General features: G+C 34.2%; 4 protein-coding genes and 1 pseudogene across 4 annotated transcripts; all 5 read right to left on the reverse strand.

Moving 5' to 3' along the window:
- Positions 1–27,967: 27,967 nt before the first annotated feature.
- Positions 27,968–32,093, reverse strand: LOC110728028 (serine/threonine receptor-like kinase NFP; the record flags this gene model as incomplete). The annotated part of the gene is made up of 2 exons (XM_021907633.1): positions 27,968–29,036; positions 30,945–32,093. Coding segments are annotated over 2 exons (1,887 nt in total), but the record flags the coding sequence as incomplete, so codon positions are not given.
- A 1,762-nt stretch (positions 32,094–33,855) lies between these two features.
- LOC110727686 lies at positions 33,856–37,264 on the reverse strand (annotated as a pseudogene).
- Positions 37,265–38,507: 1,243 nt separating this feature from the next.
- Positions 38,508–42,099, reverse strand: LOC110728029 (serine/threonine receptor-like kinase NFP). Its single transcript, XM_021907634.1, is given in 4 exon segments — positions 38,508–39,491; positions 40,752–41,177; positions 41,180–41,343; positions 41,346–42,099. Coding segments are annotated over 4 exon segments (1,911 nt in total). The 5' UTR covers positions 41,932–42,099; the 3' UTR covers positions 38,508–38,756.
- Positions 42,100–43,603: 1,504 nt separating this feature from the next.
- Positions 43,604–47,593, reverse strand: LOC110728030 (serine/threonine receptor-like kinase NFP). The gene is made up of 2 exons (XM_021907635.1): positions 46,148–47,593; positions 43,604–44,443 (listed from the first exon to the last, which is right to left on the reverse strand). Exons 1-2 carry the CDS (start codon positions 47,312–47,314, stop codon positions 43,709–43,711), a joined length of 1,902 nt encoding a protein of 633 aa, XP_021763327.1. The 5' UTR covers positions 47,315–47,593; the 3' UTR covers positions 43,604–43,708.
- Positions 47,594–48,585: 992 nt separating this feature from the next.
- LOC110728031 (tyrosine decarboxylase 1-like) lies at positions 48,586–56,698 on the reverse strand. Its single transcript, XM_021907636.1, has 13 exons — positions 56,029–56,698; positions 55,645–55,768; positions 52,582–52,654; positions 52,263–52,493; positions 51,927–52,090; positions 51,246–51,386; positions 50,679–50,738; positions 50,370–50,534; positions 50,207–50,263; positions 49,893–49,957; positions 49,546–49,669; positions 49,099–49,236; positions 48,586–48,964 (listed from the first exon to the last, which is right to left on the reverse strand). Coding segments are annotated over exons 1-13 (1,500 nt in total). The 5' UTR covers positions 56,031–56,698; the 3' UTR covers positions 48,586–48,808.
- Positions 56,699–71,607: the final 14,909 nt, after the last annotated feature.

Here is a 71,607-nt window from a genome sequence, read left to right on the forward strand (position 1 = left end):
CGAATCCAGGGGGTTGATCGACGTAAACTATTTCTTTTAATAAACCATTCAAAAACGCACACTTTACGTCCATCTGATACAGTTTAAAACCCATAAAAGCAGTAAAAGATATTAAAATTCTAATAGCCTCAAGTCTAGCAACAGGAGCAAATGTTTCCTCAAAATCAATACCTTCCTGTTGGTTATATCCCTTTACAACCAACCTAGCCTTATTTCTTACAATTGTACCATATTCATCAAGTTTGTTTCGAAAGACCCATTTTAAACCTATGACCTTTTTATCTAGTGGCTTAGGTTCAAGATGCCATACCTGATTTCTTTTGAATTCATTAAGTTCCTCTTGCATGGCTATAATCCAGTCAGGGTCTTCTAAGGCTTCTTTATGGTTGCGAGGTTCCAAAGTAGATAGAAAAGCATTGAAGGCACAAAAGTTCCTCATTTGCGATCTAGTCTGAGTTCCTTTGCATAAGTCACTAATAATTTTGTCCAGTGGGTGTGACTTTTGGTGCTTCCAAGGTTTGGGCTGGAAGGTTTGGATAGTAACTCGACTATTCTTATTTTCTGAGCCAGTTGCTTCTTCTTCAGTGATTTCCTCTTGTGTTATTGGTTCCTCGGCAGGTTCTTCATTCTGAGGTTGTTCTATCGAAGGAACTTCAGTCAGTATGTCGAGTTCCTTCTCCGGATTTTCATGATTTTCATTTACTCGAGTTGGCTGCTTATTTGGAATTACTGCATCTTCTTCTTGTTCTTGAGAACGTACTAGACCAATTTCAAAGTCATAGTCCTCATGTTCCTGTGTACATGGAAGTGGATTAGTTTCATCAAATATAACATGCACACTTTCCTCAACACACATAGTACGTTTATTGTAAACTCTATACGCTTTACTGTTAGTAGCATATCCAAGAAATACGGCTTCATCACTTCTTTCATCAAATTTCCCTATGTTTCTTTTACCATTATTATGCACAAAACATTTACAACCGAATGCTCTAAGATGAGATATGTTCGGTTTTCTGCCTTTCATCAGTTCATAGGGTGTCTTATTTAATATAGGCCTTAGCATGACACGATTTATAATATAACAGGCTGTATTCACGGCTTCTGCCCAGAAGTTCCTTGGAAGATCGCTGGCTATTAACATGGTTCGAGCCATGTCTTCTAAGGTTCTGTTCTTCCTTTCCACAACTCCATTTTGCTGTGGAGTTCTTGGAGCTGAGAAATTATGACTTAAGCCTTGTTCCCTACATAAATCATCAAATTTAAAATTCTCAAATTCACTGCCATGATCTGATCTAAGGTGTATCAGTTGATGACCTGTGGACTTTTGAATTCTCCTAGAAAATGTAACAAATCGTAAAAAGTCTCATCCTTACTAGACATAAAAATAACCCATGTAAATCTAGAATAATCATCAACAATTACTAAGACGTACTTCTTTCCACTTCTACTTTGAATTCTCATAGGACCACATAAATCCATATGAATTAACTCTAAGGGTTTCGTGGAACTCACCATCTTCTTGGATTTAAAGGATATCCTGACCTGCTTTCCTTTCACACAAGCGTCACAAATTTTGTCACATAGGAACTTGATTGAAGGAAGTCCCTCTACCAAGTTCCTTTTTCTAAACTTATCAATCAAAGAGAAACTTGCATGACCAAAACGTTTATGCCACAGTAAAGGATCATCCTCAATGACACTGAGGCAAGTTAAGTTGTTCCTCGGAACTGTATTGAGATCCACTGTATAGGTGTTTCCTTTCCGAGTTCCTTCCAGCAAAACTTTCCCAGTGTCGTTCTGAATGATGCTACATTTTTCAGAATCAAAACTTACAGAGTTTCCTTTATCACAAAATTGTGATATGCTTAATAAGCTGTGTTTGAGGCCCTCGACTAAAAAAACATTATCAATATCTTGGGAACTTGACCTTCCAACTTTTCCTACGGCAACAATGTTGCCTTTCTTGTTATCACCAAAGGTCACTGTTCCTCCTGTATAGGCCGTCAGTGAGAGAAATCTTGATTTATCTCCTGTCATGTGCTTGGAACAACCACTATCGAGGTACCATTGGTTGTTCCCCCTCACTTCGACCTGCAAAAGAAACTAAGGGTTAGATTCAGGAACCCCATCTTTCATGGGTTCCTTTGTTGATACAGCAAACTCATTTTTCTTTTGCCATACATAAGCTATATTTTTAGTGGACTTAAGTTCCTTTCTTTTGCAATCAGTATCTTTGTGTCCTGACTTGCCACAAAAGGAACACACAGTCTCACTAGGGAGTTCCACGTACTTTTTCTTTTTACCACTGTTCTTCTTTTTGTGGTTGAAACCCAAACCCTCTATCCTTCTGGTTTGAGCTTCAGATATCCACTTTGGAACTCCCATGTGGATTGCACTTTTGTTGTTTCTAGCTCTTTCTAAATCCTTTTCAAGGGATTCATTTTTGTCTTTAGTAACCTGCAATTCTTTTTTCAAATTTTCAAGATCATCATTAAAGGTTACTAAAGGCAATTGAAGAGCATTATTAGAATCAATGTTAGTGCATAACAATTTATACTGAGTCAATTCAACATTTAACATGATATTTTCATTTTTGACTCTTTCCAATGTTTCCTTTAGCATAGAGTTTCTATCTAGCAAATCAAAGAATCTTCCCTGAACATCTGTTCTTGAACTATTCAAATATTTCATATGATCCTTATAGATTTCTAGAGCTTTTTCATTTTGTCCAAGTTTAAGACATATTTCTTTATATTCATCCAAAGTTTCTATGAGCAAAGAAATTAATTTGTCTTTTGACAGGGATTTCAGAAATTTAGGTTTGAGATTTACCTCCTCTGACTTTTTAGCAGACTCACTGTGTTTAGCCATCAAACACAGGTTTGTCGTCTCTTCTTCCATGGATTCTTCTTCATCCTCGGAACTTGTGTCTCCCCACGCAGCTATCATGGTTTTCCTGTAATCAGATTTTGAAAAGTTTGGAGTATTAGATTTTCCGTGTTCCTTCATTTTGCCTTTTCCTTTTTCTGATTCCCAGAGAGGGCATTCCTTGATGAAGTGATTTGTGTTCCCACATTTGTGGCATCCTCCAGTTTCCTTGGAATATTGGTTTTTCTTGAAGTTCCTTTTCTTTTGGTCACCAAACCTTTTGTTGCGGTACAACTTTTTTAGCTTCCTGACTAGCATGGCAGCTTCTTCCTCTCCAGATTCGGAATCCTCTTCACTTGGTTGGACAACCTTTAGAGCAATTCCTCGGCTCTTTGAACTTTCTTGGGTTTTGTTTGATAGGTGAAGCTCATGAGTTATTAAGGAACCTGCAAGTTGTTCAAGGTTGAAAGTTGTAAAGTCCTTTGATTCCTGCAAAGCTGCCACTTTGGATCTCCACCGTTCATCTTCAGGAAGACTCAAAATTTTGCGTACCTGTTCATCCATAGGAATAACTCTACCAAGAGAAACTAATTCATTAGTAATATTTTTAAAACGAGTAAACATTTCTTAAATAGTTTCTTTTGAACCCAGTTCAAAACGTTCATATTTAGAAAGCAGTATATCAATTTTAAAACGTTTAACTTTATGAGTTCCTTCGTGGGTTATTTCTAGTAAATCCCATATTTCTTTTGCTGTTTTACATCCCATAACACGAGTGTGTTCATCTGGCCCTAAACCCCAAACTAGGAGTTTTTTAGCAGTAGCATTAATCTCTTTCTTCTCAAAGTCGCTTCTACCGTATTCAGAAATAGGTTTAGGAATTACCTCGTTTTTTGCATTGGTCTTTGTTACCTCGTAATCTCCTACCTCGATAGCTCGCCAAACTTGATAATTCTCGGACTGTATGAACATCTCCATCCTCGTCTTCCAATAGGCGTAGTACTTCCCATTGAAGAGTGGAGGTCTTTGTGTAGAATAACCTTCAGCTAGTCTCTCGTCCTTCGACATTGTTCCTCCAGGAACTTGACTCGATAGGGCTTCCTGCTTTTCCGAGTTCCTTGCTCTGATACCAATTGATAGAACAATGTATACTACAAGAGGGGGGGTGAATTGTAGTGTATGTAGACTATGGTAAATTTTGCGAAATTAAATCTACTACTAAGAGAAAAGACACTGAGATAGGCAATGAATAAATTCACTATGTAAAAATGATTTACAATCACTAATACGTTGCCTAGACTCAAGTTCCGTGAGGAACTCAAGTTACCCAACTGTGATCCCTCAATCACAGTTTCTCACACTTTGTGATTCTACTCCGAATCACTTGTACAGTGTAAACAACTCTCTCAAGTCTCACACTTTACAACTCTCACAACCCAAACCCAATTACACAATGATTACAAGTATTTCCTAAAGAACTTAAGAGACTAAGGATGGAAGGAACTTCTCTTTTAAACACTTTGAAACTCTATGCTTAGAATACTTAAGATTGTTTTTCCACGCTTTCAAAACTTAACGTTGATCTGTTTTTATAAGGAGAATATTCAAGCTTTCCATCAAATTCCCACTTCCCCCTTAATCCCACGTTCTCTTTGACTGAGAAGTTGGGATGTAGGCAGAGGAAATTTAGGAACATTATTTCCTTAGATTGACTCCCAAGTTCAACGTTCTCCTTAATACTAGGAGCCAGTATTTACCAAGTCAAAAAAATCAGTTATTCAAAAAGATAATTATTTAATAAAAAAGATAATTATTTATTTATTAATTAAAAGATAAATAATTAATTAATTTAAAACTTATCTTTTTAAATTAATGAATTATTTATTTATTTATAAAATCTTTTTAAATCTTTTTCAAAACTGATTTTTATCACTTACTTAAATTAAGGGATATGAAAACTGTTTTAAAACTTTCGTTTAAAACTTTCTGAGTCAATCGTCAAGTTCCTTCGGGAACTTCAGGTTCCTTCAGGAAATTCGAGTTTCTTCTTAATTCCTTCCATTCCTTCCAACACTTTTGTTTCTTAAGCTCGTACACTGAGTAACTAAGTATATAGAGTTGTGAGGACATCTTGAAAGCTTGCATTCATCATCAAGTCTTCCAAACTCTGTTGTTCCTACTCCGGAACATGTATTTGTGTACCTGAATCTTTCTGTTCAACCAAGACTCATAAACATCATTAGTCAGAGTTTGTTTTACGTAAGTCAATCATCAAAAATATTAAGGTAGTCAATTCAACACTTGCAATTCGAGGATTGTTCCAGCATGTATTATGTGACTACTGTGGTTCGGAAGAGGTAGATACTTAATTTACATCTTTTTCGTAATTTTTCTATAGCGAGGTATGTTTGGCCTAACTGCCAAATATCGAGCTATCAAAATCTACTTCGTTCAAATTCTTTTAAGGATTGGATCCAAAGCAATATCCTGCAATTTTATAGTCAGGATGGTTCTCAAAGTTGGCGTGTCCAACATTTTATTGCGAATCTTTGGTTGTTATGGGCCACAAGAAACAAGCGTATTTTTGAGAGAGATAATGGATATTTGCGCTCTTTCTTCATTAATCTTAACCTAGCTCTTACACTACTTGTCCAAGATTTTATGTCTACTGACACTAGGAACTTGCGAAGTGAGTCGACTGTTGATCAAGATGTGCATCCCCCACCAAGTTTCCTTCAAGTTAATCTGGGCATGGTTTCCCGCCTTCTTTGTTACGAGACCTCAACACAACCCTATACTATTCGAGTAGATGGTTCCTGGCAAAAATCGACAAAGTTATATGGTCCAGGTTGGACGATCACTCTTTCTGATCAAAGGGAGAGAGATGCGGGAGGAACCTCTGATATTGCTTCCTTGGCTCTTCAGGGCGAAGGTCTGGCTTGTCTGTCAGCTATGGGCTGGGCCCGAGATAATGGATATGCATCCATTAAAATATATACAGACTCTACTATGATTATCCTCTCGCTGGGCAAAGAAGGGATTTTATCCATGTACCTCTTTTGGATAGTTAAGGAAATCCGAAGGCTAAGAAAACTCTTTCAACAATCGTTCTCATCAGCTTGCAAATCAATGCCGTCAAACTGTTTCAACTTTTGCTACCTCTATTCCCTTTGATGTTTTTTAAGTTTTTTCTTTTCTGATTTTTATTTTTTGTATTTTCTGCTATTGTCAAAAAAAAAAAAAAAAAGTTTAGGTACAATATACTATCATTACCGCATGAATATATATATCATTTTTTATAATGATCCGAGTAGTATTTACTTTCATTGAAATTATTTTATTGGATTTAAAGTTGATATATTATTTGTAATTTATATATTTACATCATTACATGTATGTTGTGCTAATAGTTTTACTGTTGTTTGATTAACATTAAAAGACATTTATAAATAAGTGACCTTTAGTCACCGACGAAGTCACTAGATTGTACAAATTTATATATGTATTGGGAATAATATGCATCGATCATTACTGCAATACAATCTACTATTTTAAATATTTTGAACATAGCTAATAAACAATAAAAAAAAATTCCCTCAATTGTAGTTTTAATAATTTTTGCCTTATTATTTTAATATTTTATATGCATTGCATTTGTTGATTTCACATGAGTTGCCTCATTTAATTTTTATATTGTATCCTAATTAAGTGTGGAAAAAAAATATATTACTACTATACATTGCACGAACACTAATCAAGTATAAATCATAAATTGTAATTAAAGTGGAGTAAATGAATATTATACACTATTAAAAAATGTTGCAATTAAGTATTCAACAACTTTTCGGTGTGTCTTTTCCTCAAAAAAAAAAAAAAAAAAAAAAAACTTTTCGGTGTGTCTAGCTACACTGTATGTCAGAGGTTACTTATTCGGGGGTTATTTGTATGAGTTACTTATTCATGAGTTATTTGCCCAGTCGCTTAGCACATTTTCTATGTGAGAGTAAGCCCTGAACGACTCAGTAACCCTTGAATAAGTAACTCCTATAATTTACACTTGACCAAACGAGTAATCTCTGAATAAGTAACCCTTGACCAAATTAAATGAGTAACCCCTGATCAAATGAGTAACCACTATCACACGATGTGGCCAACCACATAAAAAAATTATAGTATATGAAATTATATAGGGAAATAGTATATGAAATTATATAGTACTTGTATTATACAGTGAAATAGTGAATACATAAAAGTTGTTCCATGATATGGAGTATTCCCGTATTGTACTATTGTATATGATAATGTTTGTTTACTCCCAAGTCCCAAACATTTCTTTAAGACAAGAAAGAAAGTCACAAACTTTTTTCACATTCCTTGATATTGGCCTCTAGGCCTTCACTATATTCTAAAATTTGACCATAAAAAGGAGAGTATATAATCTAAAAAGCCTTTCATCACTATGCTGTGATTTTTTAACATTGTCTACATGATATTGTTGATTAATCAGAATCTTAGAATCTTTTTATTTTTAACATTACTTTTATGATATCAAAATTTATTAGTTAAACGTGTTGATATTGTTAGAAAAAAAAATGTGGACAGTGAATATAGATCAAAAGAACAATTAGAGAGATTGGCTGAGAACCATTGATTGGTGATTAGGATCTTGTACTTTCAAAAAATGGAACAAATAACTTTTAAATTCAGGGAACAAATTGTATGATAAGCAAAATTATTGGATGCTTTATGATATGAAAATCATGATTATGTTATAATACTCCACATGGCTCCAATCAATAATTGTATAATTTAAAAGTTTATAGTAGTATTAGATATTACGAATATTTTTTACAAATTAATCAATCTTTTAAGATGCAATTTAAAATTAGATTATTGAGTGTATTTGTCTATTTGATTCTCGTGTTTGGGGTCATATTCTTTGAAAAATTAAAGGAACCAAATTACCCATTTCATACTTCTTTATCTTCTTAAAGATGCTATTACTTTTTTAAAAAATGATGAATATAAAGATGCTATTGTTGTAATATAAGAAGTATTTTCAAGGTTATATTCTAAAATAAGAAGATCGAAAAGATGATCTTGAGGCAATGAAAGAGTATGGTGTGTCGTGATGCAAATCACTGACTTGAAAACGAAATTCCGGCGCAACCGGGGTGCACTATTGTATTCGCCGGCATGTTCCCTAAGGTTAACACACCACTTCCACACAAAGACACTTTTGGGTGGAAGGTTGAAGCCAAGTAACTTATGCCCAATATAGAGTATGTGTTTAAGCAAGCTTGTGTTTGATATGTATTTCTTGTGTCTATCAAAATAAAAAAACATCCTCCAATTTATAGAAATGAATGATGGAAGAAGATGAAAGATCATGGAGGAATCTTCTATGAACAAAGAAAATAAATCAGAAATATTATGGTTATTGAAAACACTATAATCAACCTCTTAAATGGGGGGTTATAAGACATCAAACAAGAAGAGGAACCCAAGGGAACCGTTGGAGTCTAACGGACAAACACGCGCCCGATCGGGCGGACACTCCCTTTTTCCAGGCGTCTTCTCGCGCCCGGTCGGGCGGAGCTTGCCCGATCGGGCGGCGGAACTTCAGAATTTTACGACGCTTCTCGCGCCCGATCGGGCGCCCATATCTGACCCTTTAAATTTCCTTTCTTTATTTCCAACAGTTATTACTTGAGTATCGATGACTGTGCAATAGTGTGATGCCTATGCATGGACATTGTATTATATTGAATGATTTATGTGTTTCTTGATTAAAATAATATTGTTTCTCGAACATTTGTCCAATAAAAAAAATAAAGTTAAACAAGATTTATACCACCAATACCTGCGATTGGAATTATGTCTTAATAAGTTAAAAGAACAAAATTAAATCAATAAAAGCATCGTTAAAAATGACTTATAAATCTCTTCTCCTCAGTTGAGTTTGTCATATTTATAGAGAAGAAAATAGAGCAGCAAATTGTGTTTGTTTTGAATCCCTGGATCACTTCATGGCACATCAGAATATTGATCTTGCTTTATTATACCATAAATTTTGCTTTTATATTCATGCTGATAAGTTAGGTTGTAATTTTGAGAGAAGAATTTTCTTTCTTTTTATATCTTTTTTTAATTTAAAAAAAAATATAAAAATAAAGAAGAATGAGATATAATCATGGTATATATATATATATATATATATATATATATATATATATATATATATATATATATATATATATATATATATATATATATATATATATATATATATATATATATATATATATATATATATATATATATATATATATATATATATATATATATATATGTTGGGTATGGCCCAAATTTTATAAGCCCATTATATTGATGGAGTATAATCTAGAAGCTTCCTGAAAAATCAAGAGAAGATTACACTTGATTTTTCTAGAGTTATCTACAACTTTAATATCTCCTAGAATATTCTAGAGAATATTAAAAGTAGAAGCCTCTAGATTAAGAGCCATAATTATGGAGAAATTCCCATAAAAATCTAGAAGCCTCCATCCTCACCTATAAATATGGGTCAAGGGCATAACAATAACAACAACAACACAACACAAAAACACAAGAAGCCATACCAAATACAAGCCTTTCTACAAAATATTCTCTCTCCTTGTAATATTCCACTACTATCATAATACTCCTTTGTGAGTTTCTTATAGTAAGAGTTCTCTTGTAATAATCACCCTCTCAAGGGTTCTTGTACTCTCATACTTTCAAATAGTGGAATAAAAGTGCTCGTTGTTGTATAAAATCCTGTGTTCATTTATATTAATTATCTTGTCAATTATCAATTTAGTTTATATTTCTCAATCAAACACATCTTCGCTTCCGCTGTGCACTCACCAACCCTAACAATATATATATATATATATATATATATATATATATATATATATATATATATATATATATATATATATATATATATATATATATTATCGTGAAGAATATGGATGATAGAGCATTTTTTTAGGTTCAAACATCATTCTTGAACAAGAAGCATTTGCCACATATTAATATATTATACATAGTGACTTAAACTCTTGTCAGGTTGCGTTGGCTAATAAGTTTCACCGATAAGGATAAATAAAAGGAAAATTTGTAATTATTAATCCCAACTTTCAGCGATTTCCTTTCATTAATCTCAATTTTGGGGGGCATTTTCTTTTATCAGGTCATGACCGGTCAATAAAAGTCAATGACCTATTATAACAGGTAACTTGACACGTGTCAAGCCCTGATTGGTCAAAAAAATTAAAAATTACAAAAATTGAAAAAAAAAATCCAACCACTCCCTTCCGTTCACCAGACCACCGTGAAACCTAAACCCCCACCCTAACATCGTCGGCCACCGCCATTTGGGCCACCAAAACCAACCGGTCGGCGAACCCCGACCCCCAAAATTACCAGCCTCACCACCACCACGCAACCTCGGCCCCCATTACCACCATTAGCGTGAATCCCTATCTCCCTAATCACCAGCCCAGCAAACGTTACCCCCAGAACCACCATCCCGCGCGAACCTTGACCCCCATTCCACCAGCAGCGCTAATCCCGACCCCCAAAATCACCAGCCCAGCAACCACGACCCCTAAAACCACCTTCTCGCGTGAACCTCGACCCCCAAAACAAACAACCGCGCGAATCTAACCCCGACCCCAAAATCACAAGCCGCGCAACTGCGGCCCTTGAAACCACCGTCCCCCGCGAACATCGACCCCCAAAACAACCAGCAAGTGAATTTCGACCCCTAAAACGGTGAATTGAAGGGTGGAGGTGCTCTTGGGCACCAGAGAAGGGCAGAGGTATGGTGGTCGGCCGTTGGGGGCAGAATGGTTCGTCTGGTGGTTGTGTGTTTTTTTTTTCTGATTTTTTTTTAATTTTTTGTTTTTCTTTCCAATAATTTTTTAACCAATAATAATAAGACATGGGCATTTAATAAAAATTAAAAAACAAAAATTACCCCTTCATCAAGTTACCGGTCATTTGGCCTAATTAAAAAAAATGCCCCCCAAAGTTGGGATTATTCAATAATAATGGAAAGTTAAGATTAGTGAAAGTAAATTGCTTAAAGTTGGGATTAATAATTACAAATTTTCCTAAATTAAATAGCAACACAAAAGTATTTGCACTAATAACAAAGGAGGGATACCCAGTTGATTCCCCAAAATTTGTTTATCTGGGGATATAATTGTCTTTTCAAGTATTAGTGGAGGGGTATATGCGTCTTTTCATGTACTAGTTGAGGGGTACATGTGTAATTTCCTCACCAAACAATAAAAGCAAAAAGCAAACAGTAATTAGACAGCTCACCAAAAGTACTGAATAAATGACCTTGCTTTTTCAATATATTTACAAAAATGTCATCAGATTAACAAAAATTCGTTTATCTGGCAGATTAACTTGTATTTTCCGATAACAAAGTGTAGATTTGTTGAAATAGTATGTGCTATGTAGAAGATTTGATTCCATGATGTGGCTCTATCTGACAACGAGAAATGGTTCGGTTTTAGCTGTTAACTATTTGTATGAACTAGTTTGACTAGCTGATTGTGATGGTATGAAATTGTTTGATCAATTTCTTATAATTAATTGTTTGTGTAAATATGTTTGGTTGTTAGTTGATAATTATTTTTATTGTGTATGTAAAATGACAATGACAAGATAAGCGTAATAACTAATATGTAATTTACTTCAGGAGTTCAGGATATACCAAAAAAAAATCAACTTCAATTTAGGATCGGAAATATATTTCCTCTCAAATACCACAAACCTCTCTAAAAAAAAAAAAAAACCAAAAAAAATTGTCACATTGATACATTTTCATTAAAATAAGACTAAGAAAATACGAACGTATTATTTAGGGGAAGTTTCGTGTCAAAAGATAGCTACAATAAAGAGCATGCAACCTATTTTCGAAATTAGTCGTCTCCTCAGCGTCCTAGCTTAGCTCAACTAACAATAGTAACCTCGATTAGTTCTTGTGGTGGATCTCCGGGTGGGATTGTGGGCGGCAATATCATCCGAACCTAATGGATTCCTTCCACCCAATCCAGATATATGGATTAATCTAAATGTATACGGATGTTAATTAAACAAATTATCAATGGATCCGAGAAACGAATTAGGTTAGATTTGGGTGGATATCCATCCAGTCTATCACCCAACCCATCCTCCCGTCCGTTAAATATCTAAAAAAAAAAATATAATAATTACTCCCTCCGTTCCTTTTGTTGATTAAGGTTTTACCATTTCTCTCACAATAGGAATAGAGGGAATAATTTTTTTAAAAAATAATCTTATGTCTATTTGCATTATTGTTAAGGATTGAATTGTGTTTTATTTTCGTAAAAAGCATCAAATAATATTAGAATGATTTATCAAAGTTTTAATTTAATTATTACTTCATTCTCAAAACTTAATTTTCATTTTACAAGTGTATAAATACATTTATATACTTTTGTTCACATGATCCATACATAGATGATGAGTGAATCAAATACTACGTATAAACAAATTGATGAAAAGTAAATTTAATGATGGGTACTTGGATCAGGCGGCGGATAAATCATTAATGACCGAAGGGCTAAAACATGAGCCGACTCATTTTCGATTCATTGCCACCCCTGGATTGGAGCAAATCGAACAATTATGAAATTCTGATATGATGGACCACTACCTGAGGGCCTGTTCACTTCAGCTTAATTTCATTTTAGCTCCAACCAGTTCAACTCCAATCAGTTCAGTTCAGTTCAGGTCCAATCAGTTCAGTTCAGTTCGGTTCAATTCAGCTCCTAATTTTTGTCTCTCATAAAATATTTATTTCAGTTCTATTCAGCTCCAATTAGTTCAATTCAATTCAATTCATCTTATTTCATTAGATGTGAACATGCCCTGGGAGTAGCCATAATGCCAAATGTAAACATACATCAAGAATATTGTAGTGAAAAGTAGACTTTTAGGCACCTTTTCCTCCCTTTTTAGAGTTTTTGCAACCATTGGGTCCTTTTAATTTTGACATTTTTTATTATGACATACCACGCACACATGCCACATTGATGAATATACGATCGATGTGATAAGAGAAAATAAACTTTATGATATAATATGATGTCATAGCTACTTTTTATAAACATAATCTTTAATAATTTAACATAATTAGGTACATACTCCCACAACAATATAACACTATAAGATCCTGTGCACCTTACCTTATAAAAATAATACTCATATTATGTAAAATTAATTTCAATTCAGTAAAATTAAGTTTAATTTAGCAAAACATAATTTTAATTCACTAAAAAATAAGTTTAGTTTAGTAAAAATCAGTAACTTTAAGGAATAAATAAATATAATAGATAATAGTCTAAATAATTTCAATACAGTAAAATCAATTTAAAAAAAACAATTCATTCAACAAAAGTAATTTCAGTTCAGCAAGTAAGGTGAAGTAAACAGAGTCTAATTGTTAATGCATAAGTTTAACCATTATAGTAAAACATTACCTCGGTATTGTATTATTTGTGACATTTTCGAAAATACTTGTTTTATATTATTTGCAACAATTATTTATTTATTTTTTTTATAATTTGTCATTTCTCTTAATCACTCTTCTCATCACATGCATCTCTATCTTTCTCTCCTTAGTAGAACACTCACAAACAAATTTTACCTAACAATCTGTACAACCATACATCTAAAGTTGCAAATAATACAAAACAGAGTTCGTATATGATACTCAGTAAAATATTTGTAAAAATTAGTAAAATTTGATATTATGAAAGTATATATTAATGCCTACGCTATTTAAGTAATATTTTATTGTACATGAAAACATTTAATTCAATTGATAAATTTCAAAAAAAATAAACTTAAAATGAGTAAATTAATAGTGTAAAAAGTTAAAAAAATATCAACAATTCAGAAACGAAATAAATATTAGTAAAAATTATAAAAATTATTTTTATTGTTGAAAATAGGATGTTTTTACAGCGGTGTTTGAAGACTACCATATTATTTAATAATACATAATATGATCAGTTTATTTTTTCACATTATAAAGTGGACACAATTAGTCTTCTTATATCTACAATGCAAATATATTTTTTAAAAATTTTAATCCGACATAAATTAAATATTTTTCGAGAATCTATAAATTAAGAATAAAAATTATATAAATGAAACTAAAAATTTGATAAATTAAAAAACTATTGATAATACTATTTTATACCAATAATAAATTATTACAATTAATTACATGGAAAAAAATTGTGTTAATTATGAATTACGTAATCATAAAACATTATGGTAGTCATATTTCAAACGACTATTAAACTTTTTAGTGAATATATGTATTATTACTAATTTAATAACATCTTACATGCTAATACTTGTGTTTTATGTATTATTTTGTAGTAAAAACAAAATAATAATAATAATAATAATAATAATTAAATATACAATTTATTACATAAAATATACTATTATTATTTAATGTATATTAATAATGTACGTTAAAGAATAATAGTAAAATAAAAAGAATAGACATTAAATATACAATTTATTATACCAATTTATTCGTGAATTGTCGATAAATTCTCAATTTAATACTAAAAAAGGAATATATTAAATGTCAATATTGCAGCCCTAAGGGCAGCATTGCCGCTGGCCCTACATATAGCATTACCCTAATACTTAATAATAATAATAATAATAATAATAATAATAATAATAATAATAATAATAATAATAATAATAATAATAATAAACAGTCAAAGTTAATACTTATCAACACATGAACTTGATATGAAAAGTCAAGAAATAAAAAATCAATAAAGGCAATATTGAGTAGGATCAAGAGAATGCAGGTAAAGAATTGTGAGCTCCAATCTATGATGACAAACATTGCAATCATACTCACACCCAAATATGAAATCCACTAGATTAATTAATTAACTACGTAATCCATCATCTTTAACAACTTCAAATTAACTGTAAAGCACATTCTTTGTTTCTTTCTTTTTTCTCTGATCTCTTTTTACAGGCTCTCTAAAATCTGACCTCATATATTATATAGTCATCTACAACTAATACTAGATTACAAGTATCTTGATTCTTAATGCTAAAAATTTGTTTGTTTTTTTCTTTTTAGCATTAAGTATTATGTAGTATTCTAAAATTTTTAAGAGACGATTCAAAGTATATCCCTTTGCCCCTTTTTTGAATTTTGTACTTTGTACATAATGTAGTGGTGTCTGTGGTGATGTAATTCATTACTCTATTCTCTTAAACAATTTAATTGGTTGACATATGCGCGAGTGCACAAAAAAAAAAAAAAAAAAGAAAAGAAAAGAAAAGACTTGTAAAATAAAGCTATCAAAAGACTGTATTTATCATATTCATGTTCATATAAAATAATATACATACATGTTGATTGATGAAAAAAATTTGACATTGACACAACCAACTTAATTGAACTTGTCAAAATCTGATCACTAATCTTAAATGTTTAATTAATTAGTTAGTTACATTGTCTATCTAATTTGTTATATCTTTGTATCAATTCAAGTCAAGGGGTATAGCCAATGTTCTTTTGAGGTTTTGGCAGAGCTGAGCTGAGTAGAGTAGAGCAGGGCAAAGCAGAGCATAGTAGATTTAAGCATTCTTCAGATTTCAGCAGAGTAGAGCATGGCAAAACAGAGCATAGTAGATTTAAGCATTCTTCTTCTTCTTCTTCATCATCATCTTCTTCTTCTTCTTCTTCTTCTTCTTCTTCTTCTTCTTCTTCTTCTTCTTCTTCTTCTTCTTCTTCTTCTTCTTCTTCTTCTTCTTATTATTATTATTATTATTATTATTATTATTATTATTATTATTATTATTATTATTATTATTATCGAATAATTATTATTTATTATTATTATTATTATTATTATTATTATTATTATTATTATTATTCGATTTTAAAAATATTTTTCTTACTCTTTTTATAACATTAGAAAATTTGTTAAACAAAATAAAATATTAATTATTATCATTAAATATTAGTTATTATTAGCAATTAATATTATTATTATTATCATCATCATCATCATCAATAAATATTACTTATTATTAATAAATATTAATAATTTTTATTTTTATTTTAATTAAATATTAATTATTATTTTTAAGCAGAGTAATTAAGCAGAGCAGATTTTAGCAGAATAGAGCAAAGCAACTCTAAAGAACAGGGCCTAAGTTTGCTAACTAAACTACGAAGTATCTGTAAAAGTCCCTCGCCTAGGGATTGTACGTCCCTCGCCTAGGGTTTGTACGAACATTGATAATCTTTCTCGAATTTCTCAATTTTATTGCGTACAATCCCATTGATCAATCCTGCAATCATTGAACAATATGGCTGACGACTTACTGAACGATTTTGAGAAATTCAAACTGACAGAAGAGGAATCGAAAGTCATAGGTGAGAATGCGAATAGTGTTGATGATGATGGAACAAAAAATCAAATTGCTCTTTCACTGGTAGGGAAATTACTCACGACAAAGCCCTTTAATGTAGAAGCGATGAAACACACTCTTACTTCAGTATGGAAGCTTCAGGGTAATGTGATTATCAAGATGGTTGAAATGAACCTTTTTGTCTTCCAGTTTTTTAACGAGGCGGATAAAGAGAAAGTAATTGACGGCTGCCCATGGTTCTTTGATGGTAAATTGCTTGTACTTAAGGAGATTAAGGGAGAAGAACAACCATCGGAGGTGGAATTTAAATTTGCTCCAATGTGGGTAAGACTACTCGATGTACCTTTTAACAAGCGAAACAAGAAAACAATGACAGAAATTGGAGATTTTTTGGGGTGTTTTTTAGAGGCAGATGATTCAGATCCTCTTGGATGGGGGGAATTTCTGCGAATTAAGGTCATGATCGATATAGCAAAGCCACTTCGAAGGGGGCTCTTTCTTGCTACTGGCCCGTCCTCCTCGAAATGGGTTGCTCTGAAGTATGAGCGGTTGGATGAATTTTGCTTCTTTTGTGGTCGTTTAGATCATACGGAGATGGGGTGCTCTTTCAAGGATGAAGCAAAGGAGGTTAATGCTGATATTGTTTATCAATATGGCCCTTGGTTACGGGCTTCCCCAAGAAAGCAAATACGAAAATCAGAGGCTGAGATTGAAAAAGAGAAGAAGTTGAGGGAAGGGTTGTACACAATGAAGAAACTCCGAATTCCAAGCTACTATGACTCTGATGTTGTGAAGTTGGGACCTCCGGGAGTAGCTCGTAGGTTGAAGTTCCCACCCCCTCGTGCAAAGGAAGCTGCTCTTGTCAAGGTTGTTGATGCTGCAAGCTCCAAAACTGTTCTAAGAATTCAAAGTTTGGCTGGGGAAGAGGTCTTCGATGAGTGTGCCCTGTGAGTGTCAAACAAGTCGAGTAATGATGGGGGAAAGGGGAATGCTAATATTTGTGCTGATATTATGATGAGTGGGACTAGTATTGTTGCGGTGGAGGCTGTGTTAGAAGGGGGTAAGGGAAACAATTCTATTGAGGCAGGGGAAATAAGAAAGGGTGGGGATATTGTACAAACAGAGATAGGGGTATGGGATGTGTGTGGCCGTGGGAAGGAAAAAGCAGGGGGCAAGACATGGAAGAGGCATGATCGGATGATAGAGGGATATGGTGGTATGTCAGGGGGTAATGTCGTAGAAACAGAAAAAGGTGAAAAAAGAAAGAGGCTTATGAATGATGATGAGGGGTGTGGGATTGCTGATATTGGCAGGGGTATAGAAAAAAGAGGGAGGGGTGATGTTTCATATATTACTGGAGACAGTCAAAATCAAGTAGAGGGTGTTGGTGTTGACCAAACCCTCGAACAGCAATGAAACTTCTAAGCTGGAACGTCCAGGGGGTTGGCAACCCCGGGACGGAACGCACTCTCCGTGACTGGTGTTGGAGAGAGAGGCCAGAGGTAGTCTTTTTGATGGAAACCATGATTGATTCGGGGGTGTTGGAGAGGATAAAAAGAAGATGCGGGTTTGTAAATGGTATGTGCATTAGTAGTAATGGGAGGTCGGGTGGTATGGGATTTTGGTGGAGGAACATTGATGTATCGATAGTGTCTTTTTCCCCTCACCATTTTGCTGTGGATATTCTTAGTAGTGATGGATCCCCGAGTTGGAGGGCCATTGGGGTGTATGGTTGGCCGGAAACTGAAAATAAATACAAAAGTTGGGAAATGATGAAAACGCTTAAGAATGAGTGCTCCATCCCTTGCATTATGTTTGGGGATTTCAATGAGATCGTTAGTATGGAGGAAAAAGATGGGGGAGTGGTAAGACGGGAAGGTCTAATGGATGATTTTAGGGAAGCTATTGATGCGTGTGCCATTCGGGACTTGGGCTTTAAGGGGAATATTTTTACATGGCAAAGGGGAAGAACGGCACAAATAGTAGTCTGGGAGCGACTGGATCGTTTTATGGCTGACAATGAGTGGTGTATGATGTTCCCGAATTACAGTGTTCGACATTTACCCAGGCTTGACTCAGACCATGTACCCATTTTTTTGGATAATCTAAACTACTATGAGAGGGGCATGAAGGACAAATTATTTCGATTTGAGGCTTTATGGCTCTCTAGAGATGAATGTGCTTCGGTGGTTTCAAGGGCGTGGAATGAGGGAAGAGGGTATGCTCCGCATATGCGTGTGGCTCTGTGTGCTGAAAAACTCAAGAAGTGGGCATCGAAAACTTTCGGTGATGTGAAGAAGAAAATCCGCAGCTTGGAGAGTGAATTGCAAGAGGCTCAAAGTGGCAGTGTTGATGCAAATATGCTACAAAATTGTGAGCGGATTTCGAGTGAACTTGGGGAATTGCATCGTATTGAGGAATCATATTGGTATGCTAGGTCGAGAGCAAACGAAATGAGGGATGGGGATAAAAATACATCATACTTTCATCGAAAGGCAAGTCAACGCAACAAGAAAAATATGATCAATGGGATTTTCGATAAAAATGGTGTATGGCGTGAAGGGGAAGATGATATTTGCTCTATTGTCGAAGAGTATTTTTCAGAGCTATTTACTACTGGTACACTGACGGGTATGGAGGAAGTAGTTGTAGGTTTGGAGCACAGTGTTACGGAGTTTATGAACGACATTTTAAATGCTGAGCCGACTGGAGAGGAGATAAGAAATGCTTTGTTCCAAATGCACCCAAACAAAGCCCCTGGTATCGATGGTATGCATGCGTTATTTTTTCAAAAATTCTGGCATATTGTTGGTCCTGATATTATTGTGTTGGTGAAAAATTGGTGGAATGGGAATGTGGACTTATTTGAGATCAATAGAACTTGCATTGTCTTAATTCCGAAATGTAATGACCCTAAGATGATGACAGAGTTTAGGCTAATAAGTTGTTGTAATGTCATATATAAAATAATATCTAAAGTAATGGCAAACAAATTGAAGTCATTCCTGGATGATATTATCTCTGTAAATCAGAGTGCTTTTGTACCGGGTCGTTTAATTACGGATAATGCTCTTATTGCGTTCGAAATTTTCCATTCCATGAAGAGGGGGGGAGAAGGGAGACATGGTTCTGTAGCTCTGAAACTAGATATGAGCAAAGCATATGATAGAGTGGAGTGGTCGTTTCTGGAGAAGGTAATGAGAAAGATGGGATTCTGTGATGCCTGGATTAATAGGGTGCTAGACTGCTTGCGAAGTGTGTCTTTCTCTTTCAAGGTGAATGGTGAGATTGCAGGTTCTGTGTTGCCTAGTCGAGGTCTGCGTCAAGGTGACCCTATTTCTCCGTATTTATTTCTTCTATGTGCTGATGCTTTTTCGTCGCTTCTTTCAAAGGCTGCTTCGGAAAAATGTATTAGTGGGGCTAAAATCTGTAATGGGGCGCAAAGGGTTTCACATTTGTTTTTTGCCGATGATAGTATCCTTTTTGCAAAAGCTACTCTGCGGGAATGTTCGAAAATTGCTGAAATTATCAGTTTATATGAAAGAGCATCTGGTCAGAAAGTCAATTTGAGTAAGACAGAGGTAGCTTTTAGCAAAAATGTGACAGGAGATAGGAGGCAAGAAATTATCGAGGCTCTTGGTGTTTGTGAAGTTGATAGACACGAGAAGTACTTGGGCTCCCGACTATTATTGGTAAATCGAAAAAAGCTGTCTTTGCGGTTCTCAAGGAGAGGATATGGAAGAAGCTAAATGGGTGGAAAGAGCGTTTGTTATCAAAACCGGGGAAGGAGGTCCTAATTAAGGTAGTTGCTCAAGCTATCCCGACTTATATGATGAGTATCTTTAAGGTGCCGGAGGGCCTTATTGATGAAATTCACTCTTTACTTAGCCGGTTTTGGTGGGGGTCAAGAGAGAACGAAAGGAAAATGCATTGGCAAAGTTGGGATAAATTATGTCAACCAAAGTCTAGAGGGGGAATGGGTTTCCGTGATCTTAAATGCTTCAATCTAGCTTTTCTGGCTAAGCAATATTGGAGGCTACATACAACAAAAAATACGTTGCTTCATAAAATTCTCAAGGCAAGATATTTTAAGCACTCGGATGTATTGGATGCTAATAGAGGTCATGACCCTAGCTTCTCATGGAGGAGTATGTGGGGTGCAAAATCTTTGCTTAGAGACGGCTTATTATGGAGAGTGGGCAACGGTGCAAATATCAGAATATGGGCGGATAATTGGTTAGTCAAGGAGGGAAATGTTGTAACCCCCCCCCCCCCCCAAGACCGAATGTAGCTGATGAAAACATGCTTGTTTGCAACATTATACAGGATGATTGCAGGGAGTGGGATAAGCAGTTGGTGGGGAGCTTGGTTGATGAAGAGGTTATGAGTGTCATTTTAGCAGTACCATTGGCTCAAAGACAGCAGAATGATGTTCAATTTTGGCGATTTACAAAGAATGGCATCTACACAGTTCGATCTGGATATTGGCTAGCAAAGTTAGGCTCTGCTAGTGTGAGTGATGTTGTTGCAGAGGAGGAAGTATGGCGTGCTGTGTGGAACATTAAGGGCTCCCCAAAATTAAAGCATTTCATTTGGAATGCAGTAAAGGGTAATATGGCAGTGAAGGAAAGGCTTATGCAGCGCCATATCACAAATGATGTTGTATGCCAACTTTGTGGAGGGTATGAGTCCATTGACCATGCGCTTTTTTACTGTGTGATCGCAAGAGAAATATGGCAGCACAGTGATCTCAAAGCCCACCTGGATGATGCCCCTAGGGAGACTTTTGCTGAACTATGGCTGTGGCTCTGCAAAAAATACGATGCAGGGGTCGTGAGTACTATGGCTGCTCTTATGTGGGCTGCGTGGAGAGGGAAGAAACCTAGTCAAGGATGGATTAAGATTAATTCAGATGCTCATGTGCTTGAGGGAAGAAAGGTGGGTCTTGGTGTTGTAATTCGCAATGAGGAGGGTCGAATTCTTGCTGCTGCTGCGAGGGTATCACATTATACTTCCTCAGAGGTGGCTGAAGCTATGGCAATAAGGTACGCGCTGCAGGTGGCTAGAAGGTTTGGGTATGATCGAATTGAGGTAGAAAGTGATGCTCTGAATGCCATTCATGCTGTGAAGTCTGCTGCTGGTGGGATGTCTCCTATTCACTTGGTCTATGATGATATTAGAAAAGATAGCTTACTGTTTGTTGGATGTAATTTTGCTCACATAAAAAGATCTTGTAATTCGGTTGCTCACCTAGTTGCAAGGTGGGATACCGGTAATAACTCTAAGCTTGTTTGTTTAGGTCCGTTCCCTCAAAGTATTCTTACTTTGGCGGAGTTGGATCTTGGTTAGTATTCAATACATGGCTATCTTTTCTTTCAAAAAAAAAAAACTAAACTCATATGAAATATATAACTTTATTTTTTATAAAATTCTTGACATTAGTAAAGTAAGTGGGTAAAGCCATTTGTGTTAATTCGGACAAAAAACTTAACACTAACCCACACTAACCCAATTATTAGAACACTAAAACTCAAGTTGGAAAACACATCACTAACCCACTTATTTTGTATCCAGTTTCCGAACATTGGAATTATGGGGAATTGGGGACAATAGCAACCGAGGAGACTTAACAAGTATTCCCTTCATGTTTTAATAAATGTTACATTTTGACTAAATACGCATGGTGAGACATGTGACTATAGATTTATCTAATTACAAGTATATGTTAGTAAAATTATACTCGTATGAAAATTAATACTTCCTCCGGTTTTTTTTTTTTTTTTTTTATTGCACCATAGGAGTTTAACACAAAATTTTTGGTAGTAGGAAAAAGGATGAGAGAGAAAGGTAAAAAATACAAGATTGCCTATGTAATAGTATAGATAAACTAAAAAATCAAGTGTGAAAAAGTAAGGGTATATTTGGTATTTGTAGTGTGAATACAAATATTTCTTTTCCTAATATAGAAATGGTGCAATATTTGTGATATTTCCTTAAAAGGTAAGTGGTGCAACATATATATATATATATATATGTAAATTAATCAAATCAAAATCATTATATGAATAGTGAAAAAAGTCAAACTGTAACACTTATTAAAACGACATAGCTAGGAGGTGTCGTTTAATGTTTTCTAGTCTGCTTTAGTTGTGTTTTCCTTAGCTCTTGTAAAAAAAAACACTTATTGAAACAGGAGTAGGAGGGTTGTTTGCCTTGTAAGAAAAACCCACCAGTTTAACACCCCCGATTTACTAACTAATAATAAATAATAAATAAAGGAAAAATAGACAACCTTTAAATAAAATTGCGGAAGCATACACCTAAATCGGAAGTATTACCGCCACACTCAACAACCTGTCAAGTGTTAAGGCTTACAAAATCCCAATAATTACAACCCAATAAATTAGGTGAGCTATTTATACAACTTTTCAAACTCGATATAAAAATACTAATCGATCACTTGAGCTCCTTTAGCTACGATCACTTGATCAACCTGCTTAAACAATCTTGACTGCTCACCATTAAGGACAAATTCCAAAATAGATCGTCGCAGGGCCACTATAAGAAAGAGACATGGCCGCAAACACAAGTAGCACAACAAAATAACACACACACACATCAGCAAAAGCTGAGTAATCACCACATATCAGAATACAAAGAATAATATAATAATTAACATTACTAGATCAATTAAACAATGTAGTTCAAAACTACATTACACATTGTACTATGAAAATAACCTTTATCAACTCAACCTCGAATAATAATACGAACTTTAACTCAATTAACTCATATAACCCATAAGTGTGCCATGCTCATTGTTCTATATATACCTAGCCTTGGACATGGGTAATTCGAATAAAACCAACAAGTATAAAAACTTGAATACTCCCAATAACCAGAAAACACCTTAAACTAGACCACATACGGGTCAATTTCCACTGTAGGGGACCATAGAAAAACAAATAATAAAGATTGTACCTCATTCTTAACTCATGATCATTATCTCATTACCAACATGCCAAGGACTAAGGTCTATAACACCGAGCCTCAAACCAATAACAAAATAATAATTCTGAACCTTTTGATCTCATACTTTGATCTTTGATCAAATAATCATTTACAAACTAATAAGCAATATCGATCTCAATAATGGCACATGATCCCAAAAATAAATAAAAAAATGACAATCTGATTCATAAAACGTCTCAACCCTTATAGGGAAATAATTCTAATACCCGAATATAATCAATTCTCAACCCAATATTAATACTCTGCATTAATAGCCCTGAACCTCAAAACAATACTCCCTAGAACAACTACATTAAAACCTTCAAATTATAACAAAATCAATATAATCAATAATACAACAAAATAATACGATAATTAAATCATATATCACAACATATTAACAATATATACAATAATTGATCATATGAATAAAAATTGTATAAACCTACACATAATAAGACGAATTATAACAAAGCCAACTCCAAGAAAATTTCGTGTGGTTACATAAAATAAATATATAATACAATCAAATTATAAACAAACGATCTAAGGGTTGATAGTGTGATTACCTTCCGAAAATAATTAAGCAAATATAAGAACAAGATACTCCACGATTAACAACAACTCACGCAAGGTACTCCACCAATTCACAAATCAAAAAACTTGTAATTTTGGGGAAAAGTAATGATAATGGGTTTGATCAAGAGTTTTATGAAGATAAATACTTATCATATGAATTCATGGCAATATGGCTACTGCTAGCTAGCTATAACCCACGAGAAGGGAATTTTAATACCAAAACTTACAGCCGCACAAATAGTAATAGGGTTAAAATAGTTTATATACTCTTAGAAAAATAAAGAGTCATATTTAAATTAAAATAGGGTTTTAAACCTTTTCGAACTCTAAAATAAAAATATAAGATTAAAAAAGTTATATAATAAATAAAATAAACTATATTTTTATAAAATATATTGTATAAAATCATAAAATATTCGGGTATTACACCAGTACAATAATGACTTCAATAAGTCTATTGTAGACCCTGTTCTATCTAGAATAGATGGACCACTGGCTCATATACACTACATACCCCAAATCTTGCGGCTCAAACAGTCTCAAAATTTCTTCAGTTTATTTCTTTTTGTTATTTTGCTCCAACAAACATATCTCTCTCCTCTGTAATTGACGAATCGCCATGAAAGAAAACAAGAAAAAGGTCTAGAAAGGTAATTAAATATTTGAACAACTTAAAATTTCTTTAGATTTCTTTAAATTCGTTAATTGATTTCCTTTGAACTTGTTGTAATTTGTTAAAATTAATTAAATTTTGGTAATTTGTGTATAATTTCTAAACATTTTTCTCATTTTTTTGACAAATATTCTACAAGTAGTGATGAAGATGAATTGTTGAAGCTAATCCGATCGATTTCAAGGCGTGCAATGGTACATTGCGATTGTTCGGATATTTTTACTAAATGTTCAAAATTTGCGATGTTCAGATTTTTTTTACTAAAAGTTCAAATTAAAATTTGAAATTGTTTAGGTTTTTTTTACTAAATGTTCAAAAGTAAAGGCGTGATATATTGCGATTGTTCATATACTTTTAATAAATGTTCAAAATTTTCAATGTTCAGTTCGTATTTTTTTTTACTAAATGTTCAAAATTCGCAATCGTTTAGATTTTTTTTTACCAAATGTACAAAAGTATAGGCGTAGTACATTGCAATTTTTTTAGATATTTTTACTAAATGTTCAAAAATTTCGATGTTCAGTTTAGATTTTTTTTTTTTACCAAATGTTTAAAATTTGCAATCGTTCATATTTTTTTACTAAATTTTCAAAAGTATAGGTGTGGTACAATGCGATTGTTCAGATACTTTTACTAAATGTTCAAAAATTTTGATGTTCAGTTCAGATTTTTTTTTACTAAATGTTCAAAATTTGCAATCCTTTAGATTTTTATAGTAAATATTCAAAAGTATAGGCGTGTTACATTGTGATTGTTCAGATTCTTTTACTAAATGTTCAAAAATTTTAATGTTCAGTTCGGATTTTTTTTTTACTAAATGTTCAAAATTTGTAATCGTTCAGATTTTTTTAATAAATGTTCAAAAGTACCGACGTAGTACATTGCGATTGTTTAGATATTTTTACTAAATGTTCAAAATTTTCGATGTTCAGTTCAGTTTTTTTTTTCTAAATGTTCAAAATTTGCAATCGTTTTTTTTTTATTTTTATTTTTGTTTACTAAATGTTCAAAAGTATAGACGTGGTACATTATAATTGTTCATATATTTTTATTAAATGTTCAAAATTTTCGATGTTCAGTTCGGATTTTTTTTTACTAAATGTTCAAAATTTGCAATGTCCAATTTTTTTTTACAAAATTAATCGATCAAATTAATGACAACAATAAAAAAAATATCAATTAATCGACCATAATGGATTACGATTGAAATCGATCAGATTAAGTGCAACAAATTCAATTGATATTAAACAATAATTTCATCCACAAATTCATCGTAAAATCAAAAAATTAATTAATATTGATCACAATGACTTCATAATAACTAATCTAGATTGATCTCTTCAAGAATATCGACAATTTTCATCACGTTAAATGTAGAAAATTAATGGAAAAAAAAATCAAGGGAATAGAGGAGAGAGAAAATAAGAATTTGAAAAAAAAGGAATGAATTAAAATCGAGAAAGAAATAAAAAGAGATCAGATTTTGTTTTTTTTTAAAAAAAAAAAAAAGAGAGAGAGAGATTTTGTATAGAAGGAACAAAAAATTAACAAAAAAAAAAAAGGAAGAAGAAGATGTAAAGGTGCAGGAAGAAGAATGAGTTGATAGAGTAGAGTTGTATTTTATTTGTATAGAGGTGTCTTTTAGGTGGTGGTCCATCTATTTTAGATGAACCAATGTTGCGCATATTCTTAGGTGTAACCTCTTGCACCTAGAAAGTTTCTTGGTTTCCTTTTTCAAATTTTCTGGTTTCCTCTTTTCCAATTCTTTCTCTTCTCCTATCTTTCCTAATTCTCATCAAAGTTTTCCATTAAAATTTTCATTACTATATTTTGTTCTCTGTTTTTTTTTTTTTTTTTTTTTTTTTTTTTTTTTTTTTTTTTCTGGACAAATTATTCTATGATTTCTCTCCTTTGTTTTTTTTCCTCTTTTGTTTCAATTTTTTCGATTCAATTTTTCAATTGAATTTATTATGTGGTGAATTTGTGCTTAATTTTGATTGATTAAGTTTATCTATTTTTTGAATTCATATGAATTGATTTTTTTTTTTTGAACTTCGATCAATTTCATTTATGTATGAATTTTATCTAACCTTTTGCATTTTTTTTATCAATGAACATAATTATGCAAAATATGAACATATGCATAGGTTCCCTTAAATATGAACATTAGCTTTTCATAAAGAGAACATAGGCATAAAAAATTTGAACATATGCATTGTAGAAAGTAAATATAACAATTCAAAATATGAACGTAAGCATTAGTTTCCTTAAAGTGAATATAAGCATTTAAAAGGTGAACATATGCGTAAAAAATATGAACATATGCATTCAAGAAAGAGAACATATGCATAAATAGGCTTAATGAGAATATTTCATGAACAACAAATATTTACTATGAATATTTGCATTATGAACATATGCATAGGTTCCTTTAAATGTGAACATTACCTTTTTAGAAAGTGAACATAGACATAAAAAATATGAACTTATGCCTTTCAGAAAGTGAACATAACATTTCAAATATGAACGTAAGCATTGGTTTTCGATCTTAAAGTGAATATAAACATTTAAAATGTGAACATATACCTAAAAAAATATGAACATAAACATTTAAGAAAGACAACATATGCATAAATAGATTTAATTAATATTTCATGAACAACACATATTTACATTATGAATATTTGAAATTATATATGAACATATAAAATATTATTATGAATATAATGCATTTAATTATGAACGTAAATATCTGAAGAAATAAAAAATAATATGATTATGAAACATATGCATTATAAGTATTAAATGTTCATTTTTTTACGTGATCATTTTTTATTATTAAATGTTCATTTTTTTTCATGATCATATTTTTTAACTAAATGTTCATTTTGTAGAGCGTAGTGTTGATTTTGGCGGATCGCGGATATGTTGTATGGGTTAATTGCCAAGGTTCACACAAGAATTAGTTTGGCACCAATAAATTTTGAGCCCAAAATAAATTCAACAGGCCCATGCAATTATTGGCAATTAACGACTACTGTACTTGGTGTTTGACACTCTTTTAGTCTTTCACAAGAGTAGTGTTATAGTGATAATCTATCTTTGGGATTGGGTAAATATCATTTTCTCTAGAATTATTGGGTCTAATAAATTGTGTTTTACAAGTTTGTCATTATGTTATTAACTGGAAATACACTATTAACAAATAATAGAAGATAGAAGACTATATTTTGTATCACACTGCACAACTAAACAATGTATGTCTAAGCAATACTCATCACACATAGCCGCATAGGTGCGAAGTAATTGTGTAAATTCAACAGGCAGACCCATGCCACAATTTTTGTTTGACATAATAATTGAACAAAAATTACAAACTATTAGTGCGAAGTTGCACCTGTTGTCACCAAGAAAGAATCACTTTATAAGATCAAAAGAGATTCTATCCCAAAATCATATAAGAATACGAGGAGAAATCCTTTAGCTCTATAAAATGTTTAAATTTCTCTTAATTTTTTTTCTTTTTAATACGAGGAGAAATACACTTATATATGTTGTATGGAAATTTTATACTTCAACGGTTCATTTGTTCAACATCCATCTACAGGGACTACATGCATCTCAACCTAAATATTTTTCCGTTCTATCTTGATGTAAAGGAAGATGTAGAAAATTCATTTCCCGAAGTATTATAAAAGGAGTCATCACTCTTGCACAACACATACACAACATCTACCATACTTGGCCGCTTTGAGGGATCCTTATTAACACAAGCAACAGCCACATCCATCATAGTAATCAAGGCCTCAACTGAGCAAGATTCCGTTTGAAGGAAGTTGTCTATCCACTCCATCAACTTCTTCACCTTTTTGGTCTCATCATCAGTGTAGTCCCAAGTTTCATGGGCACTAGCCCAAAGTGCTTTTCCCTCCTGGTCGATGGCCTCCCTACCCGATAGCAACTCGAGCAAGACTACTCCAAATGAGAAGACATCCATCTTTGGAGAGACTATACCATCAGTTAAATATTCAGGTGCAATATATCCTTGGGTGCCTACAATGTGCATTGTAATAGCGTTACACCCAGACCGTGCTAACCCGAAATTGGCAATCTTAGCTCTCATATTGGTGTCGAGGAGAATGTTGCTGCTCTTAATGTCTTTGTGAACAACTTGTGGTCTAGTATGCTCATGAAAGTATTGAAGACCATTTGCAATATCGATTGAAATTCTTAGTCTAGCTTTCCAGTTTAATTTGCTCTTGTTTTCGTGTAGCCAAAAATGAAGAGATCCGTTTTCAATGTACTCATAAACTAGGTAGCACGTAGCATCTTCAGGGCAAATGGAAAATCCTTCCAATCGGACCAAGTTTCCATGATTCACCTGTAAATGACAAGAGGAAATGGTAATACAAGTTAATTACTTAATTTATATTCCTTCCATCCGAATTCAGTTGCTACTTTTTTTTTTTTTTTTTTAGAGCGCCACAAGAGCAGGGTGAGATTCAGTTGTCACATTATTACGTTAAGTTAAACAATTTTCAGTGATTCTTGCTCCCCAAGATTAAACCCAAGTCCAGGATACAATAAAATGAAATAAGTAATTATCAGAAAATTTTAAACTAAATTGAACTAGTTCATTAGCTCATTGTATACTACTACATATCAAAATTAGCATTATAAATACAGCTATTTAGCAGAAAAAAAATTCCAAAATTTACATGTTAAAAGTTATGCTACCAAGACAAACTAATGATTCCAAGATGTTCAATGATACAAAAATCAGTAGTGTTTTACATTTGATTAATTTAGTCTCATCCACTGTTCACTTATACTAGTTGCTAATTTGTACGAGGATGTCCCAATTTATCACGTATGTTTATCAAGTGTCAATTTGTAAATAAATCAACAAAAATAAGATTTTTGTATATCATTAAGTGTGACGTTTAATGAAAAGTTAATGATTTATTTACAATTTTACCACTTAATATAATAAACTTGTATTTTTCTATTACTCAACCAACCATATACGTAGTGAACAATCTTTAAGCAAAACTTCAATAATAAATTCTCAATTTCAAATAGATTAAAGTCAATATTGAGTCAACAATACACACCTATCATCCTTGGATATTCATATCTCATTCACTCTCATCCACTCATCACGGTTTACCATCTAATTTTATTCCAAAGGACACTTGTTTTTCCCCTTGTTTGAATTAATTTGAATACAAATTAAAAAGTCAATTCAAGCTCAGAGCATCTCCAATTAATTCAAATACTCATGGCGGCGGCCGCCGTGTACATATAGCTCGATTGTTGTATAGTGGTTCTAGTGGTATTTTAGAGAAATATAACAAATTAACAATGGGATTGTTTGGCAATCGGCGGTTGGTTATTGGCTTGTTTACTTGATTTGTTTGACTAGTTGGAACTATTAGTTGTATGTATTGGCCTTTTAAGTTAATTATCTAAGCCACTTGTTTACAAAAGTATTTGGTAAAATTATTTATAGTTGTTAGCAGTTTATTAGTGATAAAGTGAACCAACAAGTCAAAAACCAATCGAAAAACTACTCTTATTAGCTTTTGACTTTTGGCGGAAAAACCAGCTTAAAAGCCAATTAGGCAATTACCAAACAATTTTTTTTTTTTTTTTTCACATTAAATTTAGCTCTTTCTCTCATTCCCTCTCTAACATCATATCCTTTATTGTTAAATTTTTAAGGGGCTATGAGTTTTATAAGTGGTAATCACAATCTTTATTTCTTGTATAAAAAATTTATAAACTCTTCCATAATAATTTTTTCTTTGGAAAGTTAGGGTTTTTCATCACCTCTTTTGAGAGAGGATTAACTTATAAACACAAATATACGGCTTAACATTTGTTCTAATATATGTGAAATTGTTTCATTATAGAAGAATTGGATGGAAAAATTCATTAATTTCGTAAATATAATATAATAAATTAGATAAAATTATTATGAGGGTTACAACAAATCCTTAGATTGTTTTTCCAAAAAGAATGTAGATGAGCGAAAATGTTCCACAAAATAAGATTTAATCGACAAACGTAGTTTATACTTTATAGAAAGGAAATTTATTTATTTGATTCAATATGATATTATGAAAAACTTTAGTAGTTTTCGTATGTCTTTATATCAACGAATCGATCTTATTGTATTAAAAACTTAAACCTAAATACTGATTCATCAAAGAATATCAAAATTCACATAATCAACGGAATAATAATATTAAAACAAGTATGGAGTACAAAAATGAGAATACTATACCTTTTGCAAGATCTTTAACTCTTCATAAGCATTCCACTTCATCTTCTTCATAGCATAAAAAATCCCATCAATGCAACCTTTATAAACAGAACCATGTATCACCTTCCTCTCATCAAATCCATCAGTAGCCTTTCTCAATTCGTCGATTTCGAAAATCTTATACTTATCCAAAGTATCAGAAACATCAGCCAACAGCAAGTTCTGTTCTAATTGCTTCAAAATCCTCCTCTCATGACCTACATTCTCCTGCCGAATAATTTCCTCAAAATCTCTCTCCTTTGACTTTTTCCTCAAGTCAACTTCCCAATAAACTAATAACAACCCTGAAACCAAAACAAGCAATAAAACACTAACTCCTAATCCAACACCTAAACCAACAACAACCCCTTTATGATCACTCTTACTGTTCACCACAATTGTTTGATTACTGCCACTATTATTAGTCTGATTAGTAGGAACTCGAGGAGCAGGGGCCGGTTGAATCGGCTGAATGGGTTGATTAAGCTTAACAAGTTTCGTAACCGGAACGAAAATCGTTTCATAAACTTCAGGATCATCCCCATTTAAATCAGCAATAGATTGCCTAGTTACTCCAAACAAAGATGCAATAATATCCAAATCATCATCAGGCTGAAAAACATAAGTAACCAAGAAATTAACATTATTCCTCAACTGGGTATTATTAGGACACTTACAGAAAATAGGAAAATAATAATCAACCCCAACAGAAAGATTAAGAGGTTTAGCATCAGGGTTAATAATTTCAGTAGAGTTGTAACTAGTTAGATAACCAAAAATTCCAGTAGAAACTATATAAAAATTGTCATTTGGTTTAAAAGTATAGGACATTTTATCAAAAGAAAGGGATTTAAGGGTTTGATTTTGAACAGGGTGACACCCACATGAAATGGGGATGAAAAGGGGTTGATTTGGGAGAAGAGATGAAGATGGGTTTGAAATATTACTGGGTTTTGCGATCGAAAGTCTGCTGACATTGAAGATATCACCAATTGAAGCAAGGTCTAAGAAATCAGGGGATTTAGCTCTGTATAATACATAGGTTTGACAGGGGTAATTGGTGGTTGTGCTGTTGATTGTGCAAGTGTAGCCATTTGTAGTTGGTTCAGATTTTGAATTAGATTTAAGGTGGATATATATTCAAATTTTTAGAGCTAAAATATTAATAATTACAATTGAACTTGTGTATAATTTCTGTAAAAAAAAATGAACACGAAGTACTTTAAAATTGAACAATTTTGTACAAAATGAACATTAAGTAGACTAAAAATGAACATATTTTAACGATTTATTTTAGCTTTATTTTTCGTAAATTTATTATATACAACGAATTTGAACTTATATAAATGTATGAAATCATGTTCATTTTAATATTATATTAAATGTTCATAATATTATTTGACGTGTTAATTTTTTCACGTTTTTAATACTAAATCATCAAATATTTAATGTGCTCATATATTTTTACGAAATCTTCATTGTATTTGGTATGGTCTAGCTATTTTATGATTGTATGATAAATGTTCATGTCTAATATACTAAAAGTTCATTTCTTTTTTTTAATATGTTCACTTTTTATTACTAAATGTTCGTTTTTTTAGGCTTTCATTTCTTATTACTGAATATTCCTTTTTTTACGTGTTCATTTTTTACTAAATGTTCGTTTTTAAGGTCGTGGTCTAGCAAATATATGATTATATGATAACAAATGATCATTTTTTTTATAACATGTTCACTTTTTAGTATTACATGTTCATTTTTATTATTAGATGTTCACTTTTTTGAACTAAATGTTCCTTTTATAGAGCGTGGAGTTGATTTGGGCCGCACTGGGCTTCAGCTATAATAGCTACATTAGTATGTAGCCAATACCCATTGCTTGAAATTCTGCCCAAAACTGACACTTTTCGGGCCGAGATAACTTTGATAAGATCTACACGAGTCCAATTGCCCAAGCCCGACCATGCCCAATGTGTGCCAGCTTGCATTCCTTAGGCCGGGTAAGTTTATTGCAAGTTTTGAGCAAAGTCTCAACATAGTCTTGCATAGAGTTTGGAAAAGCAAAACTCATGTTAAGACTTTGCATGGGGAACAAATGCTGCAATATTTGGTTGTTTGCCAATCAAAACTTGCCACCTCACCAACCAAGATGGAAATTCAATCCCAATGGCTAGTTTGCATGTAAAGATACTTAACAAAAAACGAATATATTTTGAAAAGGTTAAGTGAGTTGGAGTGAGTCTAGGGATAATTCGTGAATTTGGAGAAAAACTTGTATGAATTTGAATAATATAAATGTATTTAAAAGTTAGTGGAAAACTTATGTGGTAAAGTCTAGAGAACAAGTTTCGATCTGGGGATAAACTCATCAAAATTACTTTATTTATCCGAGCTTTGTTTTATCAGGTTGTTCCTTATTATATGTATACATATATATGTATATATGCTGACCCATGACTCATACTTCTTTTGCAGAAAGAGTCCATTCCACAAGAACACAGGAGGTTCCTGATAAAACCATATGATAATAGAGGGATCAACCCTTTAGCCTAATAAAGTATTGGGTTTTTCTACACAATACCCCTAAGGTATTCACTTTTCCAAGCTGTGTCCATGTCCACCCATTTTCAAAATTCCACACTGTAACCCTAAGGTACCAAATTCTTTGATTTGAAAATCAAATTGGGGGAAAAATTAGGGTTTTCAATTGTTTTGAACCAAATTCCTTGATTTGAAAACGAAAACAACAATTAACAACTTTTTGTAATTTGAATTCTATGAAACAAAAGCCCTAAACCAATTTTCAAAATTTCAATTCGAATTAAACTCCTCCATTGCATTGGAACTCTTTCTTTGGTGGTGCACTAGGTGGTGGTGGGCCTCCGATGGGTAGTGGTGGGGCTGTGATGGGTGATGGTAGGGGTCGCTGGCGAGGTTCGGCTCGCAGGTGGGGTTCGACGAGTGGCTTAGCTGGGGTGTGTTGGTGGGTGGTGGGTCGTGAGGGTTAGGATTTGGTGGTGAGGAAATTAAAACTAACGGCAATAGTTAACGGCAACTTAACGACAGGGGTACATCTATCTTACACATTAAAGGTGCCTTGGGGTTACAGTGTGGAATTTTGATTTGGGTGGATACGACTTGGAAAAGTGAATACCGTAGGGGTACCGTGTAGAAAAACCCTAAAGTACTTAATTCTCTTTTTTTTTTCCTTAATGTGAGACACTTACATGTGTTGTTTGGGAATTTTATACATCAAGAGTTCATTTGTTCAACAGCCATCTACAGGGACTATATACATGCATCTCAACCTAAATATTTTTTGGATCTACCATGATGTAATGGAAGATGTAGAAAACTCAGTTCCCGACGTATCATAGAAGGGGTCATCACTCTTGCACAACACGTACACAACATCTACCATACTTGGCCGCTTTGAGGGATCCTTGTTAACACAAGCAACAGCCACATCCATCATATTTGTTAAGGCCTCAACTGAGCAAGATTCTGTTAGAAGGAAGTTGTCTATCCACTCCATCAACTTCTTCACCTTTTCGGTACCATCATCAACATAGTCCCAAGTTTCATGGGCACTAGCCCAAAGTGCTTTTCCCTCCTGGTCGATGGCCTCCCTACCTGATAGCAACTCGAGCAAGACTACTCCAAATGAGAAGACGTCCATTTTTGGAGAGACTATACCATCAGTTAAATATTCAGGTGCAATATATCCTTGGGTGCCTACAATGTGCATTGTAATAGCGTTACACCCAGACCTTGCTAACCCGACATTGGCAATCTTAGCTCTCATATTGTTGTCAAGGAGAATGTTGCTGCTCTTAATGTCTTTGTGAACAACTTGTGGTCTAGTATGCTCATGAAAGTATTGAAGACCATTTGCAATATCGATTGAAATTCTTAGTCTAGCTTTCCAGTTTAATTTTGTCTTGTTTTCATGTAGCCAAAAATGAAGAGACCCATTTTCAATGAACTCATAGACTAGGTAGCAAGTAGCATCTTAAGGGTCAATGGAAAATCCTTCCAATCTGACCAAGTTTCCATGATTCACCTGCAAATGACAGGAGGAAATTAAATTGCATCATGAGCTAATTACTTCATGACATATTACTACATGCACTCTGATCATATAACAATCCAATTATATATCTTAGTAATCACCCAAAAATGTACTAGAAGTATATTTTACATGCTCTAGGGGAAACAATTCACCTAACTACGGAAATTTAGCTCTTCCCCTCTCAGCTCTCCGATCTATAACACCCTAGACTCCATTACTGAATTCTAAGCTAGAGGGACTTTTATCGGATTTTATTTTATAAAAACTCTTCCTTTTCTAAAGTAAATGTATTTTCTCCCTTAAAAGATAAGTTCTTTTACTTTTTTCTACAGCACGCAAGAACTTTTATTTTATATTGCATTGTGTACTTGTATTAATTGTAAAATTTGAAAACCTATATATGTTGTCTACTAAGTATTAAGTAATTTTTTTTATTAATGAATTGATTTTTCTATTAAAATTAAAAAAAAATAAAAAAATACTCCGTACTAAATAACTAATATTATAGAACATGTTAAAAATGAGATATACCTTCTGCAGGATCTTTAATTCTTCATAAGCATTCCATTCCATCTTTTTTATAGCATAAAATTTCCCATTAATACAACCTTTAAAAACAGAACCATAAATCACACTCTTTTCATCAAACCCATCAGTAGCTTTTCACAATTCATCAATTTCATAAATTTTATACTTATCCAAAGTATCAGAAACATCAGCCAACAGCAAATTATGTTCTAATTGATTCAAAACCCTCCTCTCACTACCTTTCCTTGCATTCTCCTGCCTATTAATCACCTCAAAATCTCTCTCCTTTGACTTTTTCCTGTAGTCAATTTCCGTATAAATTGACACCCCAGAAACCAATACAAGCAACAAAATACTAACACCCATTCCAACACCTAAACCAACAGCAGCCCCTTTATGATCACTCTTAGAGCAAGTTTAGCCCCAAGTCTTAAGACTTGGGTGACATCATCATTTTGAGTTTTAAGATTTGTACTTAAGACTTTTCGTATTTTTCTTTAAAAATCTCAAGCAAGTCTCAAGTTGAGTCTTGAAATTTCAAGACTCAACTTAAGACTTGAGATTGGGACCCACTTCACCCACTTCATTTTTATTTTTATTATCCCTTTTTTTCTTTTACACTATTCTACATATAATATGTCAAATATTTAAATCTTAGGGCTAAAGTGATAAATTTGTGTAAATCTTAGTGAGTCTTAACAAGAATTTGATGACATCATTTTCAATGAGGACCACAAAAAATGATGTCACATCCAAGTCTTAAGACTTGGGGCTAAACTTGCTCTTACTATTCACCACAATAGTCTGATTACTCCCACTATTAGTCTGATTATTAGGAGCACCAGGAGGTTGAATTGGTTGATTAAGCTTAACAAGTTTCGAAACCGGAACGAAAATTGTATCAAAAACTTTAGGATTATCCCCATTTACATCAACAATAGACTGCCTAGTTACTCCAAACAAAGATGCAATACTACTCAAATTATCATCAGGCTGAAAAACATAAGAAACTAACATTATTCCTCAACTGGGTATTATTAGGACACTTACAAAAGATAGGAAAAATATATTCACCCCCAACAGGAAGACTATGAACATCAAGATTTGGGTTAACAATTTCAGTAGATTGGTAAGTGGTAAGATAACCATAAATTTCAGTGGAAACATAATAAAAATTGTCATTTGGTTTGAAAGTATAGGTCATATTAGCAAAAGAGATTGATTTAAGGGTTTGATTTTGAATAGGGTGACACCCACATGAAATGGGGATGAAAAGGGGTTGATTTGGGAGAAGAGATGAAGATGGGTTTGAAATATTACTGGGTTTTGCGATCGAAAGTCTGCTGACATTGAAGATATCACCAATTGAAGCAAGGTCTAAGAAATCAGGGGATTTAGCTCTGTCTCTGTATAATACATAGGTTTGACAGGGGTAATTGGTGGTTGTGCTGTTGATTGTGCAAGTGTAGCCATTTGTAGTTGGTTCAGATTTTGAATGGTGGATTATAATGAGGAAAAGTAGCAGAATTAGACAGTTGAAATTACTCAAATGAGAGATTTTTGGCAACACTTTTTTTGGGATTCTTTGTATATATTTTTTTAATGTGTTATTTATAGGTGAATTGGTGAATGTGAATTGAAGGAATGAAGGTATAATCTGTATTAAGTTTAGTGAATTCTCAATAGTAGAATTGTCAAAAATTGGTTACCCTGCTTGGCTGCTATTCCTATTATAAGTTTGAATGTTAGTTGCAGAAGTACTAGTCATGGGAGTTTGTTATTTATGGGGCTCTTTCTAATGAGGAGAATGTGTCTTTATTCTTGAGATAAGGATGTGTTAAGACATTGAAAGTGGTTAATCAATTGCACAAATTGAATGGAACTCTGCAGAAGAATTTTCTTCTTGTATTATCTCTCTCTCTCTTGTTTCTCTCATGTTTTTATGATTGCCTCTCAAATCTAAATACAATATTAAGTCTTGCTCTTAAAGATGGTTTTGGACGGTGTCATGTATTAGGCTCGCATGCGTGCTTTGGAATTGGTTAGCTCACCACTGTTTACTTGCTATGTTGAAATTCTCAAAAGGGCGGTTTAGATAATCGTCTAGACGTGATCATGGGCCAGACTTTGCCCAAAAAATTGGTCTATTTCAGGCTGAAAAAACCATGCCCAAACATGCTATTTCGAGCCAAAATTTTGAATAAAATTGATTTTTTAGTAACTCAAAATCCATTATCTAAAAATGGCCTGGGGTAGTTTCGAAATTCTGCTCAAATTGGCATTTTTTAGGCCGAGTTAGCTTTGATCAGGTCTACACCAGTCCAATTTACCCATCTCCATGTCCCATTATGTGTTTATGCCAATATTATTTTATTTATGCGTGCTTTGATCCATCATGCTGTTTCTTATCGTATTTTTCCAAATATACATACGTAGTATGACCTAAGCCTATCACACATAGTGAGATGTCAAGTTGTGTCATTCGTATTTTTTCATATTAGGTTACATAGAGCCGCAAGATGGCCTAACCCATTATCATTTTTCTATATTTTGTCCACCTTATCTTAATAGAGGTTAATAAGTTTTGAATTATTTTTAAAAAGGCCCCGATAAGAGAAAAAAGGACAAATTAAGTTTAAATTACAACTAAAAAAAAGAAGTTTAATAAGGTCAATTAAATTCAAATAAGTGAAAACTGGGAGCATAAGAATGCACCCAACCCTCACTATGTAAGACTATAAGAGTATTACTACATTCATCCCAAGATAATTGATACCCTCATTGTGGTCTTCAGTACTTTCATATGTATGTTTGGTAGCTTTAGGAACAATTTATTTATTTATTTTAATTTTTTCCACACATCTATAATTAACACCCTTTGGCCAAGAAAAAACAAATGTAGTAGTACATATTATTTGGACAGAGTACATAAAAAGCCACCAAAATATGAGACTATCACAAATTTCTCTATATATAATCTATCATCCCGCTAACAGCCTAACACATGCTTTTTCTTCGCCTATAATACATTATTATTTGCATTTGTTTCTTTTATACCACTAAATAACTAAATAAGTTTAAGGTAAACAACTAAAATTCATCTATAAAGCAAGCAATCACATATTTATACCATCTACAGATCAAAGACTACACCACTACAGGCAGTATCTCAACCTAAATATACCTTTTTTGTTCTACCTTGCTGTAATGGGAGATGTAGAAAACTCATTTCCTGATATGTCATAGAAGAGGTCATCGCTCTTGCACAATGCGTACACAACATCTACCATACTTGGCCGTTTTGAGGGATCCTTATTGACACAAGCAACAGCGACATTCATTATGTTTGTCAAGGCATCAACCGAACAAGATTCCTTTACAAGGAACTTGTCTATCCACTCCATCAACTTCTTCACCTTTTCTGCTTCATCAGTGCAGTCCCATATTTCATGGGCACTAGCCCAAAGTACTTTTCCCTCCTCGTCGATGGCCTCTCTACCTGATAGCAACTCGAGCAAAATTACTCCAAATGAGAAGACGTCCATTTTTGGAGAGACTATACCATCAGTCAAGTATTCAGGCGCAATATACCCTTGGGTTCCTACAATGTGCATTGTAATAGCATTACACCCGGATCTTGCTAGCCCGAAATTGGCAATCTTAGCTCTCATTTTGGCATCGAGGAGAATGTTGCTGCTCTTAATGTCTTTGTGAACCACTTGAGGTCTTGTATGCTCATGGATGTACTGAAGACCATTTGCAATATCAATAGAAATTCTTAGTCTAGTTTTCCAGTTTAATTTTCCCTTGTTCTCATGTAGCCATGAATGAAGAGACCCATTTTCGATGAACTCATATACTAGATAGCAAGTAGCATCTTCAGGGTCTATGGAAAATCCTTCCAATCTGACCAAATTTCCATGATTCACCTGCAACCAACAGGAGGAAATTGTATCAAGATTAAAGATATAAATCATTCTATTTCCACCCGAATTCAATTCACATTATCAGTTTAAATTTAAGGATTTTCAGCAATCCCCCCTCCTTCCCAAAAAAAGCTATAAAGAAGGTAAACCCAAGTCAAAGAGACAATGAAATTAAGTAGCTAGTCTAAAATAAACTTGCAGACTGATTTGAACTAGTTCATTGTATACTGCACATCACATTAAGTTCATGATAAGAAAATTTAAAACAAACATTTGGCAGAGAAAAAAAAAATTCTCAAATTCATCAAATATTAACAAGTGATGCTTCCAAGACAAACTAATGATTCCAAGAAGTTCAATAATATAAATCATCAGTGTTTTATTTTAATTCAATCTAAAACGCTGTCCACTGACATTAGTTGCTAAATTATTCAACCAGCCATATAAAAAATTCTTTAAGCAAACCTCCAATAATAAATTCACAATTTCAAATAGATTATAGTCAATAATGAGTCAACAATTAACACCTAACCCCTAGTTTTAATATTGGTATACTTGTATTATTTAGTCTCAGCTAAGCTAAGAAAACCGCCTTTCTATGTCTTAGACTCTAATCCACATCACGGTTTTCCTCTATAATTCCACAGGACACTTGTTTTTTCCCCTGTTTGAATCACACTTCAAAGACTTTTCTACTACCTTTTTTGGTCCCCCTAATAAATCATACTCGAGGTACTTGAAATCACATCAAAGAGCTAATTCAATTTATAGTTTGTTTGGGAATTAGGATACAGCAAGCTCCTGACTCGTGAGCTCGGACATGAATGAAGTAATTAATGGATGAGTGTGGCCTGGTGCATAAAGCACAATTTCGGAGGTAAATTCTTATATCTAAATCCAATGGCTCTAGTGATATTTTAAGGACTTGTGTGCTTCTTGCTGATCCAAAGATCAACCTATCAACTCTCGAATATACATCATCTAAACAAAACCTATTAATATCATATCCAACATGACAGAATACTATATGAATTCATATAACAAATCAATAAATTATCCAAGAACACACTAGACAAATTATTTACAAACTCCGGGGACAATGATTCTTGTGTAAACAAGGCTGCAAATTAGCATATGCTCCACATATAGAAATACTTTATAGCTGAACTTCAACATACTAAATACATACATAAAAATCATCACAAAATACACAAAAGTAACAGAAAATAGTAAGATTGAAACAAGGAAAATAAATAGATATACCTTTTGCAAGATCTTTAATTCTTCATAAGCATTCCACTTCATCTTCTTAATAGCATAAAATTTCCCTTCAATACAACCTTTATAAACAGAACCTTGTATTATCTTCCTCTCATCAAACCCATCAGTAGCTTTCCTCAACTCGTCGATTTCGTAAATCTTATACTTATCCAAAGTTTCAGAAACATCAGCTAACAACATATTCTGTTCTAATTGCTTCAAAATTCTCCTCTCACTACCCTTTCCTACATTCTCCTGCCTACTAATTACCTCAAAATCTCTCTCCTTTAACTTTTTCTTATACTCATTTTCCCTATAAACTAACAACCCAGAAACCAAAACAAGCAACAAAACACTAACACCCAATCCAACACCTAAACCAACAACAGCCCCTTTATGATCATTGTTTCTATTAACAACAATTGTTGATTACTTCCACTATTAGTCTGATTAGTAGGAACACCAGGGGGTTGATTAAGCTTAACAAGTTTCGAAATCGGAACGAAAACTGTATCCATAGGCTTGAAATTATTCCCATTTAAATCAACAATAGACTGCCTACTTACTCCAAACAAAGATGCAATACTACTCAAACATCATTAGGCTGAAAAACATAAGTAACCAAGAAATTAACATTATTCCTCAACTGGGTACTATTAGGACACTTACAAAAAATAGGAAAATTATAATCAACCCCAATAGTAAGATTATAAACATCAACAGTAGGGTTAATAATTACAGTAGATTCCCAAGTAGTAAGATTACCATAAACATGACTAGAAACATAATAAAAAGTGTCACCTGATTTGATTGTGTAAGTCATATTAGCAAAAGAGATGGATTTAAGGGTTTGATTTTGAACAGGGTGACACCCACATGAAATAGGGATGAAAAGGGGTTGATCTGGGAGAAGAGATGAAGATGGGTTTGAAATATTACTGGGTTTTGAGATTGTTAATCTGCTGACATTGAAGACATCAGCAATTGAAGCAAGGTCTAAGAAATCTGGGGATTTAGCTCTGTATAATACATAAGTTTGGCAGGGGAAATTGGTGGTTGTGCTGTTGATTGTGCAAGTGTAGCCATTTGTGGGTAGTTGAGCTTTAGAATGGTGGATTATGTTGAGGAAAAGTAGCAGAATTAGACAGTAGAATTCACTCAAATGAAGAGTTTTTGGTAACATTTTTTTGGGATTTTTGTGAAATTTTTTCAAAACTCAAAATTTGGCTGTCATATTTATGAGTTTGGATGTGAACTGCATTAGTAATGGTCATGGGAGTCTGTCATTTTGGGGCCCTTTTAAGTTGAACAATTGTGTTTTCACTCTTTTCAGATAAGGATGTGGAAGACTGAAAGTGGTTAGTCAATTGTACAAAGTTAACAGAACTGTGCAATAGAATTTTCTATTCTTCTTTTTCTTTCTCATCTTAAATACAAGTATGAGAGTTGCCTCTCAATACAGCCATACAGGTCCTGTTCTTAAAAATATTCTTAGATCCAACAACAAATTACTAGTATATAGCTATTGAAGACATAATATGGATATTACCAAGCTAATCTTGGTTTAGTAAGGCATATTGTACTTTCTAATTTTGAATTTAGGGATTCATTCCTTACTAGAGACACTTTGAGAGTAGGAATCCCTTATTTTTAAAGTAACTAACTTATATATATTACATAAAAAAATCGTAAGGATTGAGGTCATTTCAAAGTTATTCTCCTTAACATTTAAAATAACACAAATTTTTATATGCGGTCTGTTGTACCGTGCGCTATGCGACAGAGGTTACTTGAGTTTCTTGGTCATGGGTTACTTGAGTTTCTCAGTCAGGGGTTACTTGAGTTTCTCGGTCAAGGGTTACTCGAGTTTCCGGGGTTACTTGTTTCTCGGTCAGGGGTTACTCGAGTTTTCGGGGTTACTTGAGTTTCTCGGTCTGGGGGTTACTCGAGTTTCCGAGGTTACTTGAGTTTCTCGGTCATGGGTCATTCGAGTTTCCGGAGTTACTTGTTTCTCTGTCAGGGGTTACTCGAATTTCTTGGTCAGGGATTATTCGAGTTTTTCGGTCAGGGGTTACTTGAGTTACAATTTTTTGTATGCGGCTTGACCAAGAAACTCGAGTAACCCTAACTTAGTAACCCTTAACCGAGTGAACTCCTAATAACCCTTGACTGAAAAACTCTAGTAACTCATAGTAAAAAAAAACTCAGATAACCCCTGTCGCATGATGTAGCCTACTACATCAAAAAGTTGCTGTTAAAATAATAAAAAAAATTAAGGATATTCATGTGTGTAATAGCTCTAATTTCTTATTACAAATTTGTTTTTTTTTTTGTTTTTTTATTTTTTTTTTTATTTTTTTTTATTTTAATTTATGGAGTTAATTAGTCAAAACAATACTACTTCCGTTTCATATTTTTTGCAACGTTAGGAATATTTTATGTCTTATAAATAATACCCTAAAGTTACAAAAAAAAAATATAAAACGGAGATACTATAATAAAAAAAAAGGTAATAGGATGATTTCTAACAAATTTTGCATTGATGAGAGGGGTATTAGATCACCTGTGACCTGTTGCCCAACTCATGTGGCTGGCTTTTCATGTGGTGTAGAATTATCAAAGGCGGCGTTCAAAAGAGGGCATTGAATTTATATGCTTCTATTTCAACTTTGTCTTGCGTGTCTTTTGGGGTAGCATTAGTTGGTCTTTTAATTTCGAGATGTCATCCCAATTCCCAAACAAACACTCCTATGTTTCAAAGGTGTACAAGATTTTTTTATTTTTTATTTATATCTCTCTAAAATAAATATCCATTTTTATCGGCACGTTTATCAATATAGCTTATTAATATTGTATTATATTTAATTATCATTAACCATAGATTAACACAAAAAATTGAGAGGAGAAATAAGCCACAATCATACAATCTACTCGCATTATTTTAACTTATAACTTATGCTCTATCTTGCTCTAATAGGAGATGTACTAAAGTCATTTCCTGAAATATCATAGAAGAGGTCATCACTCTTGCACAATGCATACACAACATCTACCATACTCGGCCGCTTTGAGGGATCCTTATTAACACAAGCAATAGCCACATTCATCATGTTTGTCAAGGCATCAACCGAGCATGACTCCTTTTGAAGGAACTTGTCTATCCACTCCATCAACTTCTTCACCTTTTCGGTATCCTCAGTGTAGCCCCAAATTTCATGGGCACTAGCCCAAAGTACTTTTCCATCATCGTCGATGGCCTCCCTACCCGATAGCAACTCGAGCAAGACTACTCCAAATGAGAAGACATCCATCTTTGGAGAAACTATACCATCAGTCAAGTATTCGGGTGCAATGTATCCTTGGGTGCCTACAATGTGCATTGTAATAGCGTTGCACCCGGACCTTGCTAGCCCGAAATTGGCAATCTTGGCTCTCATATTGGCGTCTAGAAGAATGTTGCTGCTCTTAATGTCTTTGTGAACCACTTGTGGTCTAGTATGCTCATGGATGTATTGAAGACCATTTGCAATGTCGATTGAAATCCTTAGTCTAGCTTTCCAATTTAATTTTCCCTTGTTTTCGTGTAGCCACGAAGAAAGAGATCCATTTTCGATGTACTCGTAGACAAGGTAGCAACTAGCATCCTCAGGGTCTATGGAAAACCCTTCCAACCTAACAAGGTTTCCATGATTCACCTGCAAAAAATAGGAAGATATTGTCGTAAATATAAAAAATAGGGGGATATTGTCTTAAATATACTGTTTTTATAATGCTAAATTGATGACTAATATTGAAAATTATTGTGCGTGACACAAGATCTAACAGCCTATAGCACCTATTTGAGTATGAGTCAAGATGACATTTGCAAAGAATCATACACTTATCACTAGTTGTTGCCATAGAAATGATTAATAACCACAATCATAGACTCATAGCAATATAATACTCCTATTATATTAATAGTGCCACCAATAATTTTAATAAACTCACAATTTCTTAATGGAATCTATAGTCAATAATTAGTCAACAATTACCACCTAACCACTATGTTTACTAATGATATCTTCACTAACCTCGTTTAATTTAAAAAGACTACCTTTTTAAGTCGTATTAGTCTCTCATCCACTCATATTACAAGGGTTTGTTTTATTACTATTTTTATTCCACAATACACATGCAAGTTTTATCCCATTGGCAATTTGGCATCATTATTCTTCAAGGAGTTTAATTTTTATTCAAAAGAAATTATAACTAATTGGGGATCTTATTTTCAAAAGAACATCTTGCATAAGCGGTTAGTCAACAAGCTTATTATTATGCATTTATACATAGTGTTCAAAGTTCGTATTTTTTTTTTAAGTGATCACTCTAAGTTAACTAACATGTTGAATGTAATTATCCTTAATCCTTTTTTGTGTTTGAGTAATTATGTAAAAATGGCTAACTCAAATTACACATATTCTAACATTGGCCTGGCTAACTCAAACTACGCATATATATGTAGCTTTGACAAAAACGAGCTCGACTCTACATTAAAGGCCTGTTGACATTTAATGAACTGAATTGAACTAAACTAAACTAAACTGAATTGAATTGAGCTTAAATGAATATTTTATGTGAGAGGGAAATTAAGAGCTGAACAAAACTGAACGACAGAGCTAAACTGAACCGATTGAAGCTGAAATGAACTGAACTGAAATTAAGTAAATGTGAACAGACCCTAAATATGAATGTATAGTAATATGCTGGATCGGATTTATTCAAATACGAAGTAATTTATGAGGTTTTCAATTGTATGTTATAGGCACAATAATATATACTTATATAAATTATTCTAACAAATAATATAAAAGAACCTTTTTACATCAAATTAGACTAAGGTGTCAGTTTGGTTCACAAGGGAATTAGAATTTCCCATGAATTGCAAATATATGGGAATTTAATTCCTATAATCAAATTCATGGGATTTTCCAAAAATTGTTTGGTTAACAATGAGGGAAGTTACTTCCCAAGGGAACTTCTACTTACCTAGGGGGGGGTTAGGTAAGTGAATTCCTACATTTTGTGGGAACTCAAAATTCCTAGGAAGTTCCACTTCCCCCATATCACCAAATTTTTGCCAACCAAACAACATACAGTGCAAAATTTGTAATTCCTAGAAAGTTTCAATTCCCATGTTTTATTATGTCAACCAAACAAGCCTAACAATACGAAGTACAAAGATGAGTGAGCTTATAAACTTTCCTTTAACAATTTATATTATTCATCATTTAATTTCACCAATAAAAATAATTTATTCTTGTAAATTAACATGTACAACAAATCAATAAATATAGATTAAAATACCTTTCAAAATAAATAAATTAATTAAAATAAGGTTATAAGTTCAAATTACTAACCTTTTGCAAAATCTTCAATTCTTCACAAGCATTCCACTTCATCTTCTTAATCACATGAAACTTTCCATCAATAAAACCTTTATAAACAGAACCTTGAATCACATTTTTCTCATCAAATCCATTAGTAGCTTTTCTCAATTCATCAATTTCATAAATCTTATATTTATCCAAAGTATCAGAAACATCAGCCAACAACAAATTCTGTTCTAATTGCTTCACAATCCTTCTTTCACTACCCTGTTTTCCAAATTTCCCCTGTTTTATCCCTTCAAAATCTCTCTCCTTTGACTTTTTCCTGTTGTCAACTTCCCTATAAACCAACAACCCTGAAACCAAAACAAGCAACAAAACACAAACACCTAAACCAACACTTAAACCAACAACAACCCCTTTATGATCATGATCAATAGTAGTAGAAACCACCACAGTTTGATTTGTGGGAACTCCAGGAGGTTGATTGAGCTTAACAAGTTTCGAAACCGGAACGAAAATCGTGTCGTAAGGGTTAATATCATCCCCATTTACATCAACAATAGACTGTCTTGTTACTCGAAACAAGGACGCAATACTACTCAAACTATCATTAGGTTGAAAAACATAAGTAACTAAGAAATTTACACGATTTCGAAGCTGAGTAGTGTTAGGACACTTACAAAAGATGGGAAAATAAGCATTACTACCAATAGTAAGGTTAAAAATATCAAGAGTAGGGTTAACAATCATAGTAGTTTCATAAGTAGTAAGGTTACCAAAATGATTAGATGAAACATAATAGAAAGTATCAGCTGGTTTTATGTTGTAAGTCATGTTAGCAAAGGAAATGGACTTAAGGGTTTGGTTACGAACCGGGTTGCACCCGCATGAGATGGGGATGAAAAGGGGTTGGTCCGGGTTGAGACCGAAAGACGGGTTGGCTATGTTGCTTGGTTCAGAGATGGTTAGCCGACTCACGTTGAAGAGGTCAGCAATGGAGGCTAGGTCAAGGTAATCAGGGGGTTTGGGTCTGTATAATACATAGGTTTGACATGGGTATTGGCTAGTGTTGGTGTTACAAGTGTAGCCAAATGTGTGTTTTTTGTTAATGGTTGGTTGGGAGTTTGAGTGGTGGATTTTGTTGAGGATAAGGAGGAGAATTAGATAGGAAAAATGGAGGATTTTTGGTAACATTTTTTTGTGGGATTGATTGGTTTAAGGGTTTAGTGTGTTTTAGGTTTTTTGGGTGGTGAAATGAGGATGCATATATAAGAGAGTGTTGTAACTATTGTTGGTTGAGGAACAAGTTGAAAAAGTTTTGTTTACTAGTATTTGGTCAAGAAATTTGGATTACTAGAGTATTGGTCAAGTGCTCATGGGGTCATGGTATGTACTACGTAGAGTTTCATTGATTTGAGGGGCCTTTTTGTTGAATAAATATTCTAGTGTTGGAGTTGATAGGCATTTGGAAACGTATTTGTTATGGCATTATTTTTTATATGCTTATGCATAATATACAAGAGTCAAATTTGTATACTACGTATGTAGATAGAAAAAGTATTATAATATATACTTCGTATAAGTTATTGCAATCTATATATAAATCAAGACTTTTATTTAAGTTAGAATTATCGATCTCTTATTAGCTATTTTGGAGATAGTAGTTGAAATATATTTATTTATTTATTATTTATTTTTTCCTTTTTAAGAAAGTTGGAGCAAATGAACAACATTTACAATAGTTGTGACTTGTGAGTTTAGGAGTTGAGGAACATTATGATCCATCTTGGAAAGAGTCAAAAACTTCGTACTCCCTTTATGTTGCATTAATTAACAACTTTTATGATGAGATGGTATGTAGACAATGTAGTAATTAGATAAGATGTAATAAATCACCTCTGACGTGTGCCAACTCATGAGGCTTGTCGTATAGTATGGTGTTGAATTATCAAAAGTTCAAAAGTGGCTTCTTTCAATAGGAACTTAAGGGTAAAAGTGCCAAATATTGTTCCAACCAATCCGATTTGAAAAGTTTTAATTTAGATTTCGACTTGTATAGAGAAATAATTTAGTACTCGTATAACTTAAATTTAAAATAAATTCGACCTAATCGAACTTGATCCAAATACACGAATTGAATTGACACCTCTAGTAGTATTGGCTATGTAGATGCACTTCAATTATCTACATACTAAAAAAATGTGGACTAAGGTCATGTTATATACAAAATACTCCATAGTAGAAGAGGGGAGATAAAGGAATCCCTACCCCAAACACCTTTATTTGATTGGATTTGAACCCCAAATCTGTAGGATATCATGTAAGAAACAATGAATTAACATTTTGTTCGTTGGTTGTATATAGCTTTCAATGGAGTTTTATAATTTTTGATTGTTTGTCCCACATGGTACTAGTAGGAAGATGTTTTTTTAATAAATCAAAAGTGCTAATAATACATTTATAGATTTAATACTACATGAATTGGATTGAGCCCTTTAATTGGGCTAGCTTGGGTGTGTGCTAGCATTTTGGGCTGTAGAAGTGATGTTTGCTTGTATGTTTTTGCCGCGAAAAAAAAATGTATACAACTTGAAAAGCATCAGTCTAATAGGGATACAATTAGTTATCCTAAAGAGCTATTTACCAAATTAAAGTGGTAACCATCAATCTTTTAAAAATTCGGGTACATTATACACCATTTGAGTAAATTTGGATGCCATTTTTATATGGCTTCAACAAGGCGGTGGCCTTTTCTTGCAAGACCTCCCATGCTATATCGATATGCCTCTCTTCCGTTAGTGGAGCTCCCACAGCCAAGCGTAATACATACTTGCCTGACAGAACCTATATGTTTGAAGAGCAGTATGATTAGGAGCTTTGCCAATGCTACCATTACATCTGGCTAATTATGCAACTTAATAAATTTCCTAAATAATCTTAACAAGTTATTTGTAGAATAAAGTATGGCATATACATACTGTATGAGAAATGAACATCTTTCCAGTAGAGTTGACAGCTTCCAAGAGCTCACGATTGAGCTTATCACACTGGTTTTCGTCTTTGCCAGGAGGCAGCAACCGGAAACACAGTAATGCAAACTTTCTAGGAGTAATCACCTGCCCAACCGAGTTTTTAAGTTATGTCGAAAAGCATATGCTGTAAACTATGCTCAGTGATCAAAATATTGAACAGAATAGAGAAGGCACAAAATCAATAATGTAACAAAAGGATCTGTAGTTGATACAAAACACCGCTATAAATTAACTGACAAGCATGCAGAAGCACACATGATATTGAGGTGAAACTATGAAAACAGGAGAAATTTCAATTAGTCAAAATATGATTATCATCAAGCCCTGCTCTACAATGCCACAACCAGCATCACAGAAAGAAAGAAAAGCGAGCCACTTGGTGTAAAAGATTACCTCAAATCTCAAATCTTGACGAACAAGCTCTTCAAACCGTTTTGCCAATGCTATATGATTTCTAATATATGATTGCAGACCCTCTTGGCCATATAACCGCATTACCATCCAAAGTTTTAAGGATCTGCAAGATACTAATCATTACTGTTATGAAGCAAAGTGAATCAGACATCAATTGAAGTGCTTAACTGCAGATTATGATGCAATTATTCTTGTAGAGACGAGATGCCAGAAATAGTAATTAGAGTAAAGCATAATTGATTTATGTAAACTCTATTACCTGACATACATACCTCATACAAGAATTTACTATAGCTATGTCTCATAAATGAATGTTTTAGGCTAACCTGAATCGACGACCAAGAGGAATTTGCCAGTCTTTGTAATCCACAACTGTATTTGCTTCTGAAGCCTGGTAACCAGTTAGTATTTGTCAGAGAAAGAAAATCATATGCAAAGGAGATCCTCAGTTGAGATTTCTAGTTAATTATAAGCCAGAAATTTAAACAACTAATGCCCCAAAATGAAGGTGAACATCAAACTTTCAGAAAAATCTTGCTGACACTTTCATGCAGCAGAACAGCCCCATCATACAGCTATGACATAATTGACATACTCCGATACAGAGTCAAGCAGATAAACATGCAACGCGAGAGCTTACTTTGTTTCTCAAATACTCTGGATACGTGGACAAGGATTCAATCAGAGCGCTTCTGTCCTGTAAACATGAAACATTGTAAGACCAAAAGAGTTGAAAAGATACATACAGTGTCAAATTTAATGAGTTGAGCAGATAAATATGCAAATAATGTGAAGTAGCATACTCTAATCCAAAGAGCTGAGCAATCAAAGTTTGTAAGGAGCCATTTATGTGCATTCATGCAAAATGAGTCAGCTTCTTCAACGCCATCAAGATAGTGGCGAAATTCAGGACATATACAAGCACTTCCAGCGTATGCACCATCAATATGAAACCAAATTCCATTACTCTGCCGACATTTTAAACAAGAAAATCTTCTTAAGATACTAAAGATTAGAACAAGCCTAGTAAATTGTTATTATTATGAACTCCTGTACCCATTTCAAACTCTGAGAATTACTGGTTAGTCATTAGTATTTAGCTGATTACATACCTTAGCAATCTTTCCTAGAGCAAGCAATGGATCAACTGCAGTTGACGAGGTTGTCCCAATCTGCAAGCAATCTTAATGCTTATTAGTCTTGTTAGATTTCAAAATTACCTTTGGTATCACTCCCGGTATTCCAATGATCATTACAGCACACGAAATACTTGCAGAAACGGGTCAGTTGCTTAAGGTAAGTCCACCAGTAGTGATACAAACATTATTCAAATTTCTTTGTCAATCTGGTGAAACTTTAGGGTCCTACTCATTTGGTTACTGTTTTGATGCCAACCTTGGTATGGATTTTAAGAACCATTATTCTGGCCTAGATCTCATGCCGCCCTGGATATATGAGCTTACAGTATTTTACTGGTCTTAAAATTAACATTTGCTGTGCAAGTATTTTAAAGATTATACTTTGTAGTTGTTTAAGCAATTCTAGGTAATAGTCGGACTAAATCACTTAGAAAAGAGTTGGAAACTAGAAGAAAAGTGGAATTCCCGCGTCTCACTAAAACAGCAAACAAAATCAGGATTGATATGAGGTATCAGAGTAATAAGGATTGTTATTCTTACAGTAGCACATAAGAAAAGAGGTATGAGACCAGAAGCAACATCATGTGATACTGCTTCAGAAAGTACTTCAGGACTAAGAGCATATTCACTTGATGAATCCGTCTTCAAAATTCTGATGTTCTCAGGATATATTCCTGCAATCTTATGTTACACAGAAAAGACAGAACATCAGAATCAAGAATCAAACAAGTCTTACAAACGCAAAACTTTTAGTTATATTTTTTTTCGCCGGTGATTACTTTTAGCTACATTGTCAACTTTCTTCTTCACCATACTCGAACATGGGTACTTGTGTTACATTAGGCAAATAGGCAAGACTTGTGTATTTCATGTGAAGGATCCAAGTAACATAGCTATGTATTCAACTATTCTATAAACATAATCTTATGTTAGCTGTTAGCATTCCGTGATTGCAACATTGACCCTTAAGACCCCGAAAGACAAAATTCAAAATGTATTGGCAATTCAAAGCATTCTTATTGCTAAGTAAATTTGTTTCATAAGTTCTGATAATTAATCTCATTCTAAAAGGTTCATCTTTTCACCTGCTTCCTCTGTTTTTTATTCTCCAAGTAGAATATATTGACTGATCACATGTAGAAACAATTCGAAACCCTGAGCATATGACTTCAGACTAAATGACAGAAAGATGAGGATAAGAAAGAGTCAGTTACCAAATACCTGAGAACCTTTCTTTACAGAAGCATGAGTTTGATCAGCAGTATAAACAACTAGTTTCCCCAAAGAATCTTTTCCTACTTTCTTCAACATCCGATCACGCGCAGCCACTAATGAAACCAGAACTGCTTCACTGGCAGTACCCTGTATGACACCACCACCTTTTCCTGCAATATCATTGGAAGCATCAGTTTTCATTGCACCCCACTTTCATGTACAATATTGATGTCACGTTCTTTAGATGGCCGTGTCTGACACTTGAACACGTATCTGAGTTCAACACCTCTAGACGCGTCTCAGTTACATAGCATGTAACAGCACTGCATCAGTCAGACTTACCTGAAGAAAGGAAGGCATCAGGTAGCTTAAGCAATTTAGCAAGCCAATCTAGAACAATCACTTCGAGTTCTGTTGCTGCAGGACAGGTAACCCAGCTAAAGCCAACAATGTTGACACCAGCACTAAGCATTTCCCCCAGGAATCCGGCGATACTGCTGTTAGAAGGGAAGTACGCGAAATAGCCAGGGCTTTGCCAATGTGTTACCCCTTGAAATATCTTTGATTTTATATCTGCAGGATATATATGTCTCAAAATTTGTCGATTATGATTTAAAAAACATAAGACAGTCTAAAAATGGAGCTGAAATAATGGCCTAACCATTGAGAACATCTTGTAAGGATTCCGGATGAACAGGTGGAGACTCCGGTACAAGCTCACGAAGATACCCTGGCTGCATTTCACAGAGAATGCCATGTTGACGAGTTATATATTGATTGGATACGTGGGATATTATGTACAAAAATCCATTAGTCTAGCTGAATCGTGCAAGGTCACAATAATCATCTACTACGACATGATACGAGGACTAAAATGAAGACGAAGATGAACAGATAAGATATCACCAACATTCCAAGAACAAATTGGCTTAAAATTTCTCGTTTCATATTATCCTAAGTATTTCTTAGGAAAAATGCACTACAATTTGTTGGTTTTATATACGTCAATTCATTATTACTTGTTAGTTTTATAAATTAATGCAATAACAACAATGACTAACACCTAAACCTGTAACCTCATTGATGTCCTTGAATATAGTTGATAAAAATTTAGGGAGTATCATTTTACTATTGTTTTAATTCGAAAATATTCAATCTTGAAATCCACTATAGATTTCAACTTTTAGGAACATGAGACTAGCTAGAACAGGTTAAATTTTAATATCAAATATGTTACATTCATTTTGCTCATGACATATGACTGGCCTTGCCATGAACTCATAGGTAAGATAAGATAGTACATAAATTTTACGTTCATGTGATTAAGTACTAATTATGCTAAAACCACAAAAAAATTCGAACAAAAAATGCACATAAGGCCATGTTGACTTACTTTAGATACATCCGAGTATACGATAGAAGTTTTATAAAGTCTTAGGGTCTGTTCTCTTACGTTGAAATTCAGTTCAGTTCAGTTTAGTTTAGTTCAGCTCAGTTCAGTTCAGTTCAGTTCAGTTCAGCTGAGTTCAGTCAATGAGAACAAGCCCTTAGTTGAATCTATGCAAGAAATTTGAAAAATGCTACATCACCAATAGTGGTAATTAAGTACTAAGTAGTGGAATAGTGGGGACTAGGGAGTAGTAGTTTCAGTGATGAAGCCGTAACCAGGCCACTTAAACTGAATAAAGCTGTACTGTGAGTCTGTGACATTTAATTAGAGCAATCATAAAATTTTCAAGTCATGATTTATGACTACCTTTCATTTCTGATTAATTGCAACATTGTTTTTCCTTTATAAAGTATTGTACTCGTATTTGTTTGTTATTAATTGCAACCATTCTTTATTTGATAGAGCCCATTGTCGTGTAACTCGTGTTAGCTCAACCCAACTATCTAAGTTATAGTGCCCCCTCTCCCTATCCAAACTCCGTACAATAATTCATACCCACGATAAAATATGGGACCACTGCCCACCTGAGCTCTACCACTTAAGATCACACATGAAATTCTTAGTTTATCTTGCACAAAGTATATACTACTTCCATTAAATGTTATGTGCAACTTTTGGGTATTATTTGTGAGATATAAAATATTCCCAAGTTACACATAACATTTAACGGAGGTAGTATTTCTAAATAGGCAAAAACTAATGAAGGTCTAGGGGAATTGGTAAGATGCTAAAAAAAAAAAAAACTACTATATTAAAATAAATATTAATAACACCGATCGACGCGTAATTATGACATATATTTCCAAATTAATACTCCGTATTACCTCCGTCCCCGAAAAAACGACTCATTTGGCTTAAAATTTTAGTCCTAAAAAGAATGACCCATTTGCATTAAAATTCCCACCAGTTTGCAATAATATTTGTGCAAAGTTAGGTTTTCCATTTATAATTTTGTTTCCCTATGCACTTTTATTACTTTATCTCTCTACTGGTACTTTTTTACAAAGGGAATACTATTTTTAGAAATATTTTTAATGTTTGGTGTTCGTTAGCAAAATTCTATATTTAATGCACATATTACAAAAGACAGTTATAAGATTGCCCATTAATAATGTAAATATTCAAATGTTGCAATTGAAAGAAATCAAAGAATGGAGAATGTAAATGTCATATGGATGATAATAGAAGACAATTCAACGGATTGTGTAGCATTTACATCATCAATCTAACTAAATTTAGGAGGTCATTTATTACTCACCAATCACTTGAAATGCAACATGTCAAGTAGATCAAGTTTTAAACAAAATTGGCATTCTCTATCTATCTTAATGCTCCACCTTCCAACAACTTCATCCCAAAATATGTGACATTTCCCTTCGATGGCAAAGCTTACATATCACAACTTATTACACCAAAAAGGAATATGAAGGAAATTATGAACATTGTTTTTTTTTTTTTTTTTGACAAGAACTTATGAACATTGTTCTAGAAACGTTACTTTCATAAATTATATTATACAAGTACATTCTGTCTAATACTACAAATATGGAATGAATTATATTATCCATCATCAAACTACAAAAGAATATCTTTTTCACCATTATGTTTCCCATTTTCACAATTATGTTTACTAATGGATTTTTTTTTATTATTATTATTATTATTTTTAATCAAAATAAACGGAGTCTAACTGTTCACATAGAGCGAGAAAAATAATCAAAGTGCAATTTTTTAGCCACCCAATCACCTATCCCTCTCTTATTGTTACCTTTTTTTTTTTTAAGGAATCTAATATTTTTACTTAATCACCCTTCAATTCAAAAGAATCATTAATTAGCCTTTATATATTTTTAATAATTTCGCTACATTTCAATATTAAACATGCATCCTATAGTCAAAATGGCGATACTACCTATAAAAAATAATAATAATAATAAATTATGAAGGAATAAATTTGTAACTTGGAAGTTACTGATTTATTGTTGCATGTATATAAAACCTATTTTCACTTAAATAAAACTATTTTTTTTTATACAATTATAGAAACACTTTCAATGTGAAGTCTAACTACTCCACTCACTATCCCCCTCCAAAAAAAATTAAAAAAATAAAAAATAAATAAAATAAAATAAAAAAATAAATAAAAAAGCAGATGAAGGCTTAATTAATTTGTGTATCCTTACCTTAAAAAAAAAAAGTAATTTAAAAAATTGAAGTCCCCATAAATTAAATACATACGAGTAAGTGAAAATGACCGAAGAGGAAGAAATAAACCTGAACTTGGCTAAGCACGGGAAAGTTTTCAATGGTCTTGTAGTAATCAGCTACAAAATCCACCATTTGATGTCCATATTCTCTCAATTGCTCTGCATCCATGGCCTTCAACTTTTCTCCCTCCCTATTATTTATTTTCGTATCCATCACCAAAATCGCGCAATCAACAAAACCATATATGTCGTATTACACATTAATATACTAGTATTTCCGTAGATCAATGGCAAGAGATGATCAATGGTATTCTTTACAAATTTTACAAACGGGTTATGCAAGATATAAGCACTGTAACGATTAATACTAGCTAGTAGCTACCTCCGTTCTTTTTTAATTGACAGGTCGGATTTTAACAAAGTATGCAGAGAAAGGTATAGTAGGACTTACATTTTAAATTGGTGGTGGACGCCTGGTTTTTTTTACTTGTGATGGAATCGAAATTGATTGTGAGCGTTCTGACGCAGGAATACACTCACACCCTTGACACTTTATATAGCAAGATTTTTTTTTTTAATTATTTTTTAAAATTCTTTTTATACAGTATTTATTTTTATGAAAACGATTAAATAGCAACTTAACATCTAAAGTACCAACTAATCCGTTACATGGTGTAACCAAGTCAACATGAATAAATAGTACGGAGTAATTATAATTATAATTGACAACCATAGCATATTTTTATAAGATCATCAAATACTTCTTTGATCCTCATCAATTGATCGCGAAAATTGAATAATACTTCGTAGTTTTTTTTTTTTTTTGAAAGGATAATTATGTACTATGAAATACATGATATTAATTACACTATATCAATAATATTATAACTTGGGAGAATGAACTATTGAAGATACAAAAAATGAGAAAGTGGGAAAAGGAAAAAGAGAGAAGAAAAATAAAAGGTCTCCAGTTGCTCGTGGGAAAAGAAGATTAAAAAGTGAGAAATGAAAGGCAAAAAATTACCAATACTCCGTATTTGTGAAGATATATAATTACTCCGTATGAAATTGTCGTTAATGACATGAGAAACAAAATTATGCCTATAATTTACTGACTCTGTTTTTTTTCATTATTTGTAATAAAAGGGTATAAATTATTTGTAAGAGATACAATATTTCTTTATTATAAATAATTAAAGGCAGAGGTAGTATTTGCGTGTTTGATTGATGAAGCGCACAGCCACACAGGTGCATTCTAATTTCTAATTGAAAAATAAATAAAAATGAACGAACAGTGTATAAATTGTAACCCGACTTCTGCCGTTATGTCTCGTATCTTTCCATGGATGGATCGAATCGTTGACTTTTCTCATTGACTAATTATGATATTTGTAAATAACAGGACTAAAAGCTATCATGTCATGTCATCCTTAATATAGTATTTGACAATCCTTTAATGTATTTAACTATTTATGTACTCTCTTTGCTCCTTTATATTGTGGCTACTATGACGTACAACCTACAACTAACCATACCATTAATTAACTCCAAAAAGGCTTGATTATCTTCTAGTAGTTTGGATGAGTCATAAGGACTTAAAAGACATTTCAAATGCCTAATGGTGAGCCGCAAAGAATATATCTCTCGAGTAAGTTTAGCCCCAAATCTTAAGATTTGGGGGTGACATCATCATTTTGAATCTTAAGACTTATGTTTAAAACTTTTCTCATTTTTTTTTCTTAAATCTCAAGCAAGTCTCAAGTTGAGTCTTGAAATTTCAAAACTCAACTTAAGACTTGAGATTGGATCCACCTTATTGTTATTGTTATTGTTATTATTATTGTTATTGTTATTATTATTATTATTATTATTATTATTATTATTATTATTATTATTATTATTATTATATCTCGAAAACAAAAGTCATACAACCTACAATAAATTAGTGGGAAGCCGAGATACAATCTGGGTCCCCACTCCTCTAGGTATAGCAAAGCCTACCCTAGTGAATATATGAGTTGCAGCACGAGCCCCAATATCTTGCATCATCGAGAACCTTTGAATCCTCTTTAGCAACGCAACAGCCTCCCTCTCTAAATCCCAAGCGAAGAAAAGGAGAAGAGAATGAAACCATATCCAATCGCTAGACAACAAGCTTCATACTCAACCCGCTTCCGATGAGCCGCATCAGCCACAACCAGTCCCGAAACAAAGTAACACATCGACAGGTCTGAGGGCCCCGTCATTCCCTCCAGACAATCCTATGTCAACCTCCTTTCTTGTTGAAATCTCAGATCTGTAGCAAATATCAACAAATGTATCTCAAACAACATTGTGCCGATGTTTAATACCTACAATGCCAGCACACGACACCGCATGGTCGCCGAATATATCCCCAGTAAAAACCCGAGAGCAAGTAGAGCACGGTGTCGAGATAGAGAACAATGGAACACCCATCCAATAACACATCACACATCGGTATGTCTTAGCGTTCATCGTCTGACCCAATCCAGAAATAGGGACTGCCCAAAGCCAAGTAGAGGTGTGATCACTCTGCTGCAACTTCCATAATTCCGATTGCCGAGGAGACAAAGAAAAGGTGGATTCTGCAGATGCGGTAACCTTTGTGAAATATATATCTACCAATTTCTTCATGAGTATAGGGGCAGCGACCTCACAAGGATTACCTAAAATGTCAGACTCAACCATTCTAGTAAACAGACTCAACACATCCTTAAAAGCTTGACCAAGACCCACAATACCAGTACGACGCAGAAGTTGCGTCTGCAACCCAGCAGACTGCAACCGAGAAGCAAGAAAAGCATAATGACGAACATCACTCGCGGAATAAACACCAAGCCCTCCAAACGCAAATGGTAATGTGGCAAGCCGCCACTGGCAATCACCAAACCCAGGCCCCGAAGCAGTAACAATACACTTCAAGGAAGATCGAAGAGCCTCGTCGAAAACGTGCTGAGCTGCCTCGAATGCACCTGGAGGACAAGTGCGCAAGGCAAAGTAAAGTTTAGAAACTCCAGTACATGCCCTAAGTAATAACAGCTCACATTGAGGATCATCTAGCATAACAACCTTATCCATAAGCGCAATGGTCTTGGTCACCCTCTGCATCACAAGCTCGCCACTAAACCTAGAATCAGAACTAACGGGACCACCAAGCAGCTTAACACCATGCAATGGTCGAGCAATAGAAGGGGGAAAAACACCCACAAGCCTGCTTTGAGGGTCTTCTGTAGGCTAGAAAACTTCAGTTTTTTCCACATTGAGATGCAACCCAAAACGAGGTCCTTCCTCCATAATAAATTGTAGAACCTTCCCTACCACCAAAGTGTCTCCAATAATAGTGTCGTCATCTAAATACCACGTACGCTTGAAGACATACCTCAAAAGCATCTTTGATTTTACACACAAGAGGTTGTAAAACCAAAGAAAAAAGGAGAGGACCAAGGGGATCACCCTGCTGCACCCCCTGAGACGACCATAAGGTGTGGTCCCCATAATACAATCTGGCTGGATTAGAGTAGCAGAAATCAACCCACCGCGAAATACCCGAACAACGACGACGGAATTCACGTAACATGACCGCACAATCAACTAGATTGAAGGCATTTTGAAAATCCACCAACAACATAGAAAGACCAACGTCTAAACCACGATCCTTAATCAACCGATTAACAGCATGAAGAATAGCCTCACCCCCTGAAAAAATCCCAACGCCAAATTGAAGATCATCAAAGTAACTGCCCAAAGACTGGCCAACAATAACAGCATTGTCCTTCGAAACCAAACGTCGCCAAACAGTACCTACAACTATAGGACGTATACCACCACCGGGCTTGATAAGTGGTGTGAGCACTAGCAATATACTCTCCTAGTTCCATAGGACATCTGCCAGCAAGAAAGAGATTAACCAGGCGGTCACACATAAAATGCACTAAACTTCATTGTTGAAAATTAGTAAAAATTGAAAGAAAGGAAAAAAAATGATAATATTATTGTTGGAATCTTGGATAATATTATTATTTTAATAATTACTTAAACTGTATGTTCATTTTTTAAAAATAAATACTTCATATGTGTTTCAATTATATAAATACTTTATCTACCACTACTAGAAAACAGGCCGTTTTCGACGGAAGTTTTCCGTCGGAAACACCCTGAATTTCGTCGAAAAACCCGTTTCCGACGGAATTTCGTAAAAAACGGTGGTCGGAAAAAAGGTTGTAGGAAATTCGAACTTTTCCGAAGGAAATTCCGTCAGAATCACTTTTCCGACGAAATTTCTGACGGAAAATCTGTCGTTGCCAAGTTATCTGGATTTGGAAAAATCCGTCGTAAATCTCCAACGGAAACAAAGTCCGTCGAAACTTTCCGTCAGAAATTTTGTTTACAAAAATAAAGAAAAACATCGCACCACCACCGGTGTGGCGTATCACCACGCTAACCACCACCATTGTCCCCTACCGTTCTACCTCCAAGATCGACCACCACCACCGAACCCAACCCAGACCAACCAAACCCACAAACCCAAACCCAGACCCACCACTGTGAATTCACCCCACCACCACCGAACTTTCCCACAACCTTAACTTCAAAGACCCCCCACCACAACCCACAACCAACTAACCCAGATCCACCCATAATCCAAACCCTAACCCGAATCCACCCGCCCAAACCTCTACCCGGATCCACCCAACCAAACTCAAACATAAAAAATTTTGACAGAAAAAAACATAAAAAAAAAATCCAACTAAAACCCAGATTTATCAACCATCAACACAAATTTGTTTAAAAAATCCGAAAAAAATAAATATAATGAATATTTTTTAAAAAAGAGAGATACATACCTTAATTTAACCACAAAAAACCACGAAATTGGGTTTAAAAGGCCAAATTCGAACATGAAAACTACAGATCTAGAGTTTTCATGTTTGAATTCGACCTAACAAACCTTCGTTTGCACTGTTGACGAATTTTAGGGTTTGGGAAAAACCTGTTTTTGATGTTGTGGTGAAAGAGAAAGAGGAGTGAGTGGTGAACAAGAAGTAGAAGAAGGGTAAGAAGGAGAGCAGGGGATGAAGAAGAGGGAAAAGGAAAGAGAAGAGGGGACGAAGAAGGAGAACAGGGGACGAATAAGAGGGGAAAGGAAAGAGAAGAGGGGACGAAGAAGGGGGAACAGGAAAGAGAAGGTGCAGAGATGAGGACAAAGGAGAGAAGAGGACGAAGGAAAGAGAGGCGGAATTAAGTGAGTGGGGAAATAAAAGAAAGAGAGAAGGTGTAGGGAATAATTTCAAGCATTAACCCCTAGCTTGAACCCCACTGTGATCATACACTAAAGTACGGAATAATTTCAAGCGTTAATTTCAAGTGTTCATGTTAACATTAAAGCATAATAAAAATAGCAAGATCCTAGGCATGATACTAACAAGATTAATAACAAACCCTAACATGTCACTAAGCAATAAAAATCAAATCTTTAACCCTAACATGATACTAACAATCATAAATATTAGGAAGAAAATAAAAGGCATCATAGCAATCATATTTAATATTTAAAATTACCTTAGACATGTTACTAGGAATATCATAATAACAATTTAAACATGATTTCTACATCATAATATCAATAAAAACCATTAAAGCACTTACTTTGATGCCTCGTACCTCTTTCTAATAACAAAATACACACGTTAGTAACTTCAAGGAAAATAATAATCAAAACAATTAAATTAAATAATTGAAATAGAGATTTGGGACCAAACCCTCAGAAATTAAACCTTTCACGTCTAGGGCGAAGACAACTTCGAATATGGCTAGGTGTTTTCTAGATCTTGCGAATGCGGAATTTTGTATGCAAAAGAGCAATTTTAGAAAAGAGAGAGATGGTGAATGATTAGAGAATAGAATGAGAGAATTAATTGAATGAAAACTAATTGTAGGTGACTGTTGATGAGAACTGGTGAATGAAAACGGAGTTTTTAATACGTTATTTATAGAAAAAATCAGCCAAAAAGATAAAATAAACAAAACAGAGGCTGACGCACGAAAAACAGAGTTGGCGCCAACCCTGGCTAACAAGCGCCAAGCATAGGGGTGTTCATAAATCGGTATGGACCGAAAAAATGGCCCGAACCACCCCGGACTGGACCGGACCAGACCGAATTAATCGGTCCGGTCTTCGGGTCTTGAAATTCATTTTCCCGGTCTTCGGTCCGGTCCGGTCCAAAACCCTATAAAAACCGGTTTTGGACCGGACCGATTTTTTTATAAAAAATATGTGTACAACCTTAAATAACGTTTAAAATTATCCTTAATAAGCTTTGAATACTTTAACTTTATAAGTTTTTTTGCACTAACATACAAAAAAAGACGCAAAAATGACGTTACAATATCGTTTTTCCAATATTTTTTTTGTGTTTTCCTTGACTTTATAAAAAATTAATATTCTTTTTAAAAAAATTCTTAAATCGGTCCAAAACGGCCCGGTTCGGGTTTTGGACCGATTCTCTCGGTCCGGTCCGGGTTCGATCCTAACTTAATCGGTCCGGTCTTCGGTTCTTAAAATTCTAATTTTCGGTTTTCGGTCTTATCCGGGTTGGTCCGGTCCGGTCTGGTCTTGGACCAATGAACAACCCTAGCCAAGCACCAACACTAGCGCCAGGCGCCAGACCTGGTTCCAGGCGCCAATGCCTGGAGTAAGGCGCCAAGCCTGTTTTTAACGCGTTTTCGAAATCAGATAAGTTTGCCGTACTGGAGGATAAAATCATATATTTTCCTCGAAAATGCTATTTGATTCTAATTAAAACTCTAAAAAGTTAACAAAAGTCAATTTATCAATGCTAATTGAATTAGGAATGAGAAGAACCTTCTAGAAGAATCTAGAAGATTAAAACCATTCATAATTGCATTAGGAATGATAAATCATATTAGGCCCTCCCCTAGATCATTGGGCCGCATATAAGGTTCAAACCGGGCCCAGTTTGGTAAATTGGCCATAACTTCCTCAATATTCATCGGAATTGGGCTTATAATATATCGTTGGAAAGCTCTTGTCAAGCCCCATCCAACTATACTACTATTGGACCCATATCATGGACCAACCAAACTGGATTGGCTGTTTTCTTAAAATAAGTTTTCAAAAACAAAGAGAAGAGAAAAGAAATAAAACTATCCGCAACACTAGACTTTCCACAATTTCACTTCATTCGATTATGATTCGACGCGAAAGGTACTCATCACCGGGTTTGGTTTTGGGGAGACACAAATGGGTGTCTACAGAAGGGCTGACTCTTTTAGGGTTTGGGAAAAACATTTTTAATTTTTTTTTATTATTATTTTCCGACGGAAAATTCCGCCGGAAATTTCCGACGAACTATAAATCCGTCGGAAAAGGTAATTTACAACGGAAAATTCTGTCGGAAAGCACATGTATCCGACGGAGCAAAAAATCCGTCGGAAATTTTGCTTTTTCCGACGGAATTTCGGGTCCATCGTAACCAATCCATCGGAATTTGCCTGTTTTCTTGTAGTATACAATTTTTTGTATGCGACTTGATATACCGTGCGGCATGGGTTACTCGTGTTTCTCGTTTAGGGGTTATTCGACTTGTCGAGGTTACTCGAGTTTCTCGGTCAGGGGCTGCTCAAGTTGCTAGAATTACTGGAGTTTCTTGGTCAAGGTTACTCGAGTTGTCGGGATTACTCAAGTCACTTGGTCAGGTAACCCCTGACCGAACCCTTAAGTAACCCCTAACTCAACTCCTTAAATAACCCCTAATCGAATTACTCGAATAACCCCTGACTGAACTCCTTAAATAACTCTTGACCGGGTAACTCGAGTATCCCGACCAAGTAAATTTAGTAACCCATGACCGCGAGTAATCCCTAATCGAGTAACCGTACCATTGACCGAGTAAACTTGAGTTACTCAAGTAACTCCTAATCAAGTAACCCATAACCGAGTAATTAGAATAACCCTTGACTGAGTAACTCGAGTGAAACACCTATATCTAGGGCTGACAAAATCTAACACGACTCGAAAACACGACCCGAGCCTGACATGAAAATAGCGGGTTATGGTTGAGGTTTTCAACCCGAAAACTTAAATGGGTTGACACGAATCCGACCTGAAATTTAAATGGGTTAGATTAAGGTTGAAAATCCCAACCCGAAATCGACACACATAACTAAAAAAAAAAGCCTAAATTTATCATAAGCCCAGCCCAAATTCGAAATGAGCCCACCTAATAACATAAAAAAAAACCCTTAACTCCTCTATTCTTTCTCACTTTCACTTAGCTGTTCTCAGTTCTCCTCCATTCTCCCTCTTAAATTTTCTCTCCCTTCATTCCCTAAAATCTTCTCCAACCTTTTCAAACTTAATTTCTATTTAATCCTTGAATTTTTTTCATCAATCTACACTTCCTCGTGTTATCTCAACCTCACCTTCCTCAATCCAAGTTATTTTTTTAATTTTATGTATAAGTTTTCTTAAAATTACGGTTTGTTCGGAAAATCCCTCGGCGTTTTTCCACCACCATCACATCACGCTTTCTTTACTTCATCAGCCTCACCTCATCGTTGATTCACTACCGCTCGATCGATCTAGCTAGCAACAACAAGCATCAAACTCATCGTCATCGAACAATATCTAAATGATATTTCCGCAAATCATTGAAATTGGAGACACGTTTATGTTTTTTTAATTTTAGATCTTATGTAATGTAATTTAATTTGGTATTCTATTATCCAAGACTCTTTCTAGAAGGGCAGCTGTTATATGTTTATGATCTACACTTTTAATTTGTTGATGGTATCAATTTGATTATTTATCAATGATTTTCTTTATAAAATTAAGATATTAATATTTAAAATTAAAATGGGAAATATTAGATCTGAAATTTTAAGTAAATTCAGAATCGAAAAAAAAAATGATCCAAAAACGTCAGATCAGATTCGGGTTGACCCGAGCCCGAAAAAATCAGGTTAGGGTTGAGCTTTTTGACCCGAAAAGTCAAATGGGTCAAGTTCAGGTTAGGAGTATTTGACCCGAAATTAAACTGACCCGAACACGAACCCGACCCGACCTGATCCGTTTGCCAGCCCTACCTATATCATTTTGGCCAGGGTTAATCAAAACCTTAATTTCTTAAGGTTTTTTTTGTTTATTTTGACGTCACTCCATTAGCAATGGCAGCGTTTGAGATTATTACCATGTTGTTTGAGTATAGGGGCGGGTCAATGGAAGTTAATGAGGCAGAGGAGAGCTGAGAGAATGCTTGTGTCAGAGAGTGAGAGAGAGGTGGGTCTTCTCTTTTTGGCTTCGCTCCTCCATTGTCAAAGTGTTATATGTCTTTATCTTTATTTAATTTGGCTCCTTTCCTTCGTTGTTGAAGGAAGAAGGTGGGTCTAGCTTCTTTTTAGATCATTTAGAGACATTATTTGAAGAAGTTATGAACTTATGATGACATATAAGTCCACGTCATCACTAAAGGGGAGCTGTAATATTTTAACAAAATCTGCTCACTTCTCGTGAGATATGTGAGGGTAAAAGATAGCCCAGCTTTAGGGCCTCTTCTCTTACGTTAAAATTCAGTTCAATTCATTTCAGTTCAGTTCAGTTTAGTTTAGCTCTTAATTTCATTCTCTTATAAAATATTCATTTCAATTCAGTTCAGCTCAGTTCAGTTCAGTTCAGTTCAGCTGAGTTCAGTCAATGAGCAGGCCCTTAATTTGTTAATATAGAATATAATTAACTAGCTAGCTTATAAATATTAAATATCAAAGATGATCTAGTATACCTCAAACCTCTTTCCACCGAATGTCCATAATCTTGTATTTGACCAACTATTTGTATATGATTTGTTATTTGGATTTAATGTTAAATTAAAGTTTGCAAGCTTCAAAATCAGGAAAATTTGGAAGGTCCTTTTATGAGGTCGACCTTGTGTGGAAGGTTCTTTTATGAAAAAGGTGGCACGAAAGGTCCTTATATGAATATTGGGTTGCGAGGAGGAACCTTTGACCAAATTCCGGCGTTGACCAAAATTTTCCGGCCATTTAAAATCACGTGCAAATCACGTGACCCCTTAAGTTACCCTTTTTTCCCTTTCCCCTCTTTTCTCATGATTTTTCATCTTTTCCCATTTCTCCCTTATGAAACCCTAATTTCAGAACAAAATTAATCCCAAATCTTCAATTCTTATCCCTAAAATTACAATTGAAGGCCAATCAAAGCCATTCAACCATAGCCGGTGTTGTGTGCTCTTCTTTCCTCCTCACCTTAGTGTTGTTAGTTGCTTGAACTTTTCTCCATCGTCTTCTTCGCTTTTTAAATTTCGCTGGTTATTGGTGGGTGGGTGTTCGTGGGGGTTGTGGGGTTGGGTTCTAGTGGGGTGGATGTTCGAGGTGTGGGTTTTAATGGGTGGTTTTCGTAGGTGGCCGGTTCTGGTTCTGGTGAAATCAAACACCATAACAATTAACAACCATAATTCTAATTTTAATTGTTGTTTCCAAGCTTAATTTAAAGGGGGAAAGGGAAATCAAGGGAAAAGAGGGGAAAAGGAAAAAAAAAACCTTGTTTAAGTGGTCACGTGCACATCACGTGATTATTTTTGGCCGGAAAAAAATTGGTCAACGCCGTAATTTAGTCAAAGGACCCTCCTCGCAACCCAATGTTCATATAAGGACCTTTCGTGCCACCTTTTTCATAAAAAGACCTTCCACACATGATCGACCTTATAAAAGTAACTTCCTCCCAAATTTTTTTTTTTTAACATTCTGACAATGAAAATGACTTCGATTATTCCTATGATACACCTTTAAATTATGTATGTTCTTTTAAAAAGTGTTGGTATAATCCATTCACCATGAGCTAAAATGGTCAGCAAAATATTCTCCACTATGATAACGACCACGTTGTGTGAAACGGCATGTAGTATAAAAAATCATGAAGTATAAAAGATGAGTAGATACGGATTTAGTTCTTGGATACTAATTCTTTGTCCCATTTAACCATATTCCAAATTTGGGCAAATAAAATATCTCTAACTCGCTAAGTGTTGAGCCTTTTGGTTTTGATGGACAAATTGACAAACTCGACTAATGAACGTTTTGAGTCTTTGATGAATAAAGGGTTCAAGCAAAGTTCGTTCCAGAGTAGGAACTTGGATGCGGAGTAGCATTCTCTAAAAAGCCTCGTGCAAATCTCACGTTCTAGTTTTAATTGTGAGCACTCAATAATATAAAGTCGGAAAGGAACTCAATGACTTATGTTATTAAAAAGACTACTGGAATAAAAGTTAGTTTTAAAAGATAATTTCTTAAGGAAAAAAGATGATTTATAAAAGTTTTATCTAGTCATCTATTTTCGAATAAAGATAATTATCTAAGATAATTATCTAGTTGTTTTAATATAAATAATTAATTTATCTTTTCAAATAAAATCCTTTTTGAAATAAAATCTTTTTAAACAAACTTTTGATAAAGTTAACAAGCAGTTTCTTTGTTGTGAAAATCTCTGATTATACGGTTTTATCAAAGCTAATGTTTATCAAGTTGTAGAGATAGTGGATTAGTGAGATAAGGCTAGGAAACCTCCTTCATGATCACCATCTGTCAAGATAACTCCACAAGTTGTTAGTGGGGTGTTGGCATGTGGACGTGATTATAGTGGAGGTTAATGACTAAGCCTTCTCTATAAATACTCATGCAAACTATCTCAGCAAAACACAACTCTTGAGCATAAAAATTCCAGTAGCAACCTACTAACATAAAGAGAGTTATTTTCCTTCATATATTCTTGAGTGTAATAGGTATTTGTAATTACAGATTGTATTGAAGCACTTTGGGGTTTGGGATTGTGAGTTTGTGTAAGGTGAGGTCAAGGAAGCTTCGCTGCTGAAGGCTTCTGTGAGAGTTGGGAACAAGTTCCTAATTTGTGGAACTTGTTAACGGGTTTGAATATTCACTTGTAAAGAGTTTGATTACATAGTGGAAATTTAGAAAAGCCTATATCTTCTCTCGTCATTATTTCATTTAGTTAAATTCCGCAAAAGTTTTTAGATTTCATCTCAAATACAATTCACCCCCCCTCTTGTATTAGCCAGTTAGACTTTTAGTTGGTATCAGAGCAGGAACTCAGAGCACGCAGGCAACCCTGTTGAGTAAGTTCCTGGGAAAATGGCTTACACAGAGGAAAAGGAATTCGGAAGTACATCCATTCAAAGGCCTCCATACTTCAACGACAAATATTATCCTTATTAGAAGGATAAGATGGAAATCTTTATCCAAGAAGAGAACTATCAGGTATGGCGAATTATACAAGTAGGAGATTACGAAATTACAAAAACGAATGCTAACAATGAGGTAATCCCTAAACCTATGGATGAATATGAAAAAACTGATTTCGAAAAACTAGAAATGAATGCTACTGCCAAAAAGTTTTTAATTTGGGGACTTGGACCCGATGAACATACTCGTGTCAAAGGGTGCAAGTCCGCAAAGGAAATTTGGGATCTTCTGGAAGTTACACATGAAGGAACGTCAGATGTTAAACGTTCCAAAATAGACATTCTTTTGTCTCAGTATGAGCGCTTTGAAATGGGAAACAAAGAATCCATTAAAGACATGTTTACTCGATTTAAAAGTATTATTAACGAACTAACGTGTCTTGGTAAGATAATTCCTATAGATGAGCAGGTCAGAAAGGTCTTAAGAAGTCTTCCAGACAATGACAGATGGAGAGCAAAGGTTGCAGCTGTGCAGGAATCAAAAGACTTCACCAAGTTCAATCTAGAACAGCTTGCGGGTTCCCTCATTACCCACGAGATCCAGTTGAACAACCGGACTCAGGAGACTGTCAAAAGTCAAGGGATAACACTAAAAGCTAATGAAGAATCCAAAGAGAAGTCTGGCATTGATGAAGAAGAAGCTGCAATGTTGGTGAGAAGGCTGAAAAAATTCTACCGTAATAACAAGTTTTTAGACAAGAAGAAAGGATACAGTAAAAGAAATCAGGAATCCAAAGCCAAGTCTTCTTGTCACAAATGTGGAAGCACCAACCACTTCATCAAAGAGTGTCCATTATGGGAATCTGAGAAAGGCAAGGGAAAAGAATCTGATCAAAACAGAAACTCCAAACCTAACTTTTCTAAAACAAATTTCAGGAAAGCAATGATTTCCACGTGGGGAGAATCAAGTTCCGAAGAAGAGGAACAGGAACACACAGACGATGAAGTAGCCAATCTCTGTCTAATGGCAAAGCATGATGATGAGGTAGTCATTCAACCTAGTTATTTGAAATCTCTCTCAAAGGATAAGTTAATCTCTTTATTGTTAGAAACCTTAGATGAATATAAAGAATTATGTGCAAAACTAAGGCAAGCCGAAAAGGCAACTGGAATTTGTAGAGATCATGTTAAGTATCTGAATAGCTTAAGAAATGATGTTCAAGGCAGATTCTTTGAATTATTAGATAAAAATATCATGCTAAAAGAATCCCTTGAAAGAGTCAAGAGTGAGAATATCATGCTGAATGTTGAATTGACTCAATATAAAATGTTGTGTACTAACATTGATTCTTGCAGGTCTACTGAAGTTCCTTTAATAATGTTCAATACTGAACTAGAGCATGTTAAGAAAGAGTTAAAGGATACAAATGATAAAAATGAGAAATTAGAAAAGGACCTAGAAATTGCAAGAAAAAGTAGAAGTACAGCAAGCACGGATGTCCCTAAGTGGGTACAGGAAGCTCAGACAAAAAGAACAGAAGGTCTAGGCTATGTTCATAAGAAGAAGTCCACTGGAAAGAAAAAGAAGTATGTGAATTTACCTAGTGAGACCGTTTGTTCTTTTTGTGGTAAAAAGGAACATCGCAGTGAAGAATGTACTAAGAAAGCAAATCAGTACAATAAGAATGTGAACTATGTTTGGCAGAAGAAAACTGATTCAAATGTGTCAACACAGGAACCCATGAATGAAAGGGTTCCTGCTACTAACCCTTAATTTCTTTTGCAGGTCGCAGTGAGGGGGAACAACCAGTGGTACCTCGATAGCGGTTGTTCTAAGCACATGACAGGAGATGAATCCAGATTTTTCTCACTGACGGCCTATACAGGGGGAACAGTGACCTTTGGAGACAATAAGAAAGGCAACATTGTTGCTGTTGGCAAAGTAGGAAGGTCAAGTTCCCATGCAATTGACAATGTATTTTTAGTCGAGGGTTTGAAGCATAATCTACTCAGTATTTCTCAGTTTTGTGATAAAGGAAACTCTGTAAGCTTTTCTTCTGAAAAATGCAAAATCATCAACAATAACACTGGAAAAATCGTTTTGGAAGGAACTCGTAAAGGGAACACGTATACCGTGGACCTTAACAAAGTTCCAAAATACAATCTATCTTGTTTAAGTGTTATTGAGGATGATCCACTTCTATGGCATAAACGTTTTGGACATGCTAGTCTTTCATTGCTTGACAAATTAAGGTCAAAGGACTTGGTAATCGGACTACCTTCTATCAAGTTCCTAAATGACAAAATTTGTGAAGCCTGCATCAAAGGAAAGCATGTTCGATCATCGTTTAAATCAAAGAAAATGGTAAGCACCACAAAACCATTGGAACTCATTCATATGGATTTGTGTGGCCCCGTTAGAATTCAAAGTAGAAGTGGAAAAAGATATGTCTTAGTTCTTGTGGATGATTATTCTAGATTTACATGGGTCATATTCTTACATAGTAAAGATGAAACTTTTGATATGTTTATGACTTTCTTGAAAAAGACACAAAAATCAATAGGTAATCAACTTATTCATATGAGAACTGACCATGGTACGGAATTCGAAAATTCCAAGTTTGATGAATTTTGCAGGGAACAGGGAATAAGTCACAATTTCTCAGCGCCAAGAACACCACAACAAAATGGTGTGGTTGAGAGGAAGAACCGAACATTGGAAGACATGGCAAGAACAATGCTAATAGCAAGTGGGCTTCCAAGGAATTTTTGGGCAGAAGCCGTCAACACAGCATGCTATATCATCAACCGAGCCATGCTCAGACCAATGTTGGACAAGGCACCTTATGAACTGTTAAAAGGGAGAAAACCTAATATTGCTCATTTAAGAGCCTTTGGATGCAAATGCTTTGTTCACAATAATGATAAAAGAGATCTTGGAAAATTTGATGAAAGGAGTGATGAAGCAGTCTTTTTAGGATATGCATCTAATAGTAAAGCTTATAGAGTTTACAATAAGAGGACTATGTGTGTAGAAGAAAGTATACATGTGATTTTTGATGAAACTAATAATTATGATTGTATACAGGAATATGAAGATGGGGATTTTGAAATTGGTCTCACTCGTTCAACAGACCAAGATGAAGAATTAATTCCCAGAAAGCAGCCTGTTCGAATTACTGAAAATACTGATAAGGAACCTACTGAAGTTCCAAATAATACTGAAGCCTCTGTTCAAAATACAGAAGAAACAGAAAACACAGAAGGCGAAGCAAATGCAGAAGCAGAACACCATGAAGAAATGGAAGAAAGAGCAACTCAAAATAACACTTTTATACCAGCTCAATCATTCCAACCAAAGCCATGGAAACATCAAAGGTCACACCCCCTGGATAAAATTATAAGTGACCTAAGCAAGGGAACTCAGACGAGATCCCAACTGAGAAACTTTTGTGCATTCAACGCCTTCCTAACAACACTGGAACCTCGAAATCACAAAGAAGCCTTGGAAGATGCTGATTGGATTGTTGCCATGCAAGAGGAAATAAATGAATTCGAAAGAAACAAAGTGTGGCACCTTGAACCTAAACCAAAGAATCAAAAGGTTATTGGTCTCAAATGGGTATACAGGAATAAGCTAGATGAACATGGCACAATTGTAAGGAACAAGGCAAGATTGGTTGTTAAAGGCTACAATCAGTAGGAAGGTATCGATTTTGAGGAGACTTTCGCTCCTGTAGCTAGATTAGAAGCAATTCGTATTTTAATTGCATTTTCTGCAT

The sequence above is a fragment of the Chenopodium quinoa genome, unplaced genomic scaffold (assembly GCF_001683475.1).
Source record: "Chenopodium quinoa cultivar QQ74 unplaced genomic scaffold, ASM168347v1, whole genome shotgun sequence".
NCBI lineage: Eukaryota > Viridiplantae > Streptophyta > Magnoliopsida > Caryophyllales > Amaranthaceae > Chenopodium > Chenopodium quinoa.

Coding starts and splice junctions, on each gene's coding strand:
- LOC110728030 (XM_021907635.1), bottom strand. CDS start 47,314: ATGTTACCAAAAATCCTCCATTTTTCCTATCTAATTCTCCTCCTTATC. Junction 44,444..46,147: donor AATTGAAGATTTTGCAAAAG/GTTAGTAATTTG, acceptor TATTTTTTGCAG/GTGAATCATGGAAACCTTGT.
- LOC110728031 (XM_021907636.1), bottom strand. Junction 51,387..51,926: donor CTGTAAAGAAAGGTTCTCAG/GTATTTGGTAAC, acceptor GTGTAACATAAG/ATTGCAGGAATATATCCTGA. Junction 49,237..49,545: donor GTCAAGATTTGAGATTTGAG/GTAATCTTTTAC, acceptor TCGGTTGGGCAG/GTGATTACTCCTAGAAAGTT.